At 34.5% G+C, this 72,089-nt stretch overlaps 2 protein-coding genes and 1 long non-coding RNA gene across 5 annotated transcripts; all 3 read left to right on the top strand.

Moving 5' to 3' along the window:
- The first annotated feature begins 14,677 nt into the window (after positions 1–14,677).
- Positions 14,678–38,738, top strand: LOC129317534 (uncharacterized). Its single transcript, XM_054961847.1, has 11 exons — positions 14,678–14,999; positions 15,346–15,443; positions 17,463–17,545; positions 17,795–17,921; positions 18,535–18,598; positions 30,899–30,996; positions 31,095–31,179; positions 31,474–31,597; positions 33,860–34,006; positions 38,082–38,161; positions 38,260–38,738. Exons 1-11 carry the CDS (start codon positions 14,770–14,772, stop codon positions 38,315–38,317), a joined length of 1,194 nt encoding a protein of 397 aa, XP_054817822.1. The 5' UTR covers positions 14,678–14,769; the 3' UTR covers positions 38,318–38,738.
- Positions 38,739–44,856: 6,118 nt separating this feature from the next.
- On the top strand, positions 44,857–51,846 carry LOC129317604 (uncharacterized). Of its 3 annotated transcripts, none has more exons than XR_008594989.1 (3): positions 44,857–45,288; positions 47,914–48,523; positions 51,481–51,846. It is a non-coding gene; the product is annotated as an uncharacterized LOC129317604 (long non-coding RNA). The 3 variants fall into 3 exon arrangements; XR_008594990.1 differs by having other exon boundaries at positions 47,899–48,519; XR_008594988.1 differs by having other exon boundaries at positions 47,899–48,523.
- A 15,785-nt stretch (positions 51,847–67,631) lies between these two features.
- LOC129317575 (uncharacterized) lies at positions 67,632–71,969 on the top strand. The gene is made up of 5 exons (XM_054961889.1): positions 67,632–67,658; positions 67,812–67,919; positions 67,996–68,074; positions 68,149–68,247; positions 71,750–71,969. Exons 2-5 carry the CDS (start codon positions 67,843–67,845, stop codon positions 71,813–71,815), a joined length of 321 nt encoding a protein of 106 aa, XP_054817864.1. The 5' UTR covers positions 67,632–67,658; positions 67,812–67,842; the 3' UTR covers positions 71,816–71,969.
- Positions 71,970–72,089: the final 120 nt, after the last annotated feature.

Genomic DNA, 72,089 nt, shown 5'->3' with positions numbered 1-72,089 from the left:
GATCTTAATGCAAGAATTTGATGTGGAGATAAGGGATATGAGTGGTCCTACCAATCAAGTAGCGGATCATTTGTCTAGACTACCTCATTTAAAAGCTACTATGGTAAACTCTAACCCTACTATTCCTTGTGATTCATTTCCTGATGAGGCATTGTGTGCCATTTCATCTAAGCCTCCATGGTATGCCTCTTTTGCTAACTATATTGAGTGTAGAGTCTTGCCTCCTTGTGCTTCACGTTTTGCCATTGAAAAATTGAAAAGAGAGTCTAGATTTTACATTTGGGAACCACCTTTGATGTGGAAGATTTGTAGTGATAAAGTGATTAGGAGGTGTGTTGATGATGTTGATGTGCCTTCTGTTCTTGAATTTTGTCACTCTCATGCATGTGGTGGTCATTTTAGCTCAAATAAGACAGCTAGGAAGGTTTTAGATTGTGGATTGTATTGGCCTAGCTTGTTTAAAGACTCTTATGAATTTTGTAAAGCATGCTTGAAATGTCAAAAGGTTAGTAGTTGGGGTAAGAGACATGAAATGCCTCAACAACCCATTTTATTTTGTGAGATTTTTGATGTTTGGGGCATTGACTTCATGGGTCCCTTTCCACCATCCTTTAGTTTTGAGTACATATTACTTGGTGTTGATTATGTTTCAAAGTGGATTGAAGCCATTCCTACTAGAACTTGTGATGCTAAGATTGTTTTGAAGTTTCTCAAATCTAATATTTTTTATAGGTATGGAGTTCCTAAGGCCTTGGTAAGTGACCAAGGATCCCACTTTTGCAATAAGATGATGAAGGCTCTCTTGGCTAAATATGGGGTGCATCACAAAATCTCTACACCATATCATCCCCAAACTAATGGCCAAGCCGAAGTATCAAATAGAGAAGTCAAGAAAATCCTAACCAAGGTGGTGAACACAAATAGGAAGGATTGGTCTTTACACTTGGAGGATGCTTTGTGGGCTTATCGGACCGCTTATAAGACTCCCATTGGCATGTCTCCTTTTCGATTGGTGTATGGAAAGGCTTGCCACCTCCCTGTGGAGATAGAGCATAGGGCCTATTGGGCCATCAAGAAACTAAACTTGGATTTCCATCTTTCGGCTAAGGAGAGATTTCTTCAAATGCAAGAACTTGAGGAGCTTAGGTTGGATGCCTATGAGTCTTCTAGAATCTATAAGGAGAAAACAAGGATCCTTCATGACAAGCTAATCTTGAGGAAAAAGTTCCAAGAAGGAGATCAAGTCCTCTTGTTCCAAACAAGGTTTATTCATAAGCATGCCAAGTTGAAGTCTAAGTGGGAGGGACCATATCTAGTGACCAAGGTGTTTCCCTATGGGGTTTTGCAACTCTTGAATAAAGCCACGGGTTCCACTATGCAAATCAATGGTCACCTATGCAAGCTCTACAAAGATGCCAAATCACTTCAAAAGGAGGAGGACTTCTCTCAACATGTTTTTGAACCACCATGATAAGGTTGTATCTCTCTAACCTTGAGCTTTTACCTTCCTTTAATTGATATATTTAATGATAGGTATAGTTCAAGTGTGGGGGAGATGAACCTAGTAGGAAAATTAGAGTTTATTTGCTTTATTTGACTTCTTTGTTTTGTGTTTTAGTTTGAAAAAAAAAAATCTGCACCACACTTTTATTATGCATTCATTATTGATCTCACTTTATTTTATCACTAGTCTATACATACATTGAGGACAATGCATGATTTAAGTGTGGGGGAGAGAAATAAACATTTTGTTTTGTTTGTTTGGTTTTGTTTGGTTTTACAAAAAAAAAATTCAAAAAAAAAAATTTTTTCTTTGTTTTGTTTTGTTTGAGGTTACTTAATTACCTAGCTCTTGAATGGATATTTTGATTCTTGAGATGTGGTAATTTTTAGGATTGAATAGGTGTGAAGTGAACATTCTTTTACCTTGAATTAATGGATTAGAGTGGCATATTACCCATTCATGGAAGAGGCTAAACACTCATGTGTGATTAATTCCTTAGTGATGTTACCCTCTAGAATTTGTTTCACTTCTTAATTAAGACCATATATCTTGCACTTGTTTGATAGGAGATGAGAGATGGCATTCATAAAAAATAGCCAAGAGCCAAATAGCCAACCTATTATTATTTATTATCCTTTGTTAGCCACTTTGAGCCTTTGGTTTGATTCCTAAAAAAAAAAAATATTCACCCTATTTTTCCCCAAGGAATGCATGTTACACTTTTATATGTCTTTTTAATATTCATTGCATGTCCTAGATCAAATGAGTGGATGCCTATTATCATTTCTCTATCCATTACTTCTATTGTTTTCAAAGAGTTAGGGGCAATCAAAAAAAAAAACAACAAAGATAGATTTGAAAAAAAAAATATAGTCAAAAAGAAAAGAAATAAAGTTGCTAGAAAAAGAAAAAAAAAGAAGAAAAAGAAAAGAAAAGAAAGAAAAAAAAATAAAAAGTTGCCTAGCTCATCCATTCCATTTGTTTTATTATTTCTTATCATTTCTTTCCATCATCATTGTGTTAATGTGTTCACTCAATTGAGTTAGGTTATGCTTTGCATATTAAGGGGATATATCTTGATTTAGCATTATTTTGATGCTAACCCTATTTTTTTTTATATACATGCATTTCTTAGACATCCTTTCATTACCTATATCACAACCTAATAAAGTCCATTTGATTCTTGATTGCAAGTGCTATTTAGTGATGGAGAAGTAGAAGGGTTACAAATTCATAGTAGGGTTTATCCTAAGAAATTTTGAGTGTAAAGACTAAGTGTAAAGACTAATCCTTCCTATTTGTATTCACCACCTTGGTTAGGATCTTCTTGACTTCTCTATTTGATACTTCGGCTTGGCCATTAGTTTGGGGATGATACGGTGTAGAGATTTTGTGATGCACCCCATATTTAGCTAAGAGAGCCTTCATCATCTTGTTGTAAAAGTGGGATCCTTAGTCACTTACCAAGGCCTTAGGAACTCCATACCTACAAAAAATATTAGATTTGAGAAACTTCAAAACAATCTTAGCATCACAAGTTCTAGTAGGAATGGCTTCAATCCACTTTGAAACATAATCAACACCAAGTAATATGTACTCAAAACTAAAGGATGGTGGAAAGGGACCCATGAAGTCAATGCCCCAAACATCAAAAATCTCACAAAATAAAATGGGTTGTTGAGGCATTTCATGTCTCTTACCCTAACTACTAACCTTTTGACATTTCAAGCATGCTTTACAAAATTCATAAGAGTCTTTAAACAAGTTAGGCCAATACAATCCACAATCTAAAACCTTCCTAGCTGTCTTATTTGAGCTAAAATGACCATCACATGCATGAGAGTGACAAAATTCAAGAACAGATGGCACATTAACATCATCAACACACCTCCTAATCACTTTATCACTACAAATCTTCCACATCAAAGGTGGTTCTCAAATGTAAAATCTAGACTCTCTTTTCAATTTTTCAATGGCAAAACGTTAAGCACAAGGAGGAAAGACTCCACACTCAATATAGTTAGCAAAAGAGGCATACCATGGAGGCTTAGATGAAATGGCACACAATGCCTCATCAGGAAATGAATCACAAGGAATAGTAGGGTTAGAGTTTACCATAATAGCTTTTAAATGAGGTAGTCTAGACAAATGATCCGCTACTTGATTGGTAGAACCACTCCTATCCCTTATCTCCACATCAAATTCTTGCATCAAGATCACCAATCGAATCAAGCGAGGCTTAGAATCTGTCTTCTTAAACAAGTACCTCACAGCAGCATGGTCAGTGTACACAATAACTTTAGAGTTAAGAAAATATGATCTAAACTTATCAAGTACAAAAACAATAGCAAACAACTCTTTCTCAGTCGTGGTGTAATTAACCTGAGCTGAATCTAGGGTCCTAGATGCATAAGCAATCACATATGATAACTTGCCCTCTCTTTGACCAAGCATAGCTCCCACGGCAAAATTAGAAGCATCACATGACAACTCAAAAGGCAAAGACCAATTTGGGGCTCTAAGAATGGGAGGGGAAATGAGCATGCTTTTCAAAGTGTCAAAACTCCTTTTGCAAGCATCATCAAAAACAAAATCAACATCTTTTTGTAAGAGTTTTGACATAGGCAAAGCAATTTCACTAAACCCCTTTATAAATCTCCTATAAAAGCCTGCATGTCCCAAAAATGATCTCAAATCTTTCAAACAAATAGGATATGGCAAAGAAGCAATCACATCTACTTTGGCCTTATCCACCTCTATGCCATTGGAAGAAATCAAATGGCCTAAAACAATTCCTTTATCTACCATGAAATGGCATTTTTTAAAGTTAAGCACAAGCTTCTTTTCAATGCACCTACCAAGCATTTTATCTAAAGAATGCAAGCATGAATCAAAGGACTCACCATACACAGTAAAATCATCCATAAAGACTTCCATGCAATGTTCAATAAAATCACAAAATATGGACATCATGCATCTTTGAAAAGTACCAGGTGCATTGCAAAGACCAAAAGGCATCCTCCTATAGGCAAATGTACCAAAAGGGCATGTAAAGGTAGTCTTATCTTGGTCACTAGGAGCTATGGGAATCTGAAAATACCCACTAAACCCATCTAGGAAGCAATAATGGGACTTGGAAGCCAATCTCTCAAGCATTTGATCAATAAAAGGCAAAGGAAAATGGTCCTTCCTAATCACATTATTGAGCTTCCTATAGTCTATGCACACTCTCCAAGCATTTTGAACTCTAGTTGGAACAAGCTCTCCTTTCTCATTTTTTACCACAGTAATCCCCCCTTTCTTAGGTACAAGTTAGGTTGGAGACACCCACTCACTGTTAGCTATAGGATAGATGATCCCAGCACTAAGTAACTTGACAACCTCTTTCTTTAGCACATCTAAGATCAATGGGTTAAGTCTCCTTTGTGGTTGCCTAATGGGCTTAGCATTGTCCTCAAGAAAAATTTTATGTGTGCACACAATAGGGTCAATACCAAGAATGTCAGCCAAAGTCCAACCAATAACATGTATGTTCTTTCTCAACACATCAAGCAATGCATTTTCTTCCTCGAGAGATAAAGAGTTAGAAATTATTACCGGAAGCTTCTCATTCTCAATGAGATATGCATACGTGAGATTGGATGGTAAAGGCTTCAACTCCAAGGTAGGTGTCTCTACACAAGAGGGAATGAGCTTTTTTAAGTCTAATTTGGTGGAATATTCCATAGTACTCTCTTGTGAGAAATTATCATCAACATGTGAGAAAGAATCAAGCATGTAAGACTCACAAGCATCATGAAATAATAACTCAATGGAACTTACACCTAACAAAGAATAATCCTCAAAAGGATGTTTCATTGCTTCATATATATTAAAAATAACATGATCCTCTCCACATTTCAAAATCAAACTACCTTTTTCCATGTCAATCAATGTACGGACAGTCCTCATAAATGGCCTTCCTAAAATCAAAATATCATCCCTACCCCCTTCTTTTAACATATCAAGCACATAGAAATCCACAGGAAATAATAGACCTTTAACACAAACTAACAAGTCTTCTACTACTCCATGTGGTCTTCTAACACTTCTATCCACTAATTGGCATATCATAGGTGTCTTATGTATGCAATCAAGACTCAAGGCATGATAAATTGAAAGAGGCATAACATTAATGGCTGCACCTAAGTCTATCAATGCATGAGAAAAATGTGTGTTGCCAATCTTGCATGGAATTGTGAAGGAACCAGGGTCCTCACATTTTATAGGGAGTTGAGGCTTCATGATAGCACTCACAGATGAGGGTAATTGTACCCTTGCATTAGGCCTAAATTTTCTTTTATTTGTACAACAATCTTTCAAAAATTTGGCATACTTAGGAAAGTTCTTAACTACATCCATCAAGGGTACATTAACATGAATCTTATGGAAGAAATCATATACCTCTTGATCAAATTGTCCCTTTACTTGCTTAGGGACCACTTGTGCTTGTGGAAAAGGAAGCTTCTTCATAATCTCTTGACTTTGCTTTCCTTCTTCCTTCCTTGAACTCTCCTTTCTTATTTCACTTTGCTTGGCCTCTCCTTCTTTTTCCTTGCTAAACAACTCGGCCATAGTCCCCTTTTCCACCTTAGATGGTGGTTGCTCACATATGATCTCCTCAATGTTTTCATCCTCATCATCTCTATAAAAAGATGCATCATTAGGAGCAAAAGAAAAACTGGAAACATTAACATCAATTGAAGAATTTAAAGAGGGCTTCTCGGCCTTCCCTTGTCTTTTGTCTTCTTGCACTCTTTCTCCCAACTCCTTGCCACTCCTCCATGTGATAGCATTAAGATTAGCTTTAGGATTAGCAATGGTGTTGGATGGTAATGTAAAGGCTTGAGCATTGGCTGTACTTAATTGGTTAGCAAGCATATTCATTTAAGAAGTAAGGGCATCAATTTTAGAGTTCATGTTCTCAGACTTGTTATCCATACTCTCTACCTTGTTCCCTAATCCATCATACATGTTTTTATACAAGGAGTTCATTTCAATCAACTGCTTACATAACACATTCACATCATTAGAAGAGTTTGAATTAGAAGAACTCTCAATTGGAACAAGCCTCCTATCACTATAAGAATTAGATGATGATGCAAGAGAATTACCACTTGGATTGTAGCTTTGAGAAAAGCTACCTTGAGACAAATGAGGTGGAGGGTCACGGCCAAAGGTGTTTTGATAGGATCCTTTGTTGATTGTCTTGTAAAGCCACATTTGGATTTGAATAGGAGAAATTAAGATGGTCTTTCCATAAAAGATTGTAAGTATTAGAATAAGCTCCTTGCCCTTGCCTCCCACCATAGGATTGTTTTCCATTGTAGATAGCATTTACTTGTTCAAACTTAATAGGACAATTGCTTTCTACATGCATAGGTGAGTCACAAAAAGTACAAGAATAAGGGACAAGTGCTTGAGAAGTACTTACATTGCTCACTTGAGATATTTGTGGAGCCAACATTCTCCCAATCTTGGCAGCTAGTAAGTCCACATATGAATCATTAAGAATTGAGGAACCTACCATATTCATATTTCTCTTTTCCCTTGTAGAGTATTGAGCACCACTTGAAGCCATCTTGTCAATTAGTTCCCAAGCCTTTAAGGAAGTGAGGTCAATCAAGCATCCACCACTAGTGGCATCAATGTTAACTTTGTCTCTTGGAATCAAGCCCTCATAGAAATATTGGACTAAATTCTCACTAGAAATTTGATGGTGTGGGCATTTAGCCAAAAGGCCTTGGAATTTAGTCCAATACTCATAGAGACTCTCATCCTCTCCTTATTGGACCCCACAGATTTGCTTTCTCAAATTGGTGACCTTGGAATTTGGAAAGAATTTATCTAAGAAGAGTCTTCTTAGCTCGGCCCATGTGCTTACTTTCACATAAGAAGGGTAGTTGAAATACCACTCCTTTGCTAAACCTTCAAGAGAAAATACAAAAGCCTTAGCTTGAACATCATCAACATTTACATGCATAGGCTTCATAATATCACAAACCAATAAGAGAGTATGCAAAAACCTATGGCAATCCTCTCCCGGTAACCCATGAAATTTAGGCAATGCATTAATCAAAGAGGATTTAATTTCAAATTGAACATTAGTAGGAGGAACATATAAGCTATAAGGAATATCATGCCAATTAGGTTAAGTTAATTGCCTAATGCTCCTCTCCTCTTTAGGGTTATGCAAGCCTTTAAATTCATTATTAACATGGCCATCATCATGCAAATTCTCATTCCCATTTGCATGGCCCTCATTATGCACATGCTCATGTCCTAAGATACCTTCCATTGTTGAATTACAAACTAAATGAGAATCAAGAATAGGTTGTGATCTTCTCAATCTAGAAATAGTTCTTTCAATTTCTGGATCTAATTCAACAAAAGACGTCTGTTTTCTTCGGGTCATGCACTAATCAAACTCAAAAAAAAAAATTAAGAATAATGAACAAGCTAAACTAAAATATAAATAAATAAGAAACAATTCAAAACACACAAAAGCAAGAGAAATAATTTTTTTTATTTTTTTCTAATAAACTAAATAGCAACAAAATGAAAAAAATCAAAAAAAAAAACCAAACAAGTAGAAAGAGAGTTAGAAATGCTCAATCAAGAAGCTTTGGCAAATCTACAATTCACATAGTAGGCTCTTTGGATACAGTGAATTTATGAATTTTCTAGCAGCCAATCCACATGATAAATTCCCCTAAAAATTTTGTGAGAAACATGATAGATATACAGAAAAATTATACAAAAATTTCAGATTAAAAATCCTTTCCAATCGTTCCCAAAATTTTTTACAAGTTAGTCCACAGGTCTGGAGAAACAGGATTTTGTCCAGAAGACCTTCAGAGCTTCTAACAAACTTTCAAATAGAAAAATGGAAAAATTGAAGAAAATCCTAAACACAAGAAACAAAGATAAGACAGTGATAAGAAAAATGAAACTGGAATTAATCAATTTGAATGCACAGAGAGGGAGATATAAAAACTCAAAGTTGAAACAGGGTTTTAGGAGTCCTCTGTAAAGGCTCTCTGGACCTTGTTAAATTGTAAAATTTTCACAGGACACATCCCACGTCCAAAATTGACCAAACCAATTTTCAAATGAAGTTAAGATATAGACCTTTCAAAAAAATAAATTTCAAGTTTAAATTTCCTCAGATTCATTCCCAGTTAATTTTTCAATTTCAAGCAGAGACACTAGAAACAGAGTATCATCAACTCTACACCAAACCAACGAAAATTGCACTAATTTTTTTTTCTTTTTTTTTTTTTCCTAAAACAGAACAAAAACACTCAAAACACACAAAAAACACTAAACAAAACACAAAACAAAACTTTTTATAATTTTTCAAAATATTTTCCAGGAACACTAAAAATGTAAATTAAGTACTAAACAACCTTAGAATTAAACTTAAACCATTACTCGGCAACGGTGCCAAAATTTTGATAGGAAATTAGTCGCTTATCCTCAAAATTATACTAAAGCTAACCCTAATGCAATATAGGGCCAACCCTAGGTCATATCCCAAGGAATGGTTTTAAGTCTAATTGAAAGTTATCTAGTGAAATAAATCAACCAAAGTTTGTAGAAATTTAGTTACCTAGCTAATTATCTAAACTAATTACCTAATGTGCAAGTAATTAAAATGCTAGTGAAAGTGAGTGAAATGAACTTCCCTTTTCACACTAATGGAACCCTAGAGATTAGTTGATTTTGGATTCATTATCTTCTCATGATTAGGCTAAGTTTATCTTCCCTTTCCTCTTGACTAAAGCTGTCATGACTTAAGAAAATTATCCAAAGCCAATTAACCTAATTAGCTAACCTCCCCAAGTCTTAGATTAAAGTCCCTAGTTCAATTAACCAATTGGTGAAGACATTAGCCAAGTGATTCACTCAAAATCCTCTCTCAACAGCCATGGTCAAACACATAAATTGAGCAACCATAAGATTATGTCAAGCTACTCAACAACACAAGCATTAACACCACAAGATTATGCAATATTAACACAAGAAATTCACTAATTAAAAAACACAAGATTATATGCCAAACAAAGAGTGGCAAAATTCAGTCATGGCTATCCAAGGAAGAAATTAAATAAAACAATCCTCTCTCTTTACATCAACATTAAATTCAAATTAGAATTTATAAGCTAAGATGATTAAACCCTAGATTAAGGAATCTAACCATTTAGTAAAAAGAGAAGAGGATAGGAAACAAAAGAACTTAGCCAATTTGAAGCTCAAGACTCATCATCCATCTTCATCTCTCTAGGATTCTATAAAGAAACTTAGCCAATCTTCATCTTCAAGAACCCTAGTGATTGCTTGTGAAGGCCAAACTCCATAGCTCTTGAATAATGGAAATGAGCTTCAATCCTTGTGAAAATAGAAGGGATGGAACGAAAATGGAGAGAGGAGAGATTCTTCGTCCGATGTCCAAATGAATTGATCTAGGTGTCTATGAAAAGCTCTTTTCATAAACTAGCTAATGGCATAGGTTTCACTTTCAAAACAAGTTACATCACACAAGCTTATCTCAAGCCTCCTTCCTCTACTCACGCATCTAATATGCCAATCTAAACACATATGGCACATTTTAGTTATTTGGTCCATTTGGACCAAAAATTTATTTTTACTACTTTGAGTGTCAGTGAAAATTGGAGCTGTGCTTGATCTTTCCCAACTAATTGGGAACATTGGATTAAGCTGCATCAACATGGAACTACCTCGTCCGCCATTGTTTCGCTCAATGGTATGAGTTTTGTGGAGGTTTGGTGGCTGAAAATGGAGGTTAGGGTGCTGGAAAATGAAGAACAAAAGAGAGAAAATGAAGAACACTATGAACAAGAGAGAGAGAATGTGGAAGATGAATGAGATGAGTGTTGGATCCCATTTGGGGTTTAAAATGGTGTGCTCCTTGGTGTTTTCCATCAGCTGAAGCTTAATTAAAAAAATTAAAATGTAAATGGGAGCCTTGTCACACTTGCAAGGTGGCAACTTCCTATTGGTTTGTAGACGATTTCAATGTGTGCCTAATTTTCCATGTGTCATCCACATCATTTCAGCTGATTTAATCCCTCAAAATAATCATAATTCACGTGCAAAACATCAGCCATTGACCTCAAGGCGTGTTGACCTCAATTGCCCAATTGATGCACAAGTCACATGCCACCTATGTCACATAAATCACATAATTCAATTAAATAGCATATGATATAATAAAATTTAATTCATGTCCAGAATTAAATTCATAATTAGAAGGGAGAATTTATCAAATTAACTAAGTTTTAGGCTGCACAAAATTATATAAAAAATTTCCACACAAAGGCAAACCAAAAACTAGGACAAACTAAGACACTTAAGAAAGTGTTGACTTTTTTATTTAATTACTCCCAAACTAAAATGAATTTTAAAAATATAATTTCACCACTCATCAACTGGATATAAAATGCACTTTGTCAATTTTTCTTGTACATTTTCTCAAAAGTTCATTTTTTGGATCAAAATGCCCCTAGTGCACTGAACCTAGAAACTTAGGCAAAATTACAAATCCAATGCAATGTGTGCACTTGAAGGTAATAAATCATTAATAAAAGGGTCCTAATTGACAAATAAAAGTGGGTAACAAATGTGTTTTATCACCCAGATCAGTATCGGTCAAACCCTGTAGTAACACATAGCCAGCTGGTCGTCGTTATGGTATCAGAGCAGAAGGACAAAATTATGTTAAGAGGAAGATAATATAAACTTTTTAATTCCTAAAGTTTATTGTTGTTTAACTCAGTTACCTGCTTGCCTGCTTTTCTTATCTGTTTACTTGTTTTTATTATCTGTGATTTTGAATAGTTTTGAATATTGTTGGCTGTTATTGGGTAAATAATTACTGTTATAGGTTTAAAATTAACAATAGTTGGAGAGAAGAATAACAAATAATAATGATAACAGTATTTTTGAATTGGTTAATGAGACAAAATATAGAAGACATAGAAACAAGAATAGGAATGATATTAACAATAAATGAATGTGTAGGAAGAGAAACAAGAATTTATTATATGACCCCAGTAGAAGAAAGAAATCAAAAAAGATTTTTAATCTTTCTTAGTATCTGTTTTACTTTAATAGAAGTATTAGAAGCTGTTTAAATGAATATCATAAAAACAATTGAACCAAAAATGTATGAAGTAGAGCAAGATAAAATCCCAGAAAGATCTTATATATATATTGTCAGGAGTTATTTCTGCTATAGTGGAGTAACACCTAATAAAGACTTGATATTGAGTTACTATTCCAAAATAGTGTTTGGCAGCTTCCTTGATGGATTCAGGAAGTTTAGATATTTCTGACATATCATTAGATAGAACTATACAAGGTTTTTACAAGATCAGGGTTAGTGTTTGGATAAACAATGATTTTGTTGAAGGAATAATGAGAAACATATTTAATATTACTGGTATTAGGAAGGGCAAAATGGTTGGTCTTATTAATGAGAAGTTTCAAATAATTATACTGGTCTAAGGTCTTAAAGGATGGTGAAGTTACTGGGCTTGGACTTCTTCTCCTAGAAGAGGTAGAAGTGGATGCACTATTTTGAGGTGTTCTTGTCACTATTTGGGCTTTAGATTTTTGGGCTTCTTTTACTATTTCAGTAAAAGGAATTATTGGACCAACTTTTTCTAGACTATGAGGCTGGAATAATGAATCAGGAGTTTGAGTATATGACTCAATTACTTGTTTTACTTGTCTTTCAGAGGATTGGGATAATGGACCCTTAGATTTCTCTAAGTCCTCCACTTTACATCTCAAAATATTCACCTCATCTCTAAGATGAGATACTGATTCAGATAATGATTGCATATTTGCATTTATTTGTCCAGCAAGAAGGGTCATATTCATCTCCAGAATATTTACTTTCATGATTACTTGGTCTAGTGGGGTCATTATTGGTCTTGTAGGTGAACCACCACCACCACTATTTGTCATCATATTTGTCTCCCTTCTATTTGGCTCCATCTGGACAGATAATCAGCAACAAGATTTTTTTTCCCTTAATATATTCAATCTCATAATCATAATAAGACATATCTGATTGCCATTTAATTAATATTTTATTACATAACTGAGTTGTCTTTATTCCTTTATTTAACCAATGCTTTACTTGAGTATTATCAGTTCTTATAATAAATCTAGTATTAACAATAAATAATTCAAACTTTTGTACAGCTTTTACTATTGCTAAAAATTCTTTCCAATTAGAATGATATTTAGTCTAAGAATCATCAAATTTTCCACTAGCATATCTAGTTATTATTTCTTCTTCTTTTTCATTGATGTGATATAAAGCTGCTCCCCTATAATTTTCACTAGCATCTGTATATATTATCCATATTACATCATTATTTATTGGAATAGTTAATTTAGGTAGATTTTGACATAAAGCTTTTATCTGATTTACTATTTTTTCTTTTTCTTTATCCCATATCCATATTGTTTTTTCTCTAGCTAATTTACTTACTTTTGCAGTTAGTTTTGATAAGTTTGGAATATAATTTCTAGCTTGATTTACTAATCCTAAAAATGATTGAAGTTCTTTTTTATTTTCAATTTCTGTAAATTCCAATATTTTCTTACTAATATGTTCTTGTAATTCTATTCCATTATTAGTTATGTATTGTCTTAAAAATCCTATTTTTTCTTTTCTTAATTCAACTTTTTTAGGTGATATATTTAATCCTTTTTCTTCTATCAAATCTATAAATTGTTCTAAATGTTTTTCATGTTCTTTTTTATTTTTTGAGAATATTAGAATATCATCTATATATATGACAACAAAATCTTTTATTGGGAATAATAATTTTGTTACATATTCCTGAAATATACTAGGACTATTATGGAAGCCCATATGTAATACATTCCATTCATACAATCCTTCAGATGTACTAAAAGTAATATATTTCTTACTTTCTTCTTTTAATTTTATTTGAAAAAATCCAGATTTACAATCAAATTTACTAAATATTTTTTTCCTCTTATTAAGTTAAATAATAAACTAGAAGGAATAAAATTATTACCAGGATCAAGAAATATCAATTTCTCAAAAAGCCCATATATTCATGTTTATATATATATATATAAACATGAATATATATATGTGTATGTATATGTATATGATATATGAAATTAAATATATATATATATATAATATACATATATTTTTGAAATATATGTGTATATATATGTGTGTGTATAATATAATATGTATATGTGATATATATATATATATATTATATTATATTACATATTATTGAAGTTTTAGAATCGTAAAATAGTAATAATGAATGTAATAAAAACAATAGAAGTGGATGTACTATTTCGAGGGGTTCAAACTTCTTGGATATCAGCTTTTTGAGCTTGTTTGACTATTTCTGTAAAAGGTACTATTGGAGACTGTCTAAAGGTTGGGCTATGAGGTTGATACTTTTGGACTTTTGATGTTTAGGTAGAAACATCATTTACTGACCTTTTTATTGGCTCTTCTTTTACTATTGATTCCATCCAGAGAAAAAAAATAGCAAAAAAAATGGCAACTGTTATATGAATATATCAATCATAAATGCAAATATTGTGATAAAAGAAGAATAGCAGAAGATGATTATGAAGACTCCATAATTGATTTAAATATCTTGAAGTAATCTGCCGACAATAGAAAAATATAAGTAGCCGACACATGAAGATAAGGAAGGAAAGTGGCCAACAAAGACAAAATTTACCTTAGACTTGAAATAAAGTTGTAATTATTATTACTTTACTAGAAAAATATAGTATGATGATTAAGTTAATCCCTCTTAATATGAGGTTACAATCCCTTAATTGATTTTGCCTCCATCGCACGTGAAAATGCCTTTTTTTTTTCTTCATTTTTTCTCTTTAATCAACCAGGGCAAATGGATCATTTTAGTCATATAATTATTGACCTTTAAAGATCATGAAACTTGAGAATAATTTTTTTATTTTGTGAGACTTGACTATATTTGAGTTTTTTTGTGGGACCTGGATTTCCCCCAAAAAATGTAAACAGTGTTTGCTATATCCATGATGCGGCCTCGACTTTCCCACGTGAGCAGCAAACTTGTAAGACGCCACGTCGGCATCAAAGATAAACTGATAAGAGCGACGAAGTAGAAAGTGAGAGCTCCAAGTCGAAAGGATCAACAATGGCGCCAACCTCTGTACCATTGAAATGGTTGCCAATGACAGCGTTTGTCAGGGGAAGAGTCAGGAGCGAACAGCAAATCAGTACCGTCGAACAAGTTCAGCTTCCGGAGAAGACCCGCAATTCCAGCGTCTTGGTCCTGGGAGGAACCGGTCGGGTGGGAGGATCCACCGCCATTGCTCTCTCTAGTTTCTGTCCCAATCTTCGAGTCATCGTCGCCGGCCGAAATAGGCCAGTGCCTTGCTCTGTGTGTTTACTTACTTTACCATAGCTCAAAAGAAAAAAGGAAGAAAGACGGGCTATATTACAGTTGCCTTTTGATGATTTCAATGTAACAGAGAAATCCTGAGCGATTGTGACAGAACATCATCCTTTAGTGGTGTTTGATGTTTGGTGGCTGGTGTTTGGTGTTCATGGAGTGTTATTTTACATTGTTAACTTCAGAGCATGTGTTGTTACTCGTTCTAATTTTGAAATTGGGTCTTATTTGAGAGGGATGAAAACTAGGGAAGAATGTACTTTGTTTAAAATTAGGTGCTTTTTAGTTGCTAATGATCAATGAATGGTTGTGGGACAGACAAAAAGGTGCAACTGTGGTGAAAAAACTTGGGGGTAATTCGAGTTTTGCTCAAGTTGACATCGACAACATGAAATCACTAGAAACTGCTCTGGAAGGTAAAAGAAAAAGAACTATAATTGTCACTTTAGTTCAGTTATTCACTGTATTAGTAACCATGTTTATGATACTTCATTTATTAACTGTATTAATTTAGTCAGATAAGCTATGCCTTTTCATTTTCTGTAATGCACTTCCATAGATTTCATTCACTTATTTTTATCCAATCAACATAAAATTTCTTTCTACAATCAAGAATAGATCTTTATGTCCTAAATTTCTAATCATTGGAAACATTCATAACCTCTCTGGGACAGCTAAAGCAACTTAAATCAATCTACCTTTTAGTTGTAAACTGTAGAGCGGAAACCTTCCCTTTCGTATATGCACAAAGAATGGCACATCAGACTATATACAATGGTAGGAGAAGTCTAATCCCACGAAAATAGGAGAAGAATCAGGAATAATATAACCCCATTAATCTAGCCGTGATTCTCTCCTATATTAGGAAATAATATAAAATAAAACTTTCCTATTTATATTGCAAATAACTCAGTCAACCACATCAACCAATCTCTTTGTTGGTCATGTAGTTAGTCAAATACAAGACCGTGTCATTAAATGTTCTATCTTAAAAATTCAGTACAAAACAGCCCAATTACTGTAAACAGAGGTATCAAAGCAAGAAAATACTCCAGCACTATGAGGGGGTAGGACCTCTCACAATAATACTGAATTTTGCAACCCTTCACTCGCTCTCTTATCCATTTTAATCACAATCAGCCTAACCAACTTCTGGAACCCAACTGTTGGCCCGGCCTCCATGTGTCCCTTCCCCCTTTCCTGCCAATTCATGTTGCCCTTCCTCAACATCCCCATTTTCTTTCCTGCACAACTGCTAATTGAGGACATCTATCACTAAATATGTGTGTTTGTATATATTTTAATGAGCTCATAACCTTTACAAGTCTATATGCCATGAAATATAGAAATTGATACTGGCACAGGACACAACATAGAGATTGAAATGTTGAACTATTCAAGCTTCAAAAATATAAAACACAACATGACATGGCATGCGCACATAGTGTCAATATGTTGGCATGTGTCGATGGAGCTTCACTGTTATATTCAAATACTAAGGATAAACTAGTACAAGACCTCCTCAATATAGTAAGGAAGAGGTAAAACAACACAAAATGACTATTAAATCCAACTATAGGCTAATAACAATGATGAACAGTAACTGAGAAAAGAGTAAATGCTTCCCAGACTTTTGAGGTTAGAGGCTCTCCCAAAACTACCAACATCTAGTCTGCCCCTCCCTAAGGTGCACAACCCTAGAAAACTAAGTCCTATCCCCTCCCTCTTGGCCAGCTGGGCCAATAGTAGGTTCTGGGCTCCCTTTTGGACTCTCACAGCCCAACTCACTCTACTGTAGTGGCCCCTTGGTTCTGTCCCTCTTCCTTTTATGTACTCGGCCCACTTGGTTAGGAGGTTGATCAGTCATTCAAATGGTAGTCTGATAAATATTCCATTTGTTGGTCTATTTCCAAAGAAAACAAACTTGCATTATCCTATATATATATATCTTGTTAGATTATAAGAGTGTTTGAATCTTGATCGGTGCTCACAGCCCATTTCACCCCACCCTTACCACCTGAGCATTATTCTATATTCTAAGCACCTTCAACTTTTATCTTCCTAAAGGATCTACTAAATACAAGATGTTAAACTATAATATTCAAATGATTATTTTCAACAACAAAATTAAGAAAGATTTTTAATTATCTCTTCAAGAGGAATCTCTTGTTCAATATCTTTTTGGAGGGCCAGCTTTGGCCAAACTATGTCTAAACTGATTTATTGGGGCATCCCTACTTTTCTAGAATATATCACAGTAATATTATGGTTCTACCTGCTTGAAAGTCTATGAATGTGTTTAGCCTCTATATAATTATTGTAGAAATTCATTGGATTATTATAAAAGTTCATAGCCATCAGGTTGGGTGGCTAAGAATATATCCTGCTTTTGTCTTGTAGGATTTGAAATTCATGCTATGAGATTGCCGTTGCAGATGTGGATGTTGTAGTTCATGCTGCTGGACCATTCCAACAGACTAAAAAATGTAGTGTACTTGAGGCAGCCATAAAGACTAAGGTGAGAAAAAGGTAACCTACATGTTCAACAATTATAAAAAATATCGACATATGTAATAAATTTGTAGCAATTTATAAAAAGTGCAACTGTAACGCATGGGAAAACATATATATATATATATATTTGTGTCTAAATACTTATTGCTTTTTATCCATTACAATTTCTGCCCACATATTCACATCTCTTTCCTTTACGTATGCTTACCTACCTTCTCTGTTTCTTTTCCTTTTGGCACATATATTGGTACAGACAGCATACGTTGATGTTTGTGATGACACAAGCTATGCATTTCGTGCAAAATCCTTACAGAGTAAGGCAGTAGCTGCAAATGTTCCAGCTATAACGACTGGAGGAATATACCCTGGAGTGAGCAATGGTGCTTACTTGTGAGCATAATTTAATGTGTTGAGTATTTGGGAAATTCACTTGTTCAACATAATCTAATGTTAAACTTCAATAAGCAAATTTATTATGCTGATCATGCCATTCTTGATGTTAAGATTAAACTGAAAAATGAGTAATTACTATGAAATTTAGATGTACTTTTTAGGCTCTCCATTCAATTACTGTACAAACTTATGCTGTGAGATAAACCATAATTTTGTTAATTTGGACAAGTGAATCATGTTTCATATAATACTTGGTGGATTCAATGCTGTGGATTTTTGGTGGCCATTAACAGCTGAAAGAAATTGGTGCTGATGTGTGCTATACTTTTGTAGTGCTGCTGATCTTTATTTGGGTTAGGATGATCCAAGACAAAGCTTGAATATTTTGCTCGGCTCTTGCCTTCACTGCTTTTAGTTGGTAGCATATGTTACGATTTAGAATAGAATACCTAAAGGTTAATTATGGTGAGCTCAGATTCACAGTCAGATGATGGTAGATTTGCATCAAAGTCATGTCATATCATGCTTTACGTGAGGAGTTAAAATCTTTCATCTGCTGTATTTCACAACCTAGTAACACTTGCTATGTTTTTGTGGTAGTCATGGCGGCAGAGCTTGTTCATGCTGCAGAAAGTGAAACCAAAGATAAGCCAGAGAGGCTAAGGTAGTAGTTGCTCTCATAACAGTTTTAAGTCTACATGTTTTCCCTTGTTGCGAGCATATTTTATCTGAGCAGTTGATGACTCTCTTCTTTCCCCTCTTATGGGTTAAAAACATCTATTGAAGTATTTGATGACATTGCTGTTGCGTAGATGTTGAAACATTAAATGGTAAATACAAATTGTTTGCCTTGTTTGGTTTGCTGCCAACTCCACAATTTGTTATGGAACAGATTCTGAGAATCCACCAAGGTGCATGCACGTTTGGTTGACAACCGTCTAGTTTTATTCCATTCTACAGTGATTATTCTCAGTAGTGAATTTAATTCATCCCAAATTTCAATGGAAGGAGGGGTTAATGGATGGAATGAGCTGTTAATATACATTATTACCTTGTAGATTCACTGTTAAATATTTGCTTCATTTTGAAGATTCAAAATAACAACTTAGTAGTCTAAAAACACTAAAAAAAAAAAAGATTGTATTTTTAAACATGTTCAACGAAATAAATAAATGTTTTTATTCTAAGATTATTATGGTAAATATGCTTCCTTTTCTTTTCTATTTTTGTATTAAAACTCATTCACTTTCTATCATGATTCTCATTCACATTTTTATTCTCATAAATATTATTATGTAAACCATGTAAATCATCTAAAGGGTATTATAGTTTCTTGACCAATATTTCTTTCCATTCTTTTACTATTTTCATTAAACTAAACTCAAATTTGGAACAGAATATCCATTTTCTTCTATGACATTCCAAACATAATTATTGATTTCAGCAAAATTCATTACATTCCTTCTCATTCCCATTCCCATATTAATGATTCCACAAAGCAAATGGGGCCCACAATTGACAACGTTTTGCTCTGCAATATTAAGAGATTTATTTGATAGTATCATTCTCTGCCTTGAAAAAAAAAAAAAAAACAGCAATGATGCTTGACCTTTGAAAAATCATCAAGACTAAGCGCTCGTTTGTTTAAGATTAAAAAAAAGTGATTTTTAGGTAGTTTAAGGATTTTATAAAAAAGAAATTTATTTTGTATAGATTTTATAAAAAGTAGACATTATTTTATGTTTGGTTACAATAATAAAAAACTGATTATTACTTACTCTTTCCGTTAAAAAATGTAAGGCATTTTTTGAGAAATTGGATGTTCAAAAATGTAAGGCATTTTTAGTCTTTCGAGGTGTAGTCATTGCCTTTTTTCCAAAAGTGTTGCTATTGATGAATGACTTTATATTTGTTATAGGGTGTTTAATAGGGGTAAATATGAAAAGATAGTGTTAGTTTAAAAGTAGTAACTACTTTATTGGGGGTGAGATTCGGTTAAAAATGTCTTACATTTTTAAACAGAGGGAGAAGTTATTTTTAAATTTTATAATATCTTTCTTGATTTTTGTTTTATAAAAATGATTTATTGTTATATATTTTAAAATTTTATGATATCTTTGAGTATTCTGCCTCTTTAAAACACTCTTTCTCATCTACATCATTAAATTATTTTTAGAGGTAGTTTCTTAAAATAATTAGAAATTCACTTTTTTTTGGATTCTAATTATTTTTAAAAGTTTAAACAAACATTATAAAAACTCACAAAATAGATTTTTTTTCAAAAAATAAGAAATTTTTTTATGAAATAAGCTAAAACAAGTGGGCCCCAAGTAACCTTTGTAAATTGGAGACTCGTTGTTGATTTTATTAGCATTTCCAAGCAACTGATAAGATTGTACCACTTATGACAGAACAATTTAAAGTATATATAGTTATCTTAGGTTCATAAAAATGCATAATATTATCATAGTCTCATCATACATTAATGACACTAATCATAAATTTGAATAAGTTACTTGGAAGATGAAACAGTAAATATAAATTCTTTGTTGATAATATTGTGCTCTGTAATGCTTGGAGAGTTACTAGTAAAAGTAGCTATTGCATCTGGTATTTTTGATTGTTTATTTAAAAGTCAGTGTTGGCACTTGGAACTTGAAAACTTATGAACACTATGTAATGTCAGAAACTTGGAGCTTAATCTTTGCTTTTACTTACAGTTTTAAAAAACTCGTATGATCATATCACTAAGATAACAAAATTTTAAAAAAGTACTGTAGAGAGTACTGTCAATAAGAACAATATTTTCAAAATCTCATAATATATTAATGGCACTAATCATATATTACAAAAAGTCATAAATTTTGTGCCTTAAAACAAATAATAAGTCTCTTATTGACAATATGTAGGATCAGAAAGGCTTGTAAACTTGGAGAACTTGTATGACTATAGTAGAGGAGTTTGATGTTATCTTAGATTAGGATTGAGGACCTATTTCTTTGCGTAACATCATGTTGTTTGTCTTAAGATGAAGATTTTATCTTGACTCTCATGTTTATCTTATCTTAACAAATATGCAAGGACTCTTGCCTTATTTCATGAAACCTAAGCACAGTCATAATAATGACAATCATCGTCATCAGTGTCGTCATCTTTCAATAATACTTTTAGGTTATAAAGACTTAAGATGAAGTCATAATCATGGTTTCTTCTCATTTTAAAATCTGATGGCAGTCTTAACTAATGATACTCGTGTTTTCTGTAGATATTTCAACAGTCACATTAATTACCTTGAATTTTTATGCCTGACGTCTCTAGGCTTTCTGTTGTTCCCATTTGAATAAATTAGTGTTCATCAAGGACTTCCACATGATTAATCATTTCCTTTTATTTGTCAGTGAAAAAAGAAGAGAAAGAAAATGGGTCGGAAGTAGGATTTCAATGTTGACCCTGTTAGGTTCACACTGCATGCCTATCTTTTTAAAAATAAAATCAACTCTACTACCATGGAAGGCTTTGTGAAGATATTTGCAAGTGGTTCATTGGTTCTTAGTGCAAAGAAAAGAGACCTTATTGGACCTTTGCACTAACAAAGTGGTGGTTAGTCAAATGTGAAAAAAAAAAAAAAAAAGCTGATTTTATTGGACCTTTATTTTTCACATTTGACTATTGCACCTTATTGGACCTTTGTTTTTCAATGATGAGGTCAGCAATACCTAAAGGAAATTCGTGGGAAAATTGCTGCAATTCAGCTTAGAAAGTGGCTGGCAAACTGCAGTGAAAAGTCACCAGATAACTGCTGGGGATGGCTGATAAGAACTCAGACTAACAAGAGAAAATAAGAGAAATAATTCTATCAAGATGATATAGAATAATAATCTCGTTTTATATTTTTCTCAATAGCCACGCCTAAGGAAAATTTCAAAGGGTTTAAGAGTCTATTTTATTGATAATGATATGCTAGCTTCTAAGTTGCTAGTCATATTTATAGAGTCAAATACAAATGAAATCTAGATAATTTGATAGTAAAAACTGAATAAGAATCTTAATCTAAATGAAATCTGAACTAAATATCTAAACAAAATCTCCTAAAACTTAATCTAAATAATATTCAAATATTAAATAACAATGGAATAAAATCAAATTTAAATCAAATGATATTTAATTTATCTTTGTTGCTTCTTTCTCAAATAAGTCTTCAATGGAATCTTATCTAGGAGCTTATCATTGTCCCCCCTTTGAAAACTCAACTTGCCCTCAAGTTGGAAAGAGGGAAATTGTGCACACAATTGGTCGTAGTCCTCCCAATTGGATTCTTCCATAGGTCGTCTATGCCATTGCACCAATAGCTCTAATGAATTATGGCGAGTCTAGCGATGATCTAAAACTTAGTCTGGTTCTACTTGCAACTCAAAATCAGTAGATAGTGGTAAAGAAGAAGGAATACTGGGTGGATTAGCCTCATGAGTAGGCCGTAATAGAGACACATGGAAAATGGGATGAATGCGAGCATCCGAGGGAAGTTCTAATTCATAAACTACCTTCCCAATCTTCCTAAGTATCTTGTAGGGGCCAAAGAAATGAGGTGACAATTTTTCAAACTTCCTCTTGGTGAGTGATTGTTGGCAAAAAGGTTGGACTCGTAAATATACAACATCACTCTCGTTATACTCGACTTCTCTCCTATACTTGTCTGCATATGCCTTCATCCGGTCTTGAGCTTTACGTAGATCATCTTTTAGCAGTTTCAGCATGGCATCTTTGGCCACTAATTGATCTTCCAAATCAGCTATAGGAGTTTCTCCTTTCACATAAGGAAGCAATGTAGGAGGATCTCTGTCATATACTAACTTGAATGAAGAGGAGTTGGTTGATGTATGGTAACTTGTGTTGTATGAGTATTCAGTCCAGCAAAGAAATTTGTGCCATATCTAAGGTTGTTAATGTGCAAAACAGCGTAGATAGGCTCAAGACCATGGTTGACGACCTCTATTTGACATTCGTTTGGGAATGATAAGCAGTACTCATTTTTATCTTGGTCTGGCTTAATTGAAATAATTCTTGCCAAAAGGAACTCATGAAGACAGGGTCCCTATTTGAGACAATTGAGCGAGGCACCCCATGTAAGTGGATGATTTCTTCACAAAGGATGGCTGCGATCTTCTTTGCAGTGTAAGGATGCGTTAAAGCAATAAAGTGGGCATACTTGCTCAAACGATCCACTACTACCAATATAACCTCAAAATTGCCTGACTTTAGAAGGTCGGTGATGAGGTCTAGTGAGATGCCCTCCCAAATTTGAGAGGGCACAGGTAAGGGTTGAAGAAGATCAGTTGGCGCCAATGTTTGATACTTATTCTATTGACATGTGACACAATGCCACACATACGCTTTCACATTTGTCTTCATGGAAGGCCGATAAAAGTGCTTTGCGAAACGCTTAAATATTTTAAGAAAACCACCATGCCCACCAACAACTGATTAGTGAGCTTTTGTTTGTAGTTTTAGTCTCAGTTGTCATGTATAAGGAATGGCTATTCGGTTGTCATAAAAAAGGTTTTGTCTAGCCAGGTGGAATCTTGGCCGAGAGGATGGATCTCTTTACAGATCCAACGTAATCTGATTGGTGAAGGGGTCTAATGCAAGCTTAGAGGAGAGATCATGCAATTCAGAGACGAACGATACAGCCATTTGAAAGGAGTCTGCATGTTGGGGCCGTCTTGACAGGGCATCTGCCCCCTTATTGTCCACACTTGCCTTGTGGATGATGGTAAAATTAAATGGCAAAAGTTTTATGATCAAGCATTGTTGAGTATTAGTTGTGATGCGTTGTTGTAGTAGTAGATATTGAAGGCTAGCATGGTCTGACCTCACAAAGAAATGTCTCACAAGGAGGTAATGGCGCCATTTTCGGACAACAAGAACTAATGCTAGGAGTTCACAATTATAAGACGATTTGTATTGGTTAGTGTGGATTTTTGGAGAGAATAATATTTCTTATTCATAATTTGATGTACAAACAGGTCCTATATATATACATCAAGAGAGATAAAACAAATAATAATAAAGCCTAATGAATGATACTAATAACTGCCAATTGTTGACAATAGTAATGTAATATTACCACACTCCTCCTCATGATGGATCATAGATGCTAATCATGTCCAACTTACTTATACAACTCTCAAAGGCAGGTTTAAATAGCCCTTTGGTCAGCACATCCGCAACCTGTAACTTTGTAGGTAGGTATGTCAAGCATATACCACCTTCCTTCACTTTCTCTCTGATAAAATGTTTATCCACTTCAACATGTTTAGATCTCTCGTGCTGTACAGGATTTAACACCATGCTTATGGGAGTCTTATTATCACAATACAACTTCATTGGTGAATCTATTCTCACCTCTATTTCTTCTATGACCCTTCTTATCCAGAGTTCTTCTGTAATTCCTTGAGCTAATGCTCTCAATTCTGATTTAGCACTACTTCTAGATACAACTCTCTGCTTTTGACTTTTCCAAGTCACTAAGTTTCCCCACACAAACAAGCACTAGCCAGAGGTGGAACTCCTATCTCTATAGGTCCCCCCTAATCTACATCTGTATGGATCTCAATTGTCCTCTGATTATGCTTCATAAATAGCAATCCCTTACTAGGTGTACCTTTAAGGTATCTAAGAATCCTATATACAGCTTCCATGTGTTTCTTCCTTGGATTACACATGTATTGGCTCGCTACACTGACAACAAAAGCAATATCTGACCTTGTATGGGATAGATAAATCAGCTTTCCAACCAGTCTTTGATATCTGTCTTTATCAATAGTTTCTTCTTTTTCCTTGCCTTCTTCTTCTTCAATCTCATCATCAGAGTTGTCTTCTCCTTCTGAGTCCTCCTTACTATTTTTCTCAGACTTCTTTCTTGAGACCACAATAGGAGTTTCTTTAGGTTTACAACCTAACATGCTAGTTTCCTTCAGAAGATCAAGTGCATACTTCCTTTGAGACGCATATATGCCTTGTTTTGACCTTGCAAATTCCATCCTGAGAAAATATTTTAAGTTCCCAAGATCTTTGACTTCAAATTCTTTACTTGGGACAGTTTTTATCCTTGCTATTTCCTCAACATGATTTCCTATAAGAATTATATCATCAACACATACAATGAGAATGCACTTCTTGGCTTTCTTAGCCTTAACAAACATTGTATGATTTGATAATCCTTGTTTATAGCCTTCTAACTTCAGAACCTTTGAGAATCTATCAAACCATGCTCCAGGTGACTGTTTCAAGCCATATAGGGATTTCTTCAACCGGCATACTTTGTCACTTTTGCCTCTATCAAACCTCGAAGGTAGAGTCATGTAGACTTTTTCCTTCAATTCTCCATTTAGAAAGGCATTCTTGATATCTAGTTGATGAAGTGACCATTCAAGGTTAGCTGCTACTGACAATAGAATTATGATAGTGTTTAGTTTTGCAACTGGCGTAAATGTCTCTTTGTAGTCTATACCATATGTCTGGGTAAAACCCTTGCTACTAACCGTGCCTTTAACTTGTCAAGTGTGCTATCAGCCTTATACTTTAGGGTGAGGATCCACTTGCAACTAACCAATTTCTTACCTCTAGGTCAATAATCTCCCATGTTCCATTTTTCTCCAAAGCTCTCATTCCTCCATAATTGCATTTCTCCATTTTGGTATTCCCAGTGCCTCTTGGATGTTATTAGGAATAACAACTTTCTCTAAATTAGTGATGAAGGCCTAGTAACTAGGAGAGAGACCTTTGTAGGATACATGCTTTTGAATTGGATGTAAAGCACAAGACCAAGGCTGTTTCCGGAGAGCAATAGGTAGATCAAGATCAATAGGTTCACTTCTTTGTTCTGAATTATCTGGCTCATTGGATGGATCTGTCCTTGATACATCAACTTCAAGAACTACCTCTGGTTCTGACTCTTTTGGGGCCTCATGTATAAGTTGCTCACTATCTTTGGATTTGTGTAAACCAATAACTCTCCCTTTTGTGGTCTTTCTGCATCTCCCTCTGTTTTATTGTTTTCCTCAAATTTTGACATAGGAGAAGAGGTCGGTGTTGGTGAGGGTGATGGTTCTGTTATAGGAGGTAATGGCTCAAGAAATACATATTCTATGTTCAGTTTTGGTTCCCAGGTCTGAGATTCACCTATGTTCTCCTCCTGAATTGAAGAATTGGGATAGAATGGAGTAGCTTCATGAAAGGTGACATTATGACTAAGAAACATGTGTTTTGTTATAGGGTCAAAACATTTGTATCTTTTTTGGGTAGGAGAATAGCTAAAGAATATGTACTTAGTGGCTCGAGGTTCAAGTTTGGTGCTTTGGTAGTTATGGACAAATGCTGTGCAACCAAACACATGAAACGAAAGATTGGTTTCAATATGGGATATGAAGAAAATACTTTGCAACTTGTGGAGAGGGGTTTCAAAAGATAAGACTTGACTGGGCATGCGGTTGACAAGGTAGGTTGCAGTAGGCGCATTGCAGGTCAACATAAGTACTCTAGCAACGTCAAGAATATGGCGATTTTTTCTTTTTGCGACCCCATTTTGCTAGGGCGTATGTGCACAAGAATTGGTATGCATGATATTGTGCAATTGGAGAAAGGTACTTAAAGATTGTTTAAAGTACTCAGTGCCATCGTTGGTGTGTAAAACTTGGATGGTGGTATTAAACTGGGTTTTGATCATGTCGAAGAAATTTATGAACATGGATGCAGCCTCAAATTTGTTTCGTAAAAGGTAAAACCAACAGACGCGAGTGTGGTCATCAATAAAGGAAATGAACCATGTCGCTTTAGTATGATTGGGTGTACGAGATGGTCCCCACAACTCATTGTGAATGGTTGTGAAAGATTTGGTAGGTGTGTATTTTGTTCAGGGAAAGGACGTTTTGTGATGTTTGGTAAGCTCACACACTTCATAATGAATATCATTAATATTCAAGTTAGGACATAAAGTTGGGAACAATTGTTGAAAATAATGAAAATTAAGATGACTCATCCTCTTATGCCACAACATAAAATCATTAACTTTAAAGGAAGATGCAGAATTACCAACAATCGAGGAGTTACCTACTTGGGTGGAGACTTTGAAATAGTAAAGCCCTTCATACTCTTTAGCACTTTCGATTGTTGCCCCAAATTAGCACAATGAGATGGGAGAAATTTTAACAATTTGATTGCTTGGTTGGCCAATCAAGCTTAGGCATATGAAGATAGGCTACAGGTGCTCAGCTTTACAACACAATGAGATGGGAGAAATTTAGCATAACAATTTGATTGCTTGGTCAATTGGCTAATTGAGAGTAAATTGCAATCAAGCTTAGGCATATGAAGTACAAATTCCAACACTATAGAATCTAAAATCCAAATATTCCCTTTTCCCGCTACAGGTGCTAATCAGCTTTACAATCTTGACTTTAATATTCCTAGTACATGGGGCATATGTGGTAAACAACTCATGGCAATTAGTTATGTGGTCGGAGGCTCCAGGGTCAATAATCCAGACTGTTTTATTGTGTGATGTTGCTAAAGCTTGAAGGAAGGAACCCTTTTTCACTACTGATGCAACAGGTGTAGTTTTGGCAAGTTTTGATATGGGACATCGGAATATTATTACTCTTATAATGTTAGACATAAATCGACTCCCATACCCGAGACAAATTAGACACCACAAACCCATTAAAATAGAGTAGCAGTGTAGAACATCAAGGGATAAAGTATGAGTCCATGAGCAAAGGTTGCCTAGATGGAAGACATACTGGGATCTGGCCGGAATCTTCAAGTCGACGCTGGAGGAAGTCATTGGAGCCGTATTGAACCACGCATGCTCCCTTATGCACCGGTGAAGCGTCTCTGGCGCTGAACACTGATGGGTCACACGCGCCACAGTTGGCCGTGGCATTTCTAGGTTTGGCTGATCGGAGCCTCCTCTTCCTTATGAGGCTGGCAGCGAAGGTCAACAAAGCTTCCAACAGTACTCGTATGAAGACCCCATGGTATTGTACAGGATGCAATATGCGATCCATAACACGAAACCTTACAAAATTATTTTCTAAATTTTTCTGGCATGGCTTTGATACCATGTGGATTTTTGGAGAGAATAATATGTCTTATTCATATTTTGATTTACAAACAGGTCCTATATATACATTAAGAGAGATAAAACCTAATAAATAATAATAAAGCGTAATGAATGATACTAATAACTGCTAATTATTGACAATAATAACGTAATATTCCCACAGTTAGAGTCAGAGAAACCTTCACTGAAGTAATCAATGGCATGATTGTTTTACATAAGGATAGTTCCAATCCCTTCTGTCAATGCATCACATTCAATTGTAAATTCCTCCTTAAAATTGGGCAATTGTAAGACTAGGGCCATCATCAATGCGAGTTTAAAGTGATTAAAGGCCTTATGATTTGTTTAGACCATAAAAAGGTATCCTTCTTAGTCAATTTAGTAAGTGGGCATGCAATGATCCCAAATTTTTTTATGAAATGTTGATAGTACCCTACAAGGCTCAGGAAACCATGTAGCTCCTTTACTTTTTAGGAACAGGCCATTTGCGTACTATCTCCACCTTCTCAACCTCAACTTCACCTCCTCGGGTAGAAATTTGATGCCCCAAAAAGGGAACTCTTAGCCTCCCAATGAAGCATTTTTCCAAAGTAACACAAAACATGTCTTGTAAGGCCCTTAGAACTATGTGCAAGTGGTTCTGATGCTATTGGAAAGAGGAACTATATGCTAAGATATCATCAAATAGTTCTCTTGCAAAGCCTTCACTGATTCTTCCTAATACATCAAGGTACATTCTCAATTTAGCCATGAGAATAGGTCTAAAGCACCTCGCTCTAGAGACACAAAAGCTATATCCACCTTCAATTCTTTTGGTGTATTGTAGTACCAAAAGCATTTTTTAGCCTTAAAGATTCATCCACGAGGGTCTCCTCCATTGAATTTGGGAAATTCAATCTTGGGTTGAGGCGGACGAGGACCATATTTGTTGTAATAATCTATCTCTTCGTCACTTTCTTCATCCTAGTGAGTTCTTTGACATTGGCCTTTTTGGGTTCTTCTGTTTTTTGTGTGCTGCAGAGGCTTGTAGGGCCTTTGCTTTTTCTTGTGATAAGTCAAGCTTCTCAAGTTTTGAAGTGATAAAGGATAGAGGGTCATGCGTACGCCGGTTATGGTTTCTAGGGGATTGTTGGATGAGTTGTCGGGTGGGTTAGTTTCTTGACTAGTACGTGTGGTAACCATAGCTTTGATGCCAATTTGATAAGAACGAAATAACAAGAGAAAATAAGAGAAAAAAAATTTATCAAGATGATATACAATATGAATCTCGTTCTAATAGCCATGCTAAGGAGAATCTCTAAAGGGTATAAGATTCTTTTTTATTGATAATGATATGCTTGCTTTTAAGTTACTAGTCATATTTATAGAGCCCAAATAAGATCTAAAGACTTATTCTTTTTTATTTACAAATGAAATCTAGATAACTTGATAATAAAAACTAAATAAGAATCTTAATCTAAATGAAATCTGAATAAGATCTAAAGAACTAAATATCTAAACAAAGTCTCCTAAAACTTAATCTAAATAATATTCAAATATTAAATAACAATGAAATAAAATCAAATTTAAATCAAATAATATTTAATTTATCTTCTGTCGCTTCTTTCTCGAATAAGTCTTCAATGGAATCTTATCAATGGCACTGGACATCCATTGTAGAAGCCAAGAAGGGTTCCTAGAGAAGTATGCAAAGCTCCAGCCTAACTATGCGACTACTGGAGGCTCACTATTTCCCCCCACCATGCTTTGATATTATGTAATGAATAAGATATAGAGAACATTGTAAAGAGCCTTAATAAAGGGAGATTTATGTTGCATAAATTTTTAACGGTGTAAAGGTTGTCTAGCTTGTGATATAAAACAATATGGGACATATTGTAATTAAATAAGTTTTTAATGAACAAGAAAAATTAACGGAAGCCCAAAAGTTCATATAGTTTCTACATTTCCTTCCAGTCCAATTATATACACTGACATGCTTCTAACTTTTACACTGTATTTTTTGCCTGGCCCACCATCTTAATTCAGTCAAGAACTATTTATCATATTAGGGTTTAAAAAAAAAAGAACTATTTTCATAATGCAAATATGCAGGATTTCCAAATATATTGCATATTTTTTATTTATATGATGGCTGGGCGGGTCTGGTAAGGCTTGCTTCATGTTTGACTTTGAAATAGTAATTTTTTATTTATATGATATCTTGTCTTTCACAATAACGAATGGTGTAAAATTGTCTATGATTACGAGTGCAACAGTTGATAATAATATCCAAGGACTGAATTCTTAGTAGACTTCTTGCCATTTCAAACTTAGTATCTTGAATTACTAAATTTATGAATAATTAACACTAAATGATATTGAAAGGGATCTTTTGGTTAACAATATTCTCATCATAGATTTGGTTGTTGATAGAGCACAATGGTACTGTGCAATCTATGTAGCCGACCCTACATAGTGGGATAAGGCTTGTTGTATGAATAATTATTACCCACAGACCTAAGATACTTGGGAATCTATCATACCACGTATCAAGTCCTTCCCTTTAAGTTCTTCATTGTTGACTTGAACCAACTTATAGGATAAGTTGGTCTCTATAAGTTGGTTGAGTTTCCTCTGATTTCCATTGTGATATATGCATTCATATATTTCTTTTCTTTTATTGCTGTCCACTGTGACAAAAATAAGCTTTTAGCGTAACAGCAAAAAGAAAGATTAGTGAAGTGTCCAAAGAAATGACAAGAGGAATCAATCTCTTCAAGATGAGCTCACAAGAATTCTACTTATATATATATATATATTGTTTGTTGACGTAGCAACTTATATACTGTATGATCATCTCAGGTTCAACTACTACACAGCGGGAAGTGGTGGAGCAGGTCCAACCATATTGGCTACTAGTTTCTTACTATTGGGAGAAGAAGTGGTTGCATATAGCAAAGGTTCTTGTCTAGAGTTTGTACAATGCATTTACTTTATCTAGATTAAATTACCATTTAGTATGTAGGATTGAATGATGATGGTGTACTATTTAAACTAGGAGAAAAGGTGAAACTAAAGCCTTACAGTGGAATGCTCAATGTCGACTTTGGGAAAGGGATTGGCAAAAGAGATGTTTATCTATTGTAAGTACTTCAAGATGAAGAAAGAATTAAAGTTGGAGCATGCTGCTTTCTTTCAATGAATCTGTTTGTTTCATTCATGTTAATATCCATTCTGTGAAGTTCATATCCTTGCTTCTTAATCAAACTTTCACTTAAGGAATTGGGCCTGTCTTTTGTCATATCTGATATATATCATACTACTAGTTGATTAAACATGGGTTATTGTCTTTCTTTTTAAAGGGGAAAAAAAAAAAACAGAAATCAGGATTCTTCATTTCTAATAGCGACAGTTCCTTCCAAATATATGACTTTCAGGAATTTGCCAGAGGTTAGAAGTGCTCATGAGATCTTGGGTGTGCCGACTGTAAGTGCTCGATTTGGAACTGCACCATTTTTTTGGAATTGGGGAATGGAAGCTATGACAAGACTCCTTCCTGACGTATGCTCTTGACTTTGCTTGGACTAGCTTCTTTGTAGACTATACTCTAATGCACAATACACTTGATTTTAGAGTCTGCACAACTTTTTCTTTCCAATAAAATCTCTTTTTTTCCTTAAATGCTTTAAATGTTGCCTCCCTTTTCCATCTCTGTCCACTAGTTAAAGCAGAAGCCTAACTGAATGTTGTACGTTGTGGTTTTGTAGCATTAGTTAAACCCCTCTATACTTGTACTTCCCTATATTTATAGTATTCTAAATCAGAGTGTAGCTAAAAGATAGACTCTCAAAGGTAAAGTGATAACTATAAACTTCTTTTCAACTATAAACTGCATGACTTTCTTGATCACAAACATTGATTCTTAACAGACCCAGTAAATTTGCAAATGTATCCTATATTTCTCAACACTCCCCCTCAAGTTAAAGATTAATTCGAGCGTCAGATTTGTACAAATAAATCCATTTAAAAAGAAGAAACTTCTAGCATGACCTAGAGGTGGCATTCTAACTGATCATCAATTTTGAAACTGCTTCAGTTTTTACACTTCCTCTGAAGTCCTTGGCAGAAAAGCATGTTTAAAAAATATTATAATTGTTTGGTCTACTACAGCGAAATACAATATTATAATAATAATCCACACTAAATTCGTGAATTGAGTTATACTTTGTTTCATGTAGTCTTTCAATGAATTTGAACATTCATGAGCAGTTGAGGTGTTCATGGGCTGCTTTACTGCCCAATTTCTTGAGTTCTTTACTGCACAATTGCTTGAGTTCATGTTCTGTTTTTATTTATCCTAAACCTAAAATGCTGAAATAATTCAAATTTAATATACATCAATCAGTTGTTTGATCCTTTTATTCGACTGGAGAACGTGTCTTTGCAAAAGTAAAATGGGGAATAAAAAAGTACTTGGTTCTATTCTTTCTTATGTATGTTTGTTAATGTGATAGTGGGCAGTTCATAGTAGAGCATGAACTGTATCTATCACATTCCAGCTATTGATTAAATCATTTGAATGAAGTCAAGACATGTTTATCTTTCAACATAGATGCTTTTTATCTTGCTCAATGTTCCATTCTTGTCTTCTTCTTATAGTTGTATGTCTTCGTCCATTATCTTTTGCATAAATTCAAAATATAGTCATTTAAGCATATAGATGTCTTGTTTTGCTAGGATTTAGGAAATTTGAGTGGATTTAAAAAGGATCAAATAATTGAAAATTACAGAAAAGCAAGAGAAAAAATAATAGAATATGGCATAAAAGATTTAAGGGGGAAAACCCCAATGTAAAGAAAAATACCAAGTGAAATGACAAACAAGAAATTTCACTATAAAAATTCAAGATTATAATGAATCCATTGTCTCATCTATGACGGATGGAAAAAGCTAAATAAAGCCAGCTTTTAAAACAGCTAAAAATTGCTAATTTGTGACTAGAAATCTTAGCCTGGACAACAGCGATTGTAGAACTTGCGTGGCAAGTATAACCTTAAATAAAAAAATCATAGTGGGCTTTAGGAATTTGAGGCACAATCTCTGACAATCTCAATCTTTACTCAAATTCTACAATGCTCATCATAAATAAATAGCTTTGAAAGGCAATCAAGTGTTGTGGATGTCGACTAAGCCCAAGCAATGCTTGAATTTAGCAATTGTAAGAGACTTAGCTTGTTTGCCTTTTGGAATTTCACACAAATCCTAAGTACTGTTCTATGGAGACTTTAAATTTCTTCATTAAATGCTATTAACTATTTAGATGAATCAGCACAAGAAAGAACATCAAAATAAGTAGAAGGCTTATTGTTACCTTTAGGAATCCCTTTTGTTGCTGAAAGTTTGTAAGCAACCAATTCATCATCAGTGTATCTCATTGGGCAATCTTAGAAAATAGAGTAATCTTCTTGTTGTGGGATAGGAGTGGTACTAAAAACATTATCATGTGTTTTGTCATGGCTTTATTCAGCAACTCTAGAATGACTGGTAGAGGAAGGAGTAGTATCAATACTTAAAGGAGAAGTAGCTTTCACCTCTAAATCTCTAATTGTATCTCCTGTCTAGTATCTTGTGGATCACTTGCATTAGCAAAAGAAATCGGAGAAGTCTTTCCAAAAGGAAATAATGCATCTTCATAATGTGATCTCTTCTAAGAATAACATTTTTTCATATGGGTGTGCTTGTGTGCAAACAATGACTAATTTTGTCTAGTGGCTTTTAAATATCTTTGTTCTAGAATGCTTTCATTTGTGTAATTCATGAATCTTGGATATGAGGATTTATAATTTATATTTTACGGTAGTGACAATTGCAGTTTGTGTGCTTTGCAGATCTGTAGGAATTTCAACTGCTGCGTTTGTGCTTGCAATTCTTGAAGGAAGCACACAGCCTGGCATTTGGTTTCCTGAAGAGGTATGTGCCACTAGAATTTCTTTTTTATTCTCTCTCTCTCTCTCTCTCTCTCTGAGATAGAAAATATGGCAGATATTATTCTAGAAAGAAATAATTGTTTTTTGCATTATTTAGTATTTTGTAAGTTTCCTTTTAAGGAAGGAAATCTGACTTACTTTTGCTTTTACTCTGTATTTTTTAATTTGCAAGTTGTTGAGCTTCCTTAAGGGGAAGGAAAGCTTAGTCTATAAATAGACTAAGTTGGCACTTGTATTGGACACTTTGAATGACGAATGAATATTAGAATCTAAAAGCTCTCTCTTTCTCACTCCCCTCTTCGTCTATCTTCTTCCCCCTCCACTGCTTTGCCTTCATCTTCTCATTTCTTCTTCTCTATATTTTGTCTTTCTCTCCCTTTTTGTTCTCTATCTCCCACTCTGTTTCTGCTGTATCTCTCTTTTCCAACTCTATTCAAATCAATATGAGCGTGTGTTTTGTATCAACTTGGTATCAGAGCAAGGCTCTGAACGTTTCTAGGCTGTTTCTGCAGTCGGAGATTGGAGAAAACTCACTAGGAAGCTTAGCATACTCTGTTTCACACTGCTAGAGCCTAAAGCCACACTTCTCGACGTCAGATTCGAAAATGGATGCCACTATTGTGCTCAAGAGGATAAATCCGGCCAGAACCAGAAAACCCACCTCCGTTCGCCACCACATGCACCGTCACGCATCAGAGGAGTTCCCTGTGCATTGTCTTCACATGCTGTCGCATGCGCCGTTCGTACAATGTCGTCAGAACCTGACTTTCAACATTTTTCTCATATTTTTGCGGAATTTCTTCAACTCTAAAGAAGAAGCTTTGTTGGGGTTAAACTTTCATGTTTTTAGGCTCCTAAAGCAACGCTGGTAAGGTTGACGATCCTCTCATGTAACCGACTTATTTGGTTATTAAAAGGAGGTATTCTATTCTTAACTAGGTCTAAAATAAAATCTTTGTTGTTTGGTGCTTAGGTTTCTTTGAGCATTGCAATTTTGATTTTTTTTAATCATGTTTAGTTTAATATTATGAATGAAAAAAAAATTACATTGATCATTACTTTGTTGATTTGTGACTTTTGACAGTGGTATCCGTATAACCTAGGACGCTTACCTCACATACAATTCGGCCCTATGCCCGGGTCCAAGAAATTACCCTAGGATAGTTGAAGTTTCTAACGGTTTTCCTGAGAGGTTTTTGAACCTTCAGAGATTATTGTGAAGACTTCACTCGAGTTGTTACCTATTTAGCATACGATCCATGCGGAATTTTTGAATTCTCAAAGGATTAGTATTGTTAAAAAGGGATTTCACCTATTCAGGTGAGGAGCAACTTAGGGCCTTTCTTCCTTAGGTTACTAAATTCACCCTAAACTTGCACTTTACTATACCACCTTTGTCATGGTATGATCATTCGTGATTTATATGATAAGCAAGCTTTATTAAACCAAGAAATTACTGCCCTAAAATCTGCCATGGCCAATAACTCCCAAATCACTTGAAATCATCTTGAGGAATCTGAAAGGGCTCAAAGGGCGTATGTGGATCAACGTGTTGATGAAATTAAAGAATTCATGAACAATAAATTTGAAGAGATAATGGGTGCAATTCAGTTAAAATATAGACAAGATACAGGGAAAACAACTGAAGGATTGCTCGAAAGACCTATCATTAGAGGAGAGTCAAGTCTTAGAAATGAGCAATTCCCAGTCCATAATCAACCTAGAGGTAATTCCCTTAGGATTGGTCATTCCACTAGAGCTATAGATGAAAGACACAGTAGACCATCTCCTCGTGAGTTTGCCAATCATCAGTCTGATGATATAGATGATACTTGGGATGGACAAGGGCCAGAAGAACAACATTATAGGCCATACCAACCAGTCCATGGTAATGGTAGAGAAAGCCTAAGAAGGACACATACTGATGACATCACCAAGAAGGTTAAAGTTAAGGCTCTTGAATTTGATGGATGATTGAATCCTAGTACGTTCTTAGATTGGTTAGCCAGCATGGAAGATTATTTTGAATGGTATGACATGAATGATACTTAATGAGTTCGGTTTACAAAGATGAAACTTGTGGGATCTTCTAGAAAGTACTGGCAAAATGTCTAAAGGAATATTGAGCGACAAGGCTATCCACCAATTGAGATAGGGGACGAAATGAAGGCCAAGCTAAAAGAAAAATATGTGCCCACTCATTATAAGAGTCAACTGTATGTCAAATACCTCAATTTAAGGCAAATCTCCACAACTTCTAAGTATATATCTCGATTCGATGACCTTATGATTAGGTGTGACGTGGATGAAGAAAAATGGGCACCATTACCAAGTTTGTTAATGGACTTAAGCCCATTAAAGTTTCCAGAGTCAAACTTTCCAGAAAGAACTCAAGTCAAACTTTCCAAAGTCCCTTAAAGAAGCTTATCACAAGGCTTTGGAAGTAGAGTCTCTATCACAGTACTCATCGGTCAAGCGTACCGACATACAGAGCAATCAGTTTAGACAAGCTCGAACCTCCAGTTTGTTTAAGCGACCTACAGGAGTATCTACATCTAGGCCCAACTTGTCATTTTCATCAACTTGTTAAGTTTGTTAGCTACTTTTGGAAGACCCTATAGAAACTTTTTGGTACCCAATTAAAGTTCTCTTTTGCTTTCTACCCCCAGACTGATGGGCAAATTAAAGTTACCAATCAAAGTTTGGGTAATTTGCTCGGAGTTTAGTTGGAGATAGACCAAAAAATTGGAATTTGGTTCTACCCACTCCCGAGTTTGTGTATAATAATTCAGTGAATAGGTCTATAGGCATGAGTCCCTTCCAAATTGTTCAAGGTTTTAATCCTAAACAGCTTATTGACCTCCTGCCAATCCCGTTGACATTTCGCATCTCTGAATTTGTGGAATCCTTTGCCCATTGCCTTCATGACTTACATGCTGAAATTAAGCAAAAATTAGCAATGAGTAATGATCAATATAAATTATTTGCTAATACTCATCATCGATTTCAAAGCTTTAATATAGGTGATTATGTTATGGCTTGAATTCATCAAGAATGTTACCCTAAACACGCTTTTAAAAAGTTGCATGCTCTAGCTTCTGGACCTTTTTGCATAGCAAAGAAATTAGGCCCTAACGCTTATCTCTTATAATTACCTCCTAATATGGCCATAAGTCCAGTTTGTAATCCTTACTGGGGAACTTTTGAGCCTCTGCTTTTGCTTTTTGATGAATTTGTAGGTACTCAGCCTCCACAAGTACCAATTCTATCATTATCGGCTATCTTACCACCAGTTGAAGAAATTGAGACCATTATGGATAACCAAATAGTCTTTACTTCTGAAGGGCCCCTCCGTCGTTACTTGGTCTGTTAGAGAGGTTGTTCAGATGAAGATGCCACCTGGATTTCCAAAGATGAATTCCAGCAACCTGATCATACCCTACTAGAAGCCTATCAACTCTCTACCTCTCCAGAGGAGAGTTCTTTGCAGTAGGGGAATTGATAGAAAATGTGGCAGATATTATTCTAAAAAGAAATAATTGTTTTTTGCATTATTTAGCATTTTGTAAGTTTGAAGGAAATCTGACTTTTGCTTTTACTCTTTATATTTTTTAATTTGCAAGTTGTTGAGCTTCCTTAAGGGGAAGGAAAGCTTAGTCTATAAATAGACTAAGTTAGCACTTGTATTGGACACTTTGAGTGATAAATGAATATTAGAATATGAAAGCTCTCTCTTTCTCACTCCCCTCTTTGTCTGCCTTCTTCCCCCTCTACTGCTTTGCCTTCATCTTCTCATTTCTTCTTCTCTGTATTCTGTCTTTCTCTCCCTCTCTGTTCTTGATCTCCCACTTTGTTTCTGCTGCATCTCTCTTTTCCAACTCTGTTCAAATCAATATGAACATGTGTGTGTGTGTTTTGCATTGCTCTCTCTCTCTCTCTGGGTGCAGTGGAAAACTGCAACCTTAGATTATTATTATTATCATTATTATTTGTTGAGATGCAGTACTGGGTTATTTAAATATTGCTTAACAAGGTGTTATGAACATTTCATCGTGCAGCCTGAAGGTATTGCAATTGAGGCTAGAGAAATTCTTCTCAAACGTGCCTCGCAAGGAACATTTAACTTTGTGATGAACAAGTGAGTATCTTAAACCATGTTCTAGAGTTGCATTACTTGTTACCTACCCTGAGCTGTAATTTCATTTGCTTTTGTTCCTTTCATTCGGAAACAAACAGGCCTCCATGGATGGTAGAAACAAATCCGAAGGAGCTTGGGTTAGGAATATATTTATGACATTTTTCCACTTTTTTGGCAAAAGAGAAGTAAATCTCTTCCAGTTCACCACGAAAGAAGAGGAATGCATTGTCATACCTTTCTATGGAATTACAGGATTGGGAGTGTAAGGTACGCTTGATGGTTTAATTGATTTTGTTGATAGCAAGGTGCTACAACTTTCTTATGTAATCATTTTCATCCCTAAGGGCTTTGTGACTAGGTTACCACTTCCGTTTTAAGGTTTACTTTCACATTGAGGATGTCAGTATATCAAGAATCGTTATCCATTTTGATTTATTTTTGTTTACTTTGACATTATTTTTCCTTTTTGGTTGTTCAGTTGGTCCTGGATTTCTTTCGTGTAACAAGTACCTTTCTCCTGAAGGAAGTTCAATGGAATACGAACAAAATGCTCCTATCCCAAGAATTAATATTTGAATACTTGCGTCCTTCTGATCCAATTGTTGTTGATAAGAAATATTTGTTGACAGTTAATAACAAGGCTTTTGGTCATTCATGAATTATTGACAATTTTGTGGGCAAAGTCTGGATGGAAGGATTATGAAGAAGAAATTTTTTCACATATTGATTAGAAACAAATAAAAAAGAAAGGAGACAGAACATCTTGCAGTAAAATTATGAATCTCCTGTTTATCTTCTTGTGAGCGGTTAGGGATAAAAAATTTCCCAGTTACTACTAAAAGCAAATCCAACGGCAAGCATTTAGAAGGAGCCTTCATTTTAATGAGATGCTGAAGCCTCGAGAAAATTATATTGAAGGCCTATTGTTGAAGAGTATTTGTTTATTATTTCATAAAATTCTTAATTATTTAGATTGGACATTCCCACAAAAACGGTCATTATCCTCTTGCTACATCTATTTTTCCTATACTGCATTGGAGGAAGAGAAAATGATGAAAAGCCAAGCTGTTGATCACTTTCTTTCTCTTTATGCTTTTTTTTATTGAGAGGGGTAAACATTAATAGCTTGAAGTTATGAGTAGGATCAAACCAACAACCTTCTACATAAGAAGAGCTTTCATGTCACTATACCTCAAGGTCATTGACCAAGCTGTTGATCTCTTCATCTCTACCAAATGTAATCAAATTGTGTAGAAAATCTATCAATGGTAATTGGATTGAGTAGTTATAAGCATTCCTTAAAGTCTCAAGTTCAAACTTATGAGGGAGAAAAATTGTTTTGAGAATTTTTTTTAAATGGGGCTCAATATTACTTTAATTTGAATTAGTAAAATATTGTACATTAGATTTGTTAAAGAAAAAAAAAAGATTAACATTCATTTTTGCCCTTGAATTATTTTTGTAAGAACACCCAGTATCATAAATTATTTATCATAGCAATAGTCAACAAAGTAGTCAAAAGTTGTCAATTTAATATCAACGGCAACATTGTTATGATTTAATTATGTATAAGACAATTTTTACGATAAGAGTTTAAGACATTAGTACTCTTATGGAAATAGTTTAAAGATAAAAATGAACGTTAATAAAAAAAAATAGATAAACCTTAAAAAGAGCCTCCTCGAAGATTGAAGTGATCATTGTAAGTGAAAGATGATGAGTTATGCAATGGTATTTGTGTTCAAGCTTTTAGCAAAGAACCCAAGCACTTGGTACATGACAAATACAAGTATGTCAATGCTCATTAGCATAGATCAAACTTGATGGAGAGCATACCATTAGAGGTAACACTTGGCATTGGGAAAATGGGTTGAGCCTAATGTACTAGCCCAATTTTGGTGGACTGGATGAGCCAAATGGACCTTTTTTTGGGGTGAAAAAATGGTTGGTTGAGCCTGACACTCCATGTCATAGTATGATATCTACTTAGTTGAGGAGACAAAATAGCAATGAGATGCTTTATTATTTCAGTTGGCACAATGTTTGCAAGTCAAGTGAAGTCCCAATCGTCATGAGCAACGCCATCAGCCACCTTACTCTATTCTTCTTGTGTTAAAGATGAGACTTGCATCTTAAATTTTTAAGTTCGGCTTAAGCCAGAAGTTGTCAAAGAAACTAACCTGCAATCCACTTTTGATTAATTGGGCCTGTCACAGGTTGGTCATTATGTAGGCTGGGATCAAATCTTCATGTATATTGTTACAATAACATATCTCATACACATGCAATGCACATATCAGAGACAACTTTTTTTAATCATTATCCTCAATGATAATAATGTTTTATCCTTGATTTGATACACACTTTTATTTTAATTGAAAATCCCTTTTTTATCAGTTTCAAAAAATAGATACTTCACCTTTTCTTGGAATTGTGACTGATGATTAGCTTTGGGTTTTCTTCCTAATCGAACTTGTAAGAAGTGTCTGAAAGAACTTGTGTTCATCACATGGTCATTAAGGCATGCTTGATTGGGGTTGGGCATATCTTGTGTTTCCACTTGGATCATGGTTTCCATGAAAATCTTTTCCCCCCTGCAAAGACTATTGTTTGGGCTAAAACCAAAACATCTTTTACCATGACTATAATAGAAAATGGGCTGAATAATTAAAAAGTCAGGCCCAATAAGCAATCTAACAATAGGGCATGTCCAAATCATGATGAAATAACTTGATTAAGTCAATTTGGGTATATGAATCCCTTAAGACTCATAATCCTTATCGAGATCGTTGTCTCATAATAGATCGTGATCTCAATAAGCCCTGAATCTTGTAAGGTCATGGCCATTATCAACAAATATTTTGGGGATATGGGCTAACAGTTAACGACAATACGCATTGTGAAGAGGAAGATTATGCCATGAATCTCACAAGCCGTGCCTACTAAATCCCTAATACTTCGCTAACGAACTCCAAGTTTTATAAGGGCAACCATCTCATCTAAACTAGTATAAAAGAAAGAGAAGGGCACAGAAATAAGTAGCAAACAACAATCAGTTGCTGAATTCCTTTATACTTATAGCTCTTAATTTTCAAATCACTTTTAGCTTTATAACCTTTACTACTTTGTAATTTACATTTTCTATTCATCAAATATTTGTTATTCCAATTCCTTTGTACTTTTTACATCCAGGTAAACTGTGATAAGGGAGCTCGGGGACCTTTTGTTATCATTTGAAACTCAGTATCTCTAGTACGCCTAGTATTTTTGTTATTTATGGTGAACAATTTGTGGCATGCCTGATGGGACACTGTGTAGCAAGAAGATGCTAAGGACAAGAAAAGATAAGAAGATTGATGAAACGGGTGATGGTTTTAACAAGCCAGAAGGAAACTTTGCACTCGCAAGGTTAGAACCATTAATGCCTGATGTTGATATAGGTGGACATATTGAGCACATAGTACTGATTGGCTGGCCTACGTTCTCGAAACTGTACCTTGAACACATAGACTGAGACAACTCTTATCCTCGAGGCTATAGAATCCCATATTTTACCTTGTTCTCAGGAGATGGCACACAGTCAACACTCGAACATATTGGCAGATTTACCATCCAATGTGGAGAAATCACCAATTACAACAACTTTGCCAACTTGAAGGTAGGATTATTCCCGAACTCCCTCATAGGTCTAGTATTCACTTGGTATACTATATTGCCCTGTAACTTGGTGCTTAATTGGCTTGAGATGGAACATAAATTTCATGTACAATTATAAGGTAGAACCTAAAGTTAGTATCGCAGAGCTTTCCTGCAAACTCACTCAGCAAGCAGGAGAGGCGGCAGATGAATATCTTATAAGGTTCAAAAGACTAAGGAGCAGGTGTAATGTATCTCTTTCAAGGGTTGAATTTGTCAAATTAGCCCAAGCAAGTTGGATTAGAGTTGAGGAAAAAGTTCTAGGGATGGAGTTTAGAGACTTTTATAAGCACATGGCCAAGGTTTGTAAATACGAGGAATTATTGAAGGAAGAGGATCACCATCGGCGAACAACCACAAGCACATACTTTGGTGAACTAGATATGGCTGTAGCAAAACTAAAAAGCATAGGGGACTATACTTGCTCGGCCTTAATAAGGATGTTGTTGAAACCCTTAAAAAAACCTAATGCAGTGCGATACATATTTGAAACCTTAAAGACCAAAGAAATCTTCGATTTCTTGCTTAAAGAGAAGTTCATCTCATTACCTATGGATCATGAAATTCCCTTCAAAGAAGAGCGTAAAGGAAAGCAATACTGTAAATATCACCATTCCTGAAGCCACAGAACTAATTTCTGTTGGGCCTTCAAGAATGTTGTACAAGACCAGATTAATAAAGGGTTGTTGAAGTTTTCAGAAAAGGAAGAATCCATAGTAGTGGATGAAGATCCGTTCTCATCTTTTGCCACTATCAATATGGTGGAGATAGACTCCAACAAACAAAAAACTAGGAAATAGGGGAACAGATGACCCTGGAATGTATAGATCAGAGACAAAAGGAGACAAGAGAAAGTTAAGGAAATGTGGGGCCGCTTAAGGGAACCTTCTAGCAAGATCGATCACGATGAAAGGATCATGAAATTCCCTCCAAAAAAGAACGTAAAGGAAAGCAATACTGTAAATATCACCATTCCTGAAGCCACAGTACTAATGTCTGTTGGGCCTTTAAGAATGTTGTACAAGACCAGACTAATAAAGGCTTGTTGAAGTTTTCAGAAAAGGAAAAATCCACAGTAGTGGATAAAGATCTGTTCTCATCTTTTGCCATTATCAATATGGTAGAGATAGACTCCAAAAAAAAAACTAGGAAATAGGGGAACAAATGACCCTGGAATGTATAGATCAAAGATGAAAGGAGACAAGAGAAAGCTAAGGAAAATGTGGGGCCGCTTAAGGGAACCTTTTGGCAAGATCGATTACGATGAGAGGCACACAGCCCTACTTGACACAACAAACCATACATAGGTAGGCCTTCGAGTTAGGATATAGGCCTGAAGGGGCATCTTATGAAGAGCCTGGAGAAACCCAAAGTGGTTTGGGACCACTTAGGAGAGCCATTAAGAAAATTTGATTATTTTATAAAATACTCAGCCTTACCTAAAGCAGGGGAGTTATTCTCAGGAAAACCCTTAGGTTAGGATGTGGATCCTAAGGACAACCCATAGTGGAACAGGAATAAAAAATCACTCAAGAGCTCTCTTTAAAACCAAAGCCTATAAGGAATAATGACAGGTTTGTCACTCCACCAAGCAACATGCCGCCCTTACAATGGAGGGTCATGAGACACTAGAAATTCTTAAGTATTTTAACACGAATTTAGAAAAGACACCTTCAATGCAAGCGGGCAGCACAGAGATATCTAAAGAAATATAAGATAGACTTCCGGGAGAATATTGACGGGTAAGAATCAAGCAAATTCAGAAGGAGGTCAATGGAGGACCAAGATGAGAGGGAAGAAATTGAAAATGAAAGCAAGCAATTTAGAGATATTTATGTAGGATAGGTACCCCTAAACCTCTATTGCATGTTTTCTTTGACCCTTTCTTTACAATTTAGCTAATCCATAAGAAATGTGACTCAAGACAAGCTTTTACAAGACAAAATGGGGATCACTGAGACAAAGTAGACGAGCCCATACCAATATTGTCCTATGGAGCCAAGGGAAGATGAAAAGCCTAAACCATCTAAAGTACAGGGAAAGGTGCAAACAGCAAACAATAAATTAGAGCCTATATGCCAAATTATATTAGAGGCTATGGAAGGGATATCAAAATGGGCTATTCTGGAAAAACCCAAGCTTAAGTTGACTCAACATTTAAAGCCTTTGTATATTAAGGCTCATTTTGATAGAAAACCTATGACAAGAGTACTAGTTGATAATGGCTTGAGATGAACAAGATTTAATGCCAACAAAAGTGTCCATGGTAGGATTTATAAGGACAGCCTCAAAGGTTCTGGGGATATTACTATTACAAGTGGAAGTTGGATCTAAATCATCTCTCACTACTTTCTTTATGTTCAGCACAACAGCACAATACCAAGTCTTGTTGGATTCATGCTAATGAATGCATTTCTTCCTCTCTTCATCTTATACTTCTTATGTGGAAAGGGGAAGAAGTAGAGGTGGTTTGTGTAACATCCCGAATTCTTGATTCTTATATTAATGCTAATCAAGGGTGAATTAGTAATTTAATGTGAGATTAGGGTTTTAGATGGTAAAATGTTATTTTGACTTTTTGAGGTGTTATATGAACATATTGGAGTGAAAGAACGTCATGGTGAAGCAGAGCGTGTGAGCGCGATAAGGAGTTTCCTCACCATAGCACACGCGTTACAACGCATGGTACATAAATTTGATGAATAAGAACATGTCTTACTCATGAAAATAGAGAGGAAAATAGAGAAAGATGCACAAGAGGGAGAGGAAGAAGGGAGGCTCTACTAGGGCATGAGGTTTCAGGAGGAAGGACGACATTTTCGACTTGTTACTTATTCGGTAAGTCTTGTACTATCTTAACCTTTGATTCTACCCTATTTTATCTTAGCTTAAACTATTGAAAAATTGAATTTGAAAGTTTTAAAGAGTTAATTTCTTACCCTATAGTAATAGAAAGGTTCTCTGAGACTAAATTAGAACTTGTTGGATTCATGCTAATGAATGCATTTCTTCCTCTCTTCATCTTATACTTCTTATGTGGAAAGGGGAAGAAGTAGAGGTGGTTTGTGTAACATCCCGAATTCTTGATTCTTATATTAATGCTAATCAAGGGTGAATTAGTAATTTAATGTGAGATTAGGGTTTTAGATGGTAAAATGTTATTTTGACTTTTTGAGGTGTTATATGAACATATTGGAGTGAAAGAACGTCATGGTGAAGCAGAGCGTGTGAGCGCGATAAGGAGTTTCCTCACCATAGCACACGCGTTACAACGCATGGTACATAAATTTGATGAATAAGAACATGTCTTACTCATGAAAATAGAGAGGAAAATAGAGAAAGATGCACAAGAGGGAGAGGAAGAAGGGAGGCTCTACTAGGGCATGAGGTTTCAGGAGGAAGGACGACATTTTCGACTTGTTACTTATTCGGTAAGTCTTGTACTATCTTAACCTTTGATTCTACCCTATTTTATCTTAGCTTAAACTATTGAAAAATTGAATTTGAAAGTTTTAAAGAGTTAATTTCTTACCCTATAGTAATAGAAAGGTTCTCTGAGACTAAATTAGAACTTTGTTACTGGTTTGGTGAAATGCACTAGTTGCGTATGCACCAAATTAAACTAAGTAGACACCCCAATGTGTATAGGGCACAACCTAAGTCAAATTCCATAGCAAGTTGGATTAAAAAATGATTAAGAATGACTATCAAATGTGCTATAAACGACAATGGAAAATGGTTTGATTAATTTTCTTGAAAATGAAATTAAAATTCTAACTAGTGTTTATGCAATTTTTGGTTTTAAGAGAAAATGAGTGAATAAATGAAAATGTGTTTGCAACAATGAATGGAAGTGATCCCTAAGAGTATCATGATGAAGAAATCCTCATTCAACAATTAAATTGCTAAGGAAATGCTCTCTTTAGCCAAGTGTAGTTCAAGACTATCCCAACCATAGCTAATAAAGTCACACATACAGGCCTAACCATTAGCACTCATGTAGTAAACTAAATTAGCATCATTAAGCTCTCAATGTATTATTGATTGATTAATTGGCTTAGAATAATACCTAAAATAATGCCTAACTAAGAATTAATTCCAAATTAACCTTAATTAGAACTTGTTGAGGCCTCACAATATAACTATACAATTGCTAATGCCAAGAATGTAACCTCCTTCTATATCCGCTCGATACAAGAAAAGATTAACTAAAGCACCACACTAATCATAATAACTGGTAATCAAAATTTGTTTGAAAATCTTGAGCCTAAAACTCATTTTGTAAAATCATTAAAATCACATCACATCATATAATTACACAGCAAAAGCAAGTCACATGCATTCATATAAACCATTGCATGCTTAAAACTACAAAATCAGGTTGGAATATAGGTCATGCACCACTGCGTGCAATACATGTGGCGCGGCATGTGGCACAGAGCTCCACGCCTAACTTTTTGTGTCATGCGCTATAGTGTGAGATGCCATGCTCCGCGATGCCAGTTTGAATTTCCTACTGTCATTTGATAGCAAAAATGACTAACTTCTGACGTGCGTAGTTTTCACATACAACATCCGATTGGAGTGATCCAAGGGCCCACACAAAGCTTATTTCATAAGCTAGATAATGAGAAAAGTTTGGACCCAATCTAATGATTTGATCAAAATTTAGATAACTGGGTGCAAAAAGTCACTTTTTATCAAAAGTTAACACACCCAAGCACTCAAATCAATTCTACCACACTAGGCCTTGAATCAAATCAAAAAGGACCTAATATATTTAATTGACCATAACATATCACATATATACACATATCTCAAAATTCGACCATTCAACAGCTCATTTTCCGTAAATCACAATTTAACACAATTTAATACAACTCGGCCCACTTGGTCTTTTTCACCACAAGTGTACATATATCTATATTCATAACATAATCATAATTCAATCTTAGCCCCAAATTACTCATTTCATTATAATTTTATACGTAGGTTAAGATTCACCATTATTATTACACATCCCTACAATTTCAATCAAACACAACTCAAACATGCATGCAATCTCATATGGCAACTTATTTACATATATATTCAAGCTTTTAGTTTATTACACAATACTCTGAGTTCACACAACTTTCATAATTCTAAGCTGGTCCTGACTGTAACCTTCCCTATATATCCACTCAATATTGGAGAAGATTACGGTGTTGCCACTGCCTCACATCAATTACAATAATCAAATTTTATTTCAAAAGCTTCGGTTGAAGACTTATTTTGCAAAATTATTCAATTCACAATATAATCAGAGAAATACACAACGGAAGCAAATTAAAGAAAATCATTCAGGGATCCAATCTTTTGCTAAATTTTAATTGATCCTCCTTTTTTTTTTCTTTTTCATCCTTATCCATTTTAATTGATGCACTCATAGGTGTGAACACTGTATTTTGTCTGGGTGTATTTTACATTTAAAAATATAAATAATAATAACCAAAAATATAAAATAAAAAAATAAAATTTAATCTTTTTTAGGATTATATTTTCAAAATCAAAAAAATCCTTAATTAATATGTTTAATTTAATCTTAACCCAGATAATTTTTTTTCTTTTTTGTTGTTGGTTAGGATCTTATTTCTTTTAATTCATTAAAAAATAACAAAAAATTTATAAAAAAATATAAAAATAAAATTTAATCTTTTTTAAGATTATATTTTTTTAAAAAATCTTGCTTGAGTCTTTGAAAAAACTCTTCACCAAATTATCTTAACAATCAAAAAATTATGAGAATCAACATCTTAAAGTTTAAATATTTTTAAATTCTTGTAGATCTGGTTGTTTCCCTTATATATATATATATATATATATCTACAACAAAAGAAACAACAAAAAAAATCTAAATAATAATAATAATAATAATAATAATAATAATAATAAATAAATAAATAAATAAATAAATAAATAAAGGAGTTACGATTTTTTTTAAAAAAAAGGATATGAGGTTGAATGGATAAACGCATAAACACACGTGTTTAACCATTCAGTCGGCGTCTTCTCAGAGACAAGAATTCGCAGAGAGAGAAGAGGCGCGAGAGACACAGGCGCGGCTTCGTCTATGATTGCAGAGTCGAACACGCAAACTTCAGTCACTTCACACGCAAGCTCTAAAAATGGATATCTTCTCCTGCTCCTATAATTTCCAGCATAGACTTAGTCGAAAAGGGAAAAGAGCACAGACTGGGGTGAAGAAAGGCGGCTTTGCAGATGGAATACGGCGCCGTGTGAGGAAGGAGAAGCTGAATCGAGCTAGAGTTCATAGATTCGCGCTACCTAGGTATGGTATTCTTCTGAGATATAAAAGGGAGAGATTTTTGAAAACAAAAAGGGAGGAGAGACAAAGAGAAGGAGACGAAGAGAAAGAGACGGAGAGAAGAGAGCATCTGGAGATAGAAGAAGAGTCGAGCATGGGGAAGACGAGAGAGATTGAGCGATCTAGAGACAGAGGAGGCCGAGATTAGAGGGAGATTTCTGAAAAGAAAACAGAGACTTAGAGTAAAGGAGGACCGAAAGAGCGAAAAAATTTCTGAAAAAGTGAAGAGTGAAATTTGAAAATTTTTCGAAGAGGAACACGGAACAGAGGAGAAAGGAGTCGGATGAACAAGACAGTAAGTGAGTAACGATTTTTGCATTTACATCCTTCTATGTGATCAGAATCTCAGATCTGCCTGGAATCCGTTTATGTGTGAGGATAAGGCAAACAAATCTATCTCTCTATTTTTTTTTGTTTGGGTGATCTGATAATTTCATATCTACTTTGCAATCTTTAAAAAAGATAATATGATATCTAATGCTTACTTTTTTTTTTTTTCAGATTAGTATGTTTAATAGATGTTTGATCATATGTTTCACTGTGAAATATTGTGTTGAAAGGAATCTCTGACATGTGAATTTTTGTTGTTGTTATTTTTGATCTCTTTTTATGGTGATCTTGCATTCACGAATAATTTCATTCTCTTGGATTGATTCTCTCAACAAGAGATATAATATGCTAAGAGTGCATCGTTTATGATTCTAAATGAATTACCTCACTATCAAAAATCATTTGTATTTTTCCTCATTTATTTTTATTGTTAAATTCAAGATTGAATGGATTATATTTTACCGCCAGTAAGCCTATGCCAACTTTATAAAAAAACACTTCGTTGTTAATTCAAAATTTTGTTTAAATTATCTCTACCTTTAATAAATTTTGCAAGAGTGTTTTTTAAATCTTCTTTTTCAAAAATATAAAGAGAACAATTAGTGCATGAAGTTTCCTTTTTTAAAACAATAATATTCTTTTTCAAAGCATCATTCTCATTCTTGAGAAACAAGTTTTTTTTTCAGTAATAGTTAGTCTCTTTTTCACCTGTTAAAGATTTTCTATAAAAAGAAAAGATTCATTGTGCAATTCTTCAAAAAATTTTTAGCTCTTCAAATGTAAACTCAAATTCAGAGTTAAAGTTTGAATCGTTTACCTGATTAGAATGACTTTTGGCCATTTGCCACAAATTTGCTTCTTTTTCTTCTGTGGACTCCTCATCACTGTCACCCTAAATTGCAGAGAGATGAGCCTTGAATTTCTTCTTGTCATACTTGTAGCTTTTATTCTCTTGCTTCAGAGGGTAATCAGCCTTAATATGTCTAGGCTTCTTGCATTTGTAGCAAATTATCTCTTTTTCTTTCTTCTTTGAGAATTTCTTCCTAAACTTTTTCTTTCCAAAGAATTTGTCAAATTTCTTGACAAACATAGCCATATCTTTTTCAAAGTCATCACTGTTACTTGCTTCAGACTCAGATTCCTCCTTTGTCACTTTTAAGGCTAGTAACTTCTTTTTATCAACATCTTACTTCAGCATGGACAGTCTTCCATCATGATCGTCAAGACTTTCTGTAACATCCTAAATTTTTAATCCTTCATTAATGACTAATTAGGAATGAATTAGTGATTTAATGTGGGATTAGGGTTCTGAGCAGTGAAGTATTATATTGACTCATTAGGATTTTATATGAATAGATATAAGTAGAAGAGCAGAGTCTTGAATCAGAGCGTGTGAGCATAGTGAGGATTTCCCTCACTGTGCTATGCATCGCGGTGGGTGATAGATGCGCCGCGGCGCATGGGGCAGAAAAAAGATTAATAGGATGTGTCCAGCTCATGGAAAATAGAAAAGGGAACCTAAGAGAAGAGATCAGGTATGGAGAAGAGCCAAGGGTGTGTTAGGGCAACCAAAATCAGGAGCAAGAACAGTGTTTCTGACTCTTTACTTATCAGGTAAGTCACGTACTGCCTTAACTTTCGAATCTATCCTATTTTCTCTTAGTTTTAACCAATGAGAAAGTGAATTTAGGAGTTTTAAGGAGTTAATTTCTTACCCAATAGTAATAAAAAGGTTTTTTGAAACTAAACTAGTGCTTTGTGACTGCTTGTAGTCAAAACGATAAAGTTTTGAAGCTTTAGGCAAAAATTACCCTAATTTAGAGAGAGTAGTAAGAGAAAAATTGTTAAAAAATGTAAAAGCTTGAAATGAGGGGTGATCAATAGTAATGTGCATAATCGAGTGTGAAATGTGGATTTGATAACGATTGAGTACTTAAATGTGATAATTGGCACTTTTGGTCAATGGAGAAATTGGCTCTGAATGCTAATTCTATGTAGATTATAGTGTGTGACACACGAGTTACGAGAAAGGAGCTTGAATAAAGTTGAAGTTACATGGGTAATCCTTTCTATTGAGCAGAAGGGTTGAAATAACTATATAGTTTATTATATTTATTAACTATTGATTGTGTATAAGTAAATATCAAATGATAAATTGCGAATTTTATGAGTTTATACATTATTGTTATTGAAGTGGTTTTAGCATAAACTTTGCATTGTAAAATGAATTTGAAAAGTTATTGATTTTAATGGATATTTATATATATGATATGAAAGTATATATGTTATGGAAAGGTGTATAAGTAGTGAAAGTTGTGAAAGAGCATGATCATAGGGTGTGGGAGTTCACTCAGGATATGTGGGGTTGTGTGTGTGTGGAGATATGTGAGTGAAAAATTCATATGATTGCGCTAGCACTATGGGACATACAGTGTAGCATTATACGGGCTGTTACCATAGGTAATCTGGTACAACATATTATGAGACTATTACCATGGGATATTCGGGCAGTCTGGTAAATCCCTAGTGCCCGTTAGGGTTAGGATGCGATTAGGAGTCAACGACACCTCTATCACAAGCGTGTGAAGAGGGAAACCATAGTCTGTAGGGGGTTAGATTACCTTTGGCTGGGTGTTTCTACCACCGAAAGTGAGCTCGGGTCAAAAATTGGTTGATCCAAAAGAACCTATGGTTTCGTGTCAGGAAGCTTTAGAGGATTGGTGGATAGTTGATCATGCTGTGGTGTAAAAGTGTTTGGAATGTGATTTATATGCAAAAATGATAATTTAGTATTGATATGTTGTATATATGTGCTATATGATATTTTTAGTTACGTTGGCATGATTATTTGTGGTAATAGACATTTAATAAATTATATTTAGTTATTGAGATTTTTATCTTACTCATGGTTATTTACATTTTTCAGGTTCTACTACTAGAAGGTCAAAGGAAAAGGATATAGACTGAGTTGACATCTCTCACCTACATCTTTGTAAGATATGGTGTAATGAATTTGGTTGGTATTAGTCCTGTATATGTATAAGTTGCTATAGGATTTGTACATGTGCATAAGATATGATTGTGGTGTGGTTTGTGATTTTGAACTCCCTAGCCCTTGTATATGTGTGAAAGGTGAAATGATTGAATGGGTTAGTGGATGGATGTGATTATGTGTGAATTTGAGATGGGTGGAGACTATTTGTAGTGATTTGGCGATAGATGAGATTAAAGAAATGAAATGTAAATTTAGCCTAAAGAAAAAAATGGGCAATTTACAAGCCAAATTTTTGTATGTATTATATTGTGCATGTATATGGTCAGTTAGGTGTGTTATGTTCATTTGGACTTGGTCAAGGCCCAAAAAGTGGTTAGTGACAAGTGATAAAATTTGACAGAAAATGGTCAAAGTGAACTTTAGTGTTCAATTTTTGATAGAAATATTGAATTGGAATGAAACCAGTGTCATTAGTTAGATTTTCAAACAAGCTTCGTGTGAGCACTTGAACTATCCCAATCAAACTTCGTGTGTGGAAATGCCGTGCATTTGAATTTTATATTAGAAACTATTATTTGACAGCATATTCAGGTGTGTATCCCACGGCGCATGTACTCGCATACTACAGTGCACGGCATAGAGCGAGTGACTGTGACCTCTGTACCACATGCTGTGGCGCATGTGGCACAAGTCGTGGTACACGGTGCAAAATTGCACTTTGTTTTTCTTATATGCACATGTTCTCTTGACCTTTGATGCATTAAGTCTAAATGCTTCCGCTGTATATGTAATTGTGTATTGGGGTTGAATAACTTAAGTGATTATAAAATGATTTTTGAAAATCTTATATGGGATCCCCATGTTTTAAATAATTTCAATTCAAATGTTTGAAGTAATTAGTAATTTTGTAGTGGAGCGTATGGTAATGTTAGTGAGAGCAATACACTTCCAAATAGAGCTGTTACAGATCTTATAGAATTACTTTTTTCTTCTTCAACAGTAGTAATTTTGGGTTGCCATTTAGTTGGGAGACCTCTCATAATTTTCTTGACTTGCTCTTTTTAAGTATATGTCTTTTCAAGTACTGCAAGTTCGTTCATCATGTGTGTATATTTGACTTGCATATCCTTGATGTTTTCTCCAAGTTTCATCTTGAATAACTTATATTGCTGAGTCAAAGTGCTAATTTTATTTTCCTTGACTCCTGAGATGCCTTCATGAGCAATTTCTAGAGTATCTCACATTTCTTTTACAGTCTCCAAATTACTCACTCTGAAATATTCTTGTTAACTCAAGGCACTTGCAATAATCAACTTTGCCTTGGAGTTAAGCAGCATAAGTTTTTCTTCCTTTTTAGTGAATTCACTCCTTTATTTTCTTATGAGTTATCCTTCTATAGTTTTGTATGGAATGTAGGGACCAATTTAGACAATCTCCTATAAATCAAGGTCTGAGACCTTAAAGAATAATCTCATTTTACTTTTTTAGAAAGTATAGTTTTCACCATTAAATCCTGGAGGCCTATTGATTTCAGCACCTTTAGGGAGAATACAGTCACTAAAACCAATCATAAGATCCTTTTAATCTGTTAAGCCTTTTATTAAGAGTCCAAGCTTTGATATCAAATGTTAAGATAGGTTGGTACCCAAGAGCAGGGTGAATTGGGTGACACTAAATCTTTCGAAAACTTAAGGAGTAAAGAGCTAAAGAGCTCAAGAAGAAGATAACACATAGAGATTTATATTGGTTCAGCCACAAACTTGGCCTACGTCTAGTCCACAAGATCACACTTGAGATTTTCAACTAAAATCACAAGTTTCAATGGGTGCTTGCCACCATAGTACAAATCTCAAGACTAATCTTGTTTTGATTCACTTATCACACCTTGCTACAATCTAGCAAGATGTTACAACACTTGAAAAATCCTTTTCAAGATTTTTGAGATGAAAACAAAAGCTTTTTACTGAAAACTCTTTTAAAAAGTAGATGAGAATACAAATGAAAGCTTATAAACCTTTGAGAGCTTTTTACAATTCTTTTCAAGAATAATGAATGAATGCAATTAGTAAAAATTGCAATTTGAAAGATCTTTAAATGCACAAAAGATAATATGTTCACTCAAAGATCATTAGTCTCTATTTTAGTTTAAAATGAATCACTTATATAGTTTTTGAAAGTTGACAAACTATTGGAATAATGATTCTATCTGTTGGTGCATTTTCTTGTGAGTGACTAGTATAATCACATATGTTTTTATACTAAGGAAGTTTCACAAAACTAAATGTGACAGATCACACGTGAACACCTTGTCCTCTCACGTATGGTTTTGTACTTCTAAAAGATCATTCAGTTCTATGTGCTTAATCACATGTGGTACCTCATTGCTCTCTCATGTGGTTTAGCACTCATGAATAATCATTCATTTTGGTATGCTTAATCACACCCGGTACCTCCTTGCTCTCACACGTGGTTTATCACTTATGAATAATACTAACGTAATAAAGTGCTAAAACTTGCGAGTGCACCACTTGCTCTCACGCGTGGTTTTACATATCAAGAATTATCATCCGTTTTATGTGACAAATCATGCGTGGAACTTTTTACTCTCTCGCACGTGAAATGGTTGGCAAAATGCCAAGACCATTTAATGTGATCAAAACTCGTGTGGAACCAAAAACATATCATGCGTGAAATTGCAAGTATTGATGTATAAACTTGTCTGATGCATATTCATGCATGGAACTTAGCATAATGCAAGTAAGATTTTGCATGATCAAGAGATATGAATTTATAGATTAATGATCATACATGTGAACAATTTTAGCTTGACTTGATAGGTTTTAAGACTCAACAAAACAATGTGTGATTGTTCAACAAGTGACAAATCACGTGTTGCTACCATCAATCTCACGCATGGTTTTGCACTTAGTCACGATACAATGAAGCATAGGTGCTAAAACTTGTGTGAACACTGAAGCCTTTCATGTGTGGTTTTGCATGTAGAGACAAAGCATAAGGCAATATACAGTACAAGTGCTTAATCATGCATGAAGAACTTCTTCACACTCACGTGATCTAGTAGTCAGTGTGCCTAACATGCAAAAACTCATGAGTGATTTATAGAATCATGCATTATTCTGCTTCTTCACTGTGCAAACTTTTTCTATGGAAAACCATATGCAAGAGGGCCAAAGTTTGCAAGTTTTAACATACTTAGATGAGTTTTAATGTATATAAAAGAGACATATGATGCATTCATTTAATGATTAAGAAAAGTGATTAAGCTATCTAAGTTTTCACATTGAATTTAAGAGAATTTAAATTACTTATCCTAAACTTTTCCATCTTCTCTTGATTCTTCATACTCTTAAGGTTTTGTTTTCATCCATGATTCTTTATATCTGCACACATAACAAATACCTCTTCTCTTGGTTTTGTAATCATCAAAACTCATGATCTAACAATCATATAATTACACGGCGGAAGCAAGTCACATGCATTCATACAAACCATTAGATGCTTTAAAACTACAAAATCAGATTGGAATATAGGCCAGGTGCCATGGCATGCAATACATGCGCCACGACATGTGGCATAGAGCCATATGCCTGACTTTCTGTGTCATACTTTGTGACATGAGACACTATACAGTGCGGCGTGCTAATATGAATTTTCTGTTGCCATTTGATAAGAAAAATGATAAACTTCCAGCATATGCTGTTTTCACATACAACATCCAATCAAAGTGATCTAAGCGCCCATACAAAACTTATTTCATAATTTAGCTAATGAGATAGGTTTGGACCTGATATAATGGTTTGATCAAAATTTAGACACCCGGATACAAAAAGTCACTTTTTATCAAATTTTAACACACTCATGTACTCAAATCGATCCCATTATCTCATTAGACCATACGAGGCCTTGAATCAAGTCCAAAAGGACTTCATACACCTAATTGACCACAACATATAACATATATACACATATTTCAAAATTTGACCATTCAACAGCTCATTTTCCGTAAATTACAATTTAACACAACTTAATACACTCAGCCCACTTGGCCCTTTTCACCACAAATGTACATATATCCATATTCATAATATAATCATAACTCAATCTTAGCACCAAATTACTCATTTCATCATAATTTCACACATAAGCTAAGATTCACCATTATTACTACACATCTCTACAATTTCAACCAAACACAACCCAAACATGCATGCAATCTTTTATGGCAACTTATTTATATATATATTCAAGCTTTTAGGTCATTACACAATACTCTGAGTTCACACAGCTTTCTCAATTCTAAACTGGTCCTGACTCTTTTTCCTTGCCCTGATCACTGCTCTGTCCTGTAAAAATGTAACCACGAGGGTGAGATAAAAATCTCAATAACAAAAAAATAATTCACTACTATTAACTATTACATGCAACCAGATGAAAGCATAGCATATATACCGTTAAACATAACATCTATAATAAATTTCACTTAATCACAACACTTTTCAGTACTTTAATAACACAAGCATGATCACTACCAACCAAATCTCCAAATCACTCCGACTCAAAAGCATAGGCTCGCCTTAGATGAATATACAATCTTATTAGCCTTGAGCTCACCTTTAGTGATAGAATCACCCGGCTAAAAGTGTTCTATCTCACTTTCGAACTATGGTTTCCCCTAATACACATAATAGGGTGTCATTGACTCCAACACTGTATCACACAGACACTAAGGAGTCCAAATGTCTAACACTACACCTCGAAAAGCACTAAGGAGATACAATTCTCCAATATTGCATTCCGTCGGGCACTAAGGAGAATATGTCATATGGTCTTATCACTACACTCCACATGGATGAACTCTCACCTCTATGATCATGCTTTTCAAACCAACTATAGGTTCCACATCACCACTTTACATATTTTTCAATGCGTAACTAATATGCACTAGTCGCTTAAGCACCTAAATTAAACTAAGAAACACCTTAATGTGTATAGGGAGAAGCCTAGGTTGAATTTCTCATGGAATTGATTAAAAATTAAGACCACGGTTATTTAAACATCTTGTGAAATAACCACAAGGTAACTGTTTCACTCATCTTACAAATGTATAGGGTCAATTTCACTCACCACACTTGCATAGAATTCTTACATATGCTTGTAAACATCTTACATCTCCACTACCAAATAAGCATGCATAAGTAAAATCAATAGGAGTTTTTAGGTAAAGTGGTCATGGATGAAGTTGATGGAGAGTATATGGGAAGTAGATGCAATTAGTTCAATAGCAAAACCAATACAAACCAAGCTTCTACTAGCAAATACAATATAATATAGAATAAGCATGAATGACGACGATGACAAAATTAAATACCAAAAGAACTCTTCTATTACCCTCTTTTTGTTTTGGTTTTTCACTTCTTTCCTTTCTTTCTTTTTCATCATATCCTCTTTTTTTCCTTTTCTTTTCAAATTTTTTTATTTGTTCTTTTTTCTATTTCTTTTCCAGCATCAAATTTGGTTCTAAAGGTTCCAATCAAAATATCAACAAAAAACACATGGTCAACAACATCATTTAAGCACAAGATGCAACATCAATAATAACTTACATTTACTAATAAAAACATCACATTGCATTAGGTTTTCCAAAGAACTAAACAGATGCATCTCAGTGAAATAATGAAATGGATGGAGTGAAATGGAATAGTTGCCTTAAAGGGTTTGCAAAAGATATAACATTCAAGGTAGGCCTTTAAACGACATGAAATGGCTATGAAAATGAATGCCTAAATCATCTTCTAATTATGTACACCAAACATGTAGTCTCAAATAAGGATGAAGACAAGTTCTAGAGGAATATCTAATACAAGTGAGAATCACACCAAATGAATAAAATCTAGGCATGAAGGCACTAATTCATCTTCTATCAAAGGTAATGTTATTCCAAACTCAAGAAAGATAAATAACACACCTAAGTTATCTAAATTTCTCTCAAATGGTATTGGCTTCATACTTTAAATATCCATGCAATCCTTTCCAAGCTTACAATTCCAATTCAAAACCATTTTTTTTTTAAAATTTTTCAAAAATTTTTAAAATAGCAATGAAATGCATCAACCTAAAACTAAAAATGAAAATGAAAATAACACTCCCCCTAGACTTAGTCAATGCATTGCCCTTAATGCATTTAGACTAATGAAAATGGAAAGATAGATAAAAAAATGTGTAATGACAAGTATGAAAGGGAGAAGAGAGGAAGAGATTGCTTAAGCACATTAGGACTTCAATATGCAATGCTCTTACTCTCAATGCAAACTAATATGCAATGCATGAAATAAAATAAAATGCAACTAATTCAACTATAAGGTCCCCCACACTATGTTCTTCAAACAACATATAAATTCAATAATTAGACTAAGTAGTGAAGAATAATAGAGTGGAAAGAGATGACCTAAAATCATGGTGGTTCAAATAAGTAGAGTTTAACCACTTCTACTTCTCTTGATAGGAAGGGCTCCAAGTAGGGCTTGTAAAGATGGCCATTGATCTTAAAAGTTGTACCACTCTTGATATCCTGAAGTAAGAGGTGGCCATAATAGAATACTTCCTTCACTAGATGTGGTCCATCCCAAGTAGTTTTTAGCTTGCTGACTTTGAGTTTCATTTTAGAATGATACACCAATACCTTGTCCCCAACCTTGAATTGCTTCCTCAAAATACCCTTATCATGTATCATTTTGGTTCATTCCTTGTAAATTAGGGAGTTCTCATAGGATTCAAGTCTTAACTCTTGAAGCTCTTGAAGTTAGAGCTTCCTAGTTGAAGAGGCTCCATCTAAGTCCATGTTACACTTCTTCATTGCCTAGTATGCATTATGCTCAATCTCCACAAGTAAGTGGCATGGTTTCCCATAAACCAACCTAAAGGGTGACATCCCAATAGGTGTTTTATAAGTTGTGTGGTATGCCCAAAGAGCTTCATCTAGATGGGTACTCCAATCTTTTCTTGAAGGATTCATAATCTTCTATAGAATGGTTTTGTTCTCACAATTAGAGGCTTTAGCAAGACCATTTGATTGAGGGTGGTACAGGGTGGAGACATGGTAGAAAACTTCATTCTTAGCTAACAATGAGCCCACCAATTTATTGTAAAAGTGAGTGTCTTAGTCACTCAAGATAGCTCAAGGCACACCAAACTTATAAAAGATATTACTTTTTAGAAACTTTACAACAATATTAGAATCATTAACCCTAGTTGGTATAGCTACTATCTATTTACTAACATAATCAACAGCTAACAAAATTTAAAGAAAACTAAAGGAAGGTGGAAATAGGCCCATGAAGTCAATGCCCCAAACATTAAAAATTTCACAAAACATGATTGGGACTTGAGGCATCTCATTTCTTTTACCTAAACTATAAAATCTTTAGCATTTATCTCAAGATTTATAAAACTCATGTATCTTTAAAAAGAGTTAGCTAAAAAAGTCCACAATCTAAAACCTTCCTTACAGTTCTTTGTCCAGAAAAATGACTACCATATGCATATGAGTGACACATGGACAAAACATCATGAAACTCATCATTATGCACACAATGTCTCAAAACACCATCACTATAATGTTTCTAAAGATATGGAGGGTCCCAGATATAATACCTAGATTCTCTCTATAATTTTCCCTAGTGAACCTTGAGCTTGGCCAAGGACAAGTATTTGTGCATAAATAATTTACCATGTGGGAAAACTAAGGAAAAATAGCCATAACACATAAACCATCATCAAGCAATCATCAGTAGAGTTAAGGTTAGAGTTTACCATAGGTTCCTCTAATTGAATTTGAATCAAGTGATCAGCCACTTGATTTTGAGAAACACTCTTATCCTTCACTTCCAGATTAAATTCCTACATCAGAATCAACCACCTCAAAAGCCTAGGCTTTGTTGAGGTTTCTTAAACAAATATCGCACAGCAGCATGATCAATATATATAACAACCTTAGATTGCAACAAATATGACCTAAAATTCTCTAGTGCAAAGACAACAGCAAACAATTCCTTTTCAGTAGTAGTGTAATTTATCTTTGTACTATCTAAAGTCTTAGATGCATATGGAATCACATAGGAATCTCTACCATCTTTCTATCCTAACATTGTCCCTACTGAATAGTTTGATGCATCACATGTAATTTCAAAAGGTAACAACCAATTAAGTTCTCTCAAAATGGGAGGAGACACCAACTTTAATTTCAGCAAATCAAAAGTAGTTTTACATTACATTCATCAGTAAACACAAAGTCAATATCTTTTTACAATAGATGTGAAAGTGGCAATGCAATTTTAGAAAAATCTTTAATAAACCGACGGTAAAAACCCACATATCCAAGGAATGATCTCAAGTCCTTAAGATTAGAAGGATAGGGTAAGGTAGTAATCACATCCACTTTAGCCTTGTCAACTTCTATACCCTTAGATGAAATCAAGTGTCCAATGACTATCCCATGATCCACCATGACATGGCATTTTTCAAAATTCAAAGCCATATTCTTTTCAATGCAATGAGACAAAACCATATCCAAATTTCTCAAACAAGAAGAAAATGAGTCACCATATATAGTAAAATTATCCATAAATACCTCCATGCATGATTCTATGAAATTTAAAAATATACCTAACATACACCTTTGAAAGGTGCCAGGTGCATTGCATAATGCAAATGGCATCCTTTGATATGCTAAGGTACTAAAAGAATATGTGAAGGTAGTCTTGTGTTAGTCTTAGGGGTGTATGGGAATTTAAAAATAACAACTATACCCATCTAGAAAACAATAATGAGACTTGCCCACAAGTCACTCCAACATCTAATCAATATATGGGAGAGCAAAATGGTCTTTCTTAGTAACCTCATTTAGCTTTCTATAGTCTATCCAAACTCTCCACAAGTTTTGGACTCTGGTAGGTATAAGCTCATTATTCTCATTTTTAACCACAATAATGCCACTCTTCTTTGGTACTACTTGTACCAGACTTACCCATTCACAATCAATAATAGGGTAAATAATCCCAGCCCCTAAAAACTTAGTGACTTCCTTTTTAACCACATTTAAAATCAAGGGATTCAAACTCCTCTAAGGTTGTCTCACAGTTTTAGCATCTTCTAATAGAATATGGTGTGTGCAAATAGTAGAAGGAATCCATGGAATGTCTCCTAAGGTCTAACCTAAAGCCTTAACATTCTTCCTAAGCACATCTAACAACAATTTTTCCTCAATATTAGACAAAGCATTAGAAATAATTATAGGTAACTTTTCATCAACAAACAAAAAAGCATATTTAAGGTTGCTAGGAAGAGGTTTCAACTCCAAGGTAGGAGGCTCCTCAATGGATAGAATAAGCCTTTTAGGCTCAAGAGACAAATCAAATGCACATGCTTTCTTCTTTCCTGGCGGCAAGGTGATTGGTTTAGTTTTAGCCACTCCTCCTTTTGAGTCCTCTATATCTACAAGCATAGAAACTATAATATCTACCTAGACATTATCAAAATTTACCACACAATCATAACAAATAATCATAATTAAGAGTTATAGATTACTTTTAAGTTCACAATAAAATACAGAAGAGGTAAAGCTAATAATCCTTAAAAATAATTTGAAATATTTGAGATCCCATAAAAATCTTTCAGATAGGTAGTTTGAGCTCAAATTTAATAATGTATAAAGATATAGGAAGTATAAAAAATTTTTGGGAAGCAAAACACTTGAAAATAGAGTCAAAAATGTTATTTTTGAATATTTTAGAACATACATCATGGCTTGTGATCCATGTGCCACAATATATGCCACAGAGAGGCCAATTCAACTATTGTACTGTGTACCATAGCTTGTGTGCAATATGCCGCAGCGCACGTGTCCCTATCATGATAGCAAAATACTGTTATGATAGCTTTTCAGGACAAATTTCAAACACATTCCATTTTTGTATCCCATGTCCGATTTGAGTGATTCAAGCATCCACATGAAGATTATTCAATAAGCTAACTAATAATATAAGTTTCATCACAATCTAACACCGTATGAGAATTTTATATATTCATATGTAAAGGTTAGTTTTTAAAATGATTTTCAAGCATCCAAGTACCCAAAACTCAACTTATATCACTAACTCATTTTGAGACTTGAACCAAGTCTAATAGATTAAAATACATCTGATTGAGCATTTAAATACACAAAAAATACCAAACATAAAATTTGGCCACTTAATGCTAGTTTCACCCAATATGGCCAAAACATAAAATCAATACCATATACACCATTTGGCCTTTATTGCCACAAAATACATCACATATGTATTATCACCATATGTATACAACATTCCTTGCACTTGTATTAGTATTTTAGCCCATCACCACAAAAATACCACATATTCACATCATATATAATATTGGGCTAAAATACAAAATAACATTGTATAATACAAGTGCAACCAATCAAAATGATATGCATTTCTAGATGGTAACATATAATATCATATCACTAACACTAGTACAAAATATAAAATTTATGAGGTACTTTTTACATCGGTTGGAAGGCAAATGGTATAAAAAATAAAGGTGGTGGTATTTTTGTAATCATATTGAATTATTTGACACTTTTTACACCGGGTGTCTAGGCACCCGGTGTAAAAAGTGTTTTTTAAAATTCTTCCTTCCTTCCTCCATTCATCAATTCCCTCTCCTCCTACTCGCACCCTCCCCCTTGTCTCCCCTTCGTTCGCCTAGCCCCCTCCCCCTCATCTTTTCCCTTAGCGGCCCCCCTCCCCCCGTCCGCCCAGCCCCTTCTCCTCCCCCTTGTCCCGCCTCCCCCTCCCCTTCCTCTCCTCATCGCCCAGCCCCCTCCCCCTCCCCCTCGTCCCCTTGCCCGCCCCTTCCCTCTCCCCCTCCCTCAACCGCCCCCCTCCCCCTTACCCTCCCTCTTGCCCCCCCTCCTCAGTGCCTCTGCCCTGCCACCACTCCTTCTCCCTCCCTCTTAGTGTTGAGCCATTGCTGCAGCTGCTGCTACCCAGGTATGTGTTGAATATAAATTTTTAAATTTTATAGTGCTTAAATTTAGTTTTTAATGATATTGATTATTGCTAGGAGTGCTGTTAGTGGCTTCATAAGGCCTCAGGTTATTGCATGTGATCATTTATTTGGTTAAAAATTGTTAATTGTCTCGTGTAAAATTTTTTAAAACTTTTAGGAAGTTTAATTTTTAAGGGAGACTCTGTCAATTTTTTTTTGAATTCATTCTTTCCTCTCATTTGCTTAAATTTAGTTTTTAATGATATTGATTGTTGCTGCGAGTGCTGTTAGTGGCTTCATAAGGCCTCAAGTTATTGCATGTGATCATTTATTTGGTTTAAAATTGTCAATTTTCTCTTGTAAATTTTTTTTAAAAATCTTGGGAGATCCAATTTTCAGGGGAGACTCTGCCGAAATTTTTTTAAATCTTAATTTAATTAGGAACTTAGTTTCTTGAAATAGTTTGAAGGTAATAACATTAGTTATATTCTTTAGGAGGTGACACATGGATTGTAGTTGGATGGATGCTAGACAAACGAGTGACGAGTATGATAATGGGGTGAAAGAATTTTTGAAATTTGCAAAGAAAAATACTGTTGACGATAGTGAAAGGTTCTATTGTCCTTGTGTTAATTGTTTGAATGAAAGGAGACTAGGTGTTGTTGAAATAAGAGAGCACTTAGTTTATGATGGGATTTGAAAAAATTATGCAATATGAATTTGGCATGGTGAACGATTGGAAAATTATAGTAGCACATCTCAATATGTAGGAGTTGATAATCTTGATGATGAAGTAGAAATGAATGAAGATCGATTAGAGGACATGATCCGTGATATTGGGAAAAAGGCTTTTGAATGAGCACATGTGTATGATAACTTGTGCACTGATGTAGAGAAGCCGCTATACCTGGGGTGCACTGATTTTAGTTTGTTATCTGGGGTGTTAAAACTAGTTACCTTAAAGGAAAGAGCTGGGTGGAGTGACCAAAGTTTAACATGGTTGTTAGAGTTACTTCAAATAATGTTTCTAAAAGGCAATGCACTACCAAATTATTATTATGATGCCAAAAAGATCTTGTGTCCAATGGGTATGAAGTATAAAAAAAATACACGCATGTCCTAATGATTGTGTGTTGTACAGAAAAGAGCTTGAAGGGGAGGAGAAGTGTCCGAAATGTGAGGCACCACGGTACAAAGAGAAGGGGGTTCCTATAAAGGTCTTATGGTATCTTCCAATTATACCAAGGTTCAAGCGTTGGTTTGCAAATACTAATGATGCAAAGAGCTTGATATGGCATGCAAATGAGAGGATACCTGATGGAAAACTTTGACATCTAGCTGATTCTCCTCAATGGAAGAAAATTGATCAATTGTTTCCCGAATTTGGCAATGAGCCAAGGAACTTGAGGCTTGGACTTTCTATCGATGGAATGAATCCTTATGGTAGTCTTAGTAGTATACATAGTTCATGGCCTGTTCTTTTTGTGATTTACAATCTATCACCTAGGTTGTGCACAAAACAGAAGTACATGATGCTATCCATGTTGATTTCTGGACCAAAACAACCGGGAAATGATATTGACATTTACCTAAGACCTCTAATTGAAGATTTGAAAGTATTGTGGGAGGTAGGTGTGGAAGTGTTTGATGTAAATCAGAAGGAGAATTTTAAATTACGTGCTATGATCTTTTGTACTATAAATGATTTTTCTGCATATGGAAATTTGTCTGGTTATAGCGTGAAAGGTCATAAAGCTTGTCTAATTTGTGAAGAAAGCACAAACTACCATCAACTTCAACATAGAGGGAAGACAGTCTACCTTGGCCATCAGAGGTTTCTTAGATGAGATCACCCATATCATAGATTGAAGAAAGCTTTTCATGGTCACTAAGAACACAATGATGCTCCGGATGCTTTAACTGGGGATCAAGCGTATGAACATGTGAAAAACATTAATATTGTCTTAGGTAAGACTAAAAAGAATACTGGTGCAAAAAGCATATGGAAAAAAAGGTCTATCTTTTTTGACCTCCCATATTGGCGCAATCTTGAAATAAGGTATTGTATTGATGTTATGCATATGGAGAAAAATGTGTGTGATAATATTATTGGAACGCTTCTGAACATACCAAGTAAGACTAAGGATGGTGTGAATGCAAGATTAGATTTGAAAGAAATGGGAATACGGGAAGATTTACACCCAAGATCAGAAGGTAAACGAACTTATTGTCCCCCAGCCTCTCATACATTGTGTAAATATAAGAAAACAAGTTTTTGTGAGTATTTACATGGAATTAAAGTTCCTTCGGGGTATTCTTCAAATATTATGAAGCTTGTATCTATGAAAGAGTTTAAACTAGTGGGCTTAAAATCTCATGATTTCTATGTGTTGATGCAATAGTTATTACCTTTGGCTATTCGAGACATATTGAATGAAGATTTAAGACTTACAATAACCAAACTTTATTTCTTTTTCAATGCTATATTTAGTAAAGTTATTGATCCCCATAAACTGGAAGAGTTAGAATAAGAAGCTTGTACTATCTTGTGCCAATTTGATATGCAATTTCTTCCTACATCTAGTAAGGGAGGTAAAATTGTGTGGCCCTGTTTATTTGCGATGGATGTACCCAGTTGAGAGATACATGAAAATACTAAAAGGGTATGTCAAAAATCCATTTCGACCCGAAGCATCGATAGTTAAGAAATATGTTACTGAAGAAGCTATGGAGTTTTGTTTTGATTACTTGTCAGGTATAGAATTAATTGGACTTCCTGAATCTCGTCATGAGAAAAGGCAATATGGTCAAGGCATACGTGGAGTATCAGTGAAGAGCATGAATCATGATGAATTACAAGAAGTACATTTATATATCTTGAATAATATTGGTGAAGTTAAAGATTACATATCTTCTCATAAAGAACTTTTAAAGACAACAAATTATCAAATGAGAATGACAGAATAAAAGTTGTTGAAAGAGCATAATAGGACTTTTGTGAATTGGTTTAAGCAGAAAATTTTGAATGAAAGTGGTGTTTCTGAAATAGTTAAATGGTTGGCTGGAGGTCCTAACTTTAATGTTATATGTTGGAGTGCCTATGATATTAATGGGTATTCCTTTTATACAAAGTCTTTAAATGAGAAGAGTATGGTGCAAAATAGTAGAGTTATGATAATGGCTGAAGCCATACACTTCTCTAGTTTAAAAGATAAGAAACCTAACTAGCATCCAGGACTTACTTTGAGGTTATTGAAGAGATTTGGGAGGTTGATTATACAAAATTTAGAGTTCCTGTTTTCAAATGCAAGTGGGTTGACGTCAATGGTATTCGTGATGATAAGTTTGGATTTACAATAGTTAATCTTAAAAAACTAACTTTTGGAGATGAGCCATTTATTATGGCAGACCAAGCTAAATAAGTTTTCTATGTCACGGATCCAGCAAATAAAAATTGGTTAATAGCACTTAAAGGAAAAAGGATGATTGATAGTAATGATGATCATGAATCAAATTTTGATATTTTTGAAACTCTTAACTTCTCAAGTAGATGATGAACATGCCATAAGAAGTGATCACCATGAAGGGATATGGGAGAATATCCTTATATGAGTTTAGTTTTGAAATTAAAGTATGTTAATTTAGTTCAATTAAATTTATGTAATCAATTGGTGATGTTGCTCCTAGTGGGGAGCCGAGTCAGGGCCAGTCTGTGAGGAGGGGGAGACGTGGCACACAATTGAGAGATCTAACTTTAAGTAGGAGTGCTGGGTATAGGTTATCAATTTAATTTGACCAAAGATGGAATCCGATAGGGCCACATAAAGCCAAGTTTGTTAGTTTTCTTGGCCTCCTATCGTGTACCAAGCCTCCTATTGTTTTGAAGACTGGCCTGATGTGCCAGAACGTGTGAAGGAATAGATTTGGGGAAGTATTTAGGTAAATAATTAAAAATTAAAATTTTTTTATAGTTATATATTATTGGGTAATTATTGATTATTATCTTATGTCTTTATTGTAGCTCACATACGATGTTCCATCTAATTAAGATTGTCGACACAAGTTGATTTCTTACTGTGGAACATGTTGGAGAAATTTTAAAACTGATCTTGCTAGAAGATATATCTTTATTGAGGTGCCAGAGGGTCAGGCTCATCCCAATCCTCTTGATATATATTAGTTCCTTGATGAAGATACTTTGGAAGAATTTGTCAGGATTCAAACTTCTAAAAAGGCTATGGTTTGTTGATTTTTAATTTATTTAAGTTTTATTTAGATTTACTTCAATTATAAATCTAAAATTCAATTTATTAATAGGAAAAATGAGCTAAAGGGCGAGAAATTGCTCGGCAGAATCAATGCCCCCACACCTTGTCTCATGGAGGTTATGCTAGAGTTGATGATATACTGATGGCAGAGAAACAGAAGAAGAGAGAAGAAGAAGCCAAGTCTGATCCTTCCATACTCTTTTCTCCACCATCACCTGTCTCTCGAGAGGAGAAATGGAGATATGGACATCAGTATAAGAAAGGAGGCTATATAAGTGAGACAGCAAGCTATGGTATGAAATTTCATGAATTTTTATTATGTAGCAACTTCCTAATATATGTTTTTTATTAACTATTTCTTGCCTTTTTATTATGTAGAAGCTTTCCTCGCTGAATCTCCTAAAGCTTCCACAACCCTTGTTGACTCCGCATCAGCAAATGATCTTAATGGCGTATGATTTATCATTCAAATTCAAGAGTTTAGAAATGGATCCAGAGGTTGTGGGTAAGAAAGACATGATAGTGACAATTGAATAAGAAGATTTAGTTTGACTTCTGTCGAATAATCAGCTTACCACACCACACATTGAACTATTTATAATGTAAGTATATTTTTCTTTAATATAATTGCATTGTTGTAAGTAAACTTAATCATCAAGTTTAGTAAACTAATATAATTGCATTGTTGTAGGTATCTTCATCATTTGTCCATTACATTGGGCAAAGGTGATAAGTTTGGATTCCTTTGCCCTCATTACATGGCAGAGAAAGGTAATACTCCAGAGTTAAGGGCCGTGTACCGCTAACAGAGAATATGTGAAGTCAAAAAGGATGTTTTTATGGCTCCATATGTGCACTCATAAGGATTAATTTATAATTAATAGCTTTTTAATATGGATCTACTTTAACTTGTATCATATTTAGTAGGGACCATTGGCAGTTATTTGTTCTTTCAATGAAGAGCAACACTGTTGTCTTTTTATGCTCCCTCCATTACAAACTTGGGAAAGAAATGAAGAAGATGATGGACTTGTAAGAATACTTTTACTAAACTATTTAATTTAATTTTTTTTGAATATTTTTACTAACTTAGTAATCTTGATCATAGGGCAATGAAAACATATCAAAATGTAGTCTTACAAAAGCATGGATATAAGCTCAAGGATCCCACATGGATTGAGCCAAAGGTGATGCTATACTTTATTAATATGTTCAATTATTAAGATTTCTTACTAATTTTTTATGATTTGTTCTTATACAGAGTCATAGACAACCGGTGAGGACGAACTTGTGCGGTCTATATGTCATGAGGCACATGCTCAATATTATTACATTAGGCATGACCGAATTTACAAAAGAGGTAAATATATTTTTTAAAATTTTCTTTTATTATGTTATTTGAGATTGATTAATATGCCTATTTTATGAATCAAATTTTAGATGTTCAACAATTCGGATGTATTTTCTAAAGCTGAAATTGAAGACATCCGCATACGTTGGGCAACCTATTTTATGGAGAACTTGTGAGGTTTTTTGTTACTTTTGGACATGTTTTAATTTTAATAGTTGACACAATTTAGACAATTATTAGTTTTCCTAATAGTTAAATAGTTTTGTATAGTTGATAAATACTTGATAAACAATTGTAAATGAATTGAGTTGTCTAATTTGGCAATTTTATGCATAGGAATGGCAATTTTGACAATTTAGACAATTATTAGTTTTTTTAATAGTTAAATAGCTTTGTATAGTTGATAAATACTTGATAAACAATTGTAAATTAATTGGGCTGTCTGATTTGAAAATTTTTATACACAGGAATGGGTAAAATCAATTAAATAAATATAGTATAAAAAAATTAAAATACTTTTTACACCGGTTATTACCACAACCGTTGTAAAATATAATTTTTCTTACACCCGTTATGGTAATAACCATTGTAAAAAGTGTACTTTTTACATTAGTTGGGCTCCGAAACGATGTTAAAAGTGTACTTTTTACACCAGTTCAGAGCCCAACCGGTGTAAAAAGTCAAAAGTGACTTTTTACACCGGTTAGGAGCCCAATCGGTGTAAAAAGTTAAAGTAAATTTTTTTTATTTTCTTGTATATAATTTTCAATATCGGCTCTATAACTGATGTAAAAAATTTAATTTTTACATCGGGTTTATAACCAATGTAAAAAGAGGGACTTTCTACACCCCCTAGAACAACATCGCCTCTTTAACCGCTATAAAAAGTCATTTTTATACTAGTGTGAGTTTATGTACACCACTCAAACAAAATCGGGCATTACTATCTGTAATGTAGCAAATCTGCTAATCCTTACTTGATTCCTTTCCCTGCTTAAACTCAGCAGTAGAACCTGCAAAATAATAACCACGGGGTAAGATAAAAATCTTATTAACTAAGATAATCTACAATATCGATTAACATGCCAAGTTATAAACAAGCTTTAAAACATGCGTAACAAACACACCATATACAATTCACCATAATAAAATGCATGATTGTTAATCATTCGATCCTCCAATACTCCCGACTAAACCAGTAGGCTATTTCACGATACCAAACCATATTTATGGTCCCCAAGCTCACCATCCATGGTAGGACTACTTGGCCAAGGTGTCCTAAACCACTTCTAGGCTACTGGTTCCTCCTATTACAAATAATTGGGATGTCATTACTACAATACTGCATCCTATGGATGTTAAGAAGTATAGTCTCCAACTCCTTTTTCAGGCACTAAGGAGAAATATGACCTGCACCTGGAGTCTTGAGGTGCTAGCAATGCTATATGGATTTAATCTCCACTAACTCCACTAAAGTGACCTCCTACCATCTAATATGCCACATTTCACTACATATCTCTACTTGACCATGCATAAACAACTTTTTAAAACCGATATAATATATCTTACCACTTACTTCAAAAACATGACATTTTACAAATCAATATTCCACTTATTTTCTAAAATAGTTAACTCTTACAAAATTTATAAATATATACATAACAAATCATACAAGAACAACTTAAGAATAACTTATACAAGGTAATAAATAATGTAAATTATCTAGTTACCTTAACCCATTTGTTACTAAAAAGAGTTACCTGTGGTACTGAATCTCTTTTTGTGTCAAGGCAAGTTTTTCCCACACCATAATTTACGTCAACAAGTACTATATATTAATTTTCAATTAACACAAACACTTAGCTATCAATAATGTAACATTCGAAAACTTTAAATCTAGAAAAATTGATTAATTAAGGGATAAATTAGTTAAAAATATGATTAATTTATTTAATTATGTTTTTAGGTTGCTAATTGGATTTTTGGGTTATATTTGGCTCTAAATTGAGATAGGATGAAAGTCGGATCAAGTTGGGTGGTATCGGGGGGAGCAAAATCAACATTTTGCTTGCTACATCGTGAGCCACAGCTTGCTTGGCCTGCATTGCAGCGCACGACACAGCAGACAACTTGAAATTTTAGAAATTATTAGAAAAAGTCAGATTTTATAGTGGGAAACCTAGAGCACGAAGGGGATAACTTTAGGCACTACTAGGGCATCAATTTGGAAGGATTTTGAAGACAAATTTAGCCTTCAAACTCTTGAGTAAGTTTCCTACCATTCTCCTCTACCTTTTCATCTCATTTTCCATGGAATTTGAAAGAGGGAGAATTTAGTTTGATTAGATTAAGCCATGAGTCAATATTTTAAAGGTTTTTATTGATTTTAAAGGTTTGATTTAGGTTTGTTAATCTTGGATGTATGGTAATATAAAGCTACTTTCTAGTTTGGTAAAAGTTAGATCAAGCCCTAACTTGATCATGGGATTTTGAAGTGTTATAAGTTGAGATATTGAGTTTTATACTGTGATAAAGTTAGAAGGAGACTTGAAGGGATGATGTGAACAAATTCTAATCTTGACAAGTCTATTTGTTGAGAATATGAGTGAGAAGTAGGAGAATTGGGAGGTTATTATTAGCTAATAGTGCTTGTACTAATTGAAAATTAATATATAATACTTGTTAATATAGATTGTGGTATGGGAAGATTTACCTTGACACAAGAAGAAATTTAGTACCACAGGTAACCCTTTTATTAACAAAAGGGTTAAGGTAACTAGATAATTTACATAATTTATTACCTTGTATAAGTTATTCTTAAGTTGCTTTTTTATGAATTGTTGAGTATATATATATAAATTCTTTAAAGGTTAGCTATTTTAGAAAATGAGTGGAATATTGCTTTGTGAAATTCTACATTTTTGAAATAAATGGTAAGATTTTGTTATATTTGTTTGGAAATTTCTTTATGCATGGTCAAGTAGAGATATGTAGTGAAATGTGGCATATTAGAGGGTAGGAAATCACCTTAGTGAAGACAGTGAAGATTGAGTCCATATGGCATTGCTAGCATTTACTCTCCTTAGTGCCCAAAAATAGGTGCGGTGTTGGAGACTTACTCTTCTTAATACCCAAAAGGGTGCGGAGTTGGAGATTATGATCCTTAGCATTCATAGGATGCGGTGTTAGAGTAATGACACCCCAATTACTTGTAATAGGGGAACCAGTAGTCTAGAAGAGGTTTAGGACACCTTGGCCAGGTAGTCCTACCATGGATGGTGAGCTTGGGAGCCATACATGTGGTTTGGTTTTGTGAAATAGCCTACTAGTTCGGTCAGGAGTATTAGAGGACCGGATAGTTAGGGATCATGTATGCAATTTGTGGTGATCTTATATGATGTGAATATGTTACTTGTTTTAATGCTTGTTTGTAACTTGGCTTGTTAATCAATAATGTAGATTATCTTAGTTACTGAGATTTTTATCTCACCCTATTGTTATCATTTTACAGGTTCTACCTCTAAGACTGAGCAGGGAAAGGAATCGAACAAGGACTAGTAGATTTGCTACATCATAAATAGTAATGCTTGATTTTGGTTTGAGTGGTGTACATAAACTTGTTATACGATATTATACGTTGTCAACTAGGAATGCATACCATTTTGATTGGTTGCACTTGCTTTATGCTATGTTATTTTGTATTTTAGCCCAATATTGTATATGAGGTGAATATGTGACAATTTTTATGGTGATGGGCTAAAATATTATTACAAGTACAAGGAATGTTTTATCTATGTTGTGACAATGTATTTGTAGTGTATTATGTAGTAATAGAGGCCAAATAGTGCATG

This window comes from Prosopis cineraria, unplaced genomic scaffold (genome assembly GCF_029017545.1).
Source record: "Prosopis cineraria cultivar Desert tree isolate PC_DT_omini unplaced genomic scaffold, ASM2901754v1 PC8, whole genome shotgun sequence".
NCBI classification, from domain to species: domain Eukaryota; kingdom Viridiplantae; phylum Streptophyta; class Magnoliopsida; order Fabales; family Fabaceae; genus Prosopis; species Prosopis cineraria.
This window is presented reverse-complemented; position numbering and strand designations above follow the sequence as displayed.

Bases quoted from the DNA above. Each gene is read 5' to 3' on its own strand.
- LOC129317575 (XM_054961889.1), top strand. From the start codon at position 67,843: ATGAAGAGCAACACTGTTGTCTTTTTATGCTCCCTCCATTACAAACTT. The intron at 68,075-68,148 runs GTGATGCTATAC...GTTCTTATACAG, and splicing joins CCACATGGATTGAGCCAAAG to AGTCATAGACAACCGGTGAG. The intron at 68,248-71,749 runs GTAAATATATTT...ATCATTTTACAG, and splicing joins TGACCGAATTTACAAAAGAG to GTTCTACCTCTAAGACTGAG.
- LOC129317534 (XM_054961847.1), top strand. From the start codon at position 14,770: ATGGCGCCAACCTCTGTACCATTGAAATGGTTGCCAATGACAGCGTTT. The intron at 17,922-18,534 runs GTGCTTACTTGT...TTTTTGTGGTAG, and splicing joins ATACCCTGGAGTGAGCAATG to TCATGGCGGCAGAGCTTGTT. The intron at 34,007-38,081 runs GTATGTGCCACT...TTCATCGTGCAG, and splicing joins GCATTTGGTTTCCTGAAGAG to CCTGAAGGTATTGCAATTGA.